The following is a 72,089-nucleotide window of genomic DNA, read 5'->3' on the forward strand; positions in this document are numbered from 1 at the left end:
CTTGCCTGTGACTGAGGGTTTTCCTGGGACTTGGACATTCAGTGGTGCATTTCCCTGATTTGGCCAGAATGAGGGGTACCTCACAGCATGGGACTTTCAGTACTAAAATGGGGATACTCCAGGCAAACAGGGCTGGTTGGTCACCATCCCACTCATTTAGGTGTCCTGGGTTTTCTACCATAAGGAAATAAAACTCCATCCTTTTCTCTTGATATGGCAACAATGGTAAACTTTCCATCCAGGAGAGCCACGCTTCAAAATAAAACCTGTATTATAAAATCATTAAGCCCCTAGGGGCTCTTTTCCATAGATGCCTTTAAAGAACACCCAGAAATCGTAGACACACACCTTTCTCCTGAAGTGATATATCAAAAATGCCGTCACCTATTCCGAGTTTTGACATTACACAGATCAATACCAAATTAAACTCACATGGTGGCCAGAACAGCTGCATTCTTAGCGATTTTTTTTTTTAATCAAAAGAAAACATTCACCAAGGGGAAATTTTAGAATATGTTATGGGCATCATATATTTAAGGGCTGTCATATTTTCATAGAAATTGAAGTCAAAACTAAATCAAAATTTCAGGGTGCTGGGTGGCTCTGTCAGTTAAGGTTCCAACTCTTGATTTGGGTTCAGGTCACAATCTCATGGTTCATGGGGGATTGGGCCTGCCGCTGACAGTGCAGAGCCGGCCTGGGATTCATTCGCTCCTCTCTCTGCCCCTCACCGATGCGTGTGCATGTGGTCACACACTTTCTCTCTAAATAAGCTTTAAAAAAGTCATCAAAATATTAAGATGTGTCGTTGCGTCTATCACTTGACATCTATGACTGCCATCATATAAAGCCATTATAACACTAAAAAGGGGGGTATGAAGTCAGAAAAGAAGGAAAGGGAGAAGGAAGAGAAGGGGCATGGGGGACAAGGGAAGAGGAATTCAAAATTAAAAGAAAGGAATGAATTTGCAAGTGAGAAGACAAGGGAACACAGAGGCGGAGAGAAACAAAGTCCCATGGCTCCGCAGTTTCAAAAAAAAACTCTGGAGAAAGGTTTCCTGCATTAAGACTGTTTTTGTTTTTTTTTAATCACATGCCATTCTCCTTATAGAAGTTGTAATTTAAATTTCTTGATGAGATCTGGGGGATGCTTTTATCCTTCCAGTGGAAACATCATTCGTTCGAAGGAGGAGTGTGGCAAGCATTCTGTCTAGAAAAAGCTATTTTAAGAAGTCAGACTTCTCAAACGGCCATTAGATTTACATACCGGGAACTGCCAAAATATATACAGAATCAGGTAAAATTATATTCCACATTTCCAATCTAACTCGTAAAGGCTTTTAATAATATCCATGAAAAAAAACTGATGATCATAGCCCTCTGACTTTATTCCTGGAACGCTGCTGTACTGCTTTGAGGTAGAGCAGCCATATTGTGATTATGAGGATGGAAACTATGTTCTAAGGATTCATAGAAGAAATGTAGAAGTAATCTTGGTTCTCATGATACTGGGGATATAGAAGTCCTGGATTCCCCAAACCCAGGCATCGCTGTACATGATCAAAATAAACTCTGGCCTCCACTTCTGGAAGTGAGGCCATAAGAGGGGTGAGCCTTAATCTCCCACTGTTTAGCAAACTATAAGAAAGTTAGACTTACTTTTTTATATGTATTTTATTTTATATGTATTTTTATATGTATACTATATATATATCTCATCACTACAGAAAAAAATCTCACCATATATCTATGCCTACATTACCACTATGTTCAGACATTCAGATGTCAAACAATAGATCACACAGGTCTGGAATACTAGACAGAAGGGAAAAGTAGGAGTTAATCTCTAGCCCTCTCCCTTTCCATGGGAGGAGCCTCTCAACTATGCCTAGAGGGAGAGGAAACCCACAAGTCTCCAGTGGTCTCGCTGATTTGAGGATACGGAGGTCAACAAATATGTGGGGAGGCAGATGAGCCTCGAGGTTTAAGGAGTAGTTTGGGGAAGAATAAAGTGTTTCTCTTAGTTAAAGAGTGAAACTTTTCAGGTGTTTATAATGTTCTTAAGTTCTAGAAATCAAATGTACAGTAGAGTAGCTACACTGAATGATACTGGATTGTTCACGACATCTGTTAAGAGAACCGGTCATAAGTGGTGTTCTCATCATAGATGCAAAAAACAGTAACTACGAAAAGTTGTGGATATGCTAAGCTTGCTGGTAGTAATAATTTCAGTGTATATGTACATCAAAACACAAAATATGTATTTTATAGTATCTAATTATACATAATTTTATAATATGTAGTATATAAGTATTATATATTTTTATACATAATATATAATTTACAATTTTATACTTAGTTAAAATTTTTTAATGTTTTATTTATTTCTGAGAGAGGGAGAGAGACAGTATGCGCAGGGGAGGGTCAGAGAGAGAGGGAGATACAAAATCCAAAACAGGCTCCAGGCTCTGAGCTGGCAGTCAGCACAGAACCCGACGCAGGGCTGGAACCCACGAACCGTGAGATCATGACCTGAGCTGAAGTTGGACACTTAACCGACTGAGCCACCCAGGCACCCCTTATACTTAGTTAAAAGGCTGAAAAGCAATAAGTAATTTACAGTTTTTATAAAGACACTGAAAAATAAATAGATATGACAATGAGAAGTCTATTCTAAAACTTTTTTTTTTTCCTGAAATTAAGCTGTTGGAAATTTGTAGCAACATCTTCTCTTAAACAAAGAGGAAGGGGGGAGGAGGGGGGAGCAGGGAGAGGAGAGGGACGATTGGAGGAAGAGGGAGTTAAGCTGAAAATGAATGTTCAAATGTGCATAGGGGTCCCTTTGAGGCTTTGCTGAGCATGAAGCCACATATGCACAGAGGAAAGTCACAGAAGTTCTGACAAAGAATGGAGGGATTGTAAGCGTGGCAATTCCCAGAGATCGTACAGTGTGGGGATATGATCTGAATCATCCTTTTTTCTTACTGAGAAAAAAACGGAGAGTCTTCAGTGCCTACCTGGGGCATTCAGTGAGGACTCCAGAGGACCATGACTTAGTAATAATGCTGCAGTACCTCTGAACTCGAGATTTCCCAATACTTGTCCCAGAAAAGCTGGATCATAAAACAATCTCAAAAAATGTAAAGGGATTGAATCTGTAGATTCAAGAATATCATAAGCCCAGCCCTGGTGGGATTTTTCATGGAAGTTGATTCTAAGATTTATGTGGAAATTCAAAGGAACAGAGCAACCAAAGCAATTTTGGAAATGAGGAACAGAGCTAGAAGACCTCCACTCTATGGACGTACACTGTCAATAATCAAGGCAGTGAATAGAAATAAAAAGGGAATAAAAATGGGCATGAGAATGAGTATTTGGTTAATGGAACCAAAGAGAATATCTATAAATATAGTGCATATCAATTGATTTTCAACAAATATCCTGAGGCAGCTCAGTGTGGGAAAGGTTGATAGTTTCAATAAATATTACTGGAACAACTAAAGATCCACTTGGAAAAACATGAACTTCACACTATATAAAAATGAGCTTAAAGTGGATCACATGCCAGAAGCCAAAAGCTGGCATGATAAACTTTCTTTAAAAAAAAAGAAAAAAAAAAGGACAATTTTTATGGCTTTAGGGTAGACAAGATTTCTTAGGTCGTTAAAAGCCTGAACCACAAATGAGAAACAATGACAAATTGGACTTGATCAAAATTAAAATCTCCCGTCCTGAGGCTCCTTGGTGGGTCAGTCGGTTAAGCCTCCGACTTTGGCTCAGGTCATGATTTCACTGTTCGTGGGTTCAAGCCCTGCATCGGGCTCTGTGCTGACAGCCAGCTCAGAGCCTGGGGCCTGTTTCGGAGTCTGTGTCTCCCTCTCTCTCTGACCCTCCCCTGCTCACGCTGTCTCTCTCTCTCCGTCTCTCTCAGAAATAAATAAAACATTAAAAAAAATTCTTTAATAAAAAAATTTTTTAAAAATCTCCCATCCTTTAATAGTCAATGCTAAGAGAACAAAACGACAATTAAACTGAGGGAATATATTTGAAATATATTTGAATATATATTTTTCATATTGACAAATACTGAAAATCTTTAAGCATATACATCTACAGTAAAACCTTGGTTTGCGAGCATTTGTTCCAGAAACGTGCTTATAATCCAAAGCAGTCATATATCACAGGGAATTTCAAGAACCATTGGTTCAGTTGTCATCTTGTGATGTTCACCATCATGTGTTACTCGTATTGCCAGACATCACTCGTTTATCAATTTAAAATTTATTAGGGGGCACCTCGGTGGCTCAGTCAGTTAAGTGTCTGACTTCGGCTCAGTTCATGATCTCATGGTCTATGGGTTCGAGCCACATGTCTGGCTCTGTGCAGACAGCTGGAGCCTGCTTTGGATTCTGTGTCTCCCTCTGTCTCTGACGCCACCCCCCTCCCCCACTCATGTTCTGTCTCTGTCTCAAAAATGAATGTTAAAATTTTTTTTAATTTATTAGAAATGCTTGTTTGTCATATGGAACACTCACAGAACAAGTTACTCCCAATCCAAGGTTTTATTGTATTTCTTTGTCAGATATAGATGACATATATGTATATATATATCTCTGATGTATATCTTTATATATAGCCAATAATAAGATAATTGACCCAATAAAATGTAGGCAAAAGTATCAGATACTTCACCAAAAAAGATCTAAATTGACCAAAAAGCACATAAAAATAGTTGATATTATTAGCTAGGAAGGAAGTGAAAAATCAAACCACAATAAGCTATCATCGTATATGAGTTAGAACATCTAAAATTAAAAACACTGGTAACACCAATTTCTGGAAAGGATATAGAGCAATTGGAAGTCCCAGGGACTGTAAATTGATAACACTTGGAAAACATTTTTGAGATTTCCTATAAAATTAAATATGAACTTACTATATGACCCACCGATTCTACTCTTAGAAATTCCTTTAAGAGAAATGAAAACATATGTCCACAGAAATACTTGAACATAAACGTTCACAGCACCTCTATTTGTAATAGTCTAAAACTAGAAACAACTCAATGATCAATCAACAGATGAATGGATAAACAAATGGTGGTATATCCATGCAGTGGAATACTATACAGCTATAAAAATAAAAGGAACTTCAGACAAACATAAATATATCAAAACATTATGCTGACACAAAATGTTATAGACTAAAAGAATCCATTTCTATGAAACCCTAAAAAAACACAAACATAATCTTTATTGACAAAAAGCATATCTGTGGTGGCCTGAAAGTGAGGGAGGACACAAGGAAAAAGCCACAATTAAAATTTATTGAGAAAAGCCACAATTAAGATTTTTGTGATATGAAAATTTCTAGATATTGTTTGTGGTGGTGGTTGACTAATATGTTTATATTTGTCAGAACCCATAAATACATGCTTAAGATGAACATTGTTTAGGGGCACCTGTGTGGCTCAGTCAGTTAAGCATCTGACTTTGGCTCAGGTCACGATCTCATAGTCCGTGAGTTCAAGCCCTGTGTTGGGCTCTGTGCTGACAGCTCAGAGCCTGGAGCCTGCTTCAGATTCCTTGTCTCCCTCTCTCTCTGCCCTTCCCCTGCTCATGCTCTGTTTCCTCTCTCAAAAATAAATAAACTTAAAAAAAAAAAGATGAGTACATTTTATGTCTATAAATCCCATCTCCAAGTTGATTAAAAATTCTATGGAGAATCATGACCAAACTACAAGCATGTAAATCAGAATATGAAACAATACAAACTTTTTATCTCATCATTCATAGTAAACCCACCTACGCCTATGCACAGAATTAGGTCTGAAAGGAAAGAACTAGAATAAATATATTTAAAGTTATTTCACGCAGGCAGAATTTTGACAATTTTATTTCCTGTTAACATTTTCTTATTTTTAAGTTTTCTACAATAAGTGGTGTTGGTTTCATAATTTGAAATAGTAATAGAATGATTTTCCTAAACATGATCATACCTTTGATATGATCCTTTAAATTCCTGATTATACCCAGTTTAGGACTTGGAGGACCTGGTCACTGAGCAGACTAACCAATGTTGAAGTCTCTTCCATTTCTTATTGTTTGAGGTGGTGTTTTCTTCTAGGGCTCACAAATCAATGGTTTCCAATATCATTTCCCCAGAACAGAGGCTGTCACTGCAATGTGCATGTGTCACCAGGAGGGCACATGAAAACACAGATGTCTAGGACCTCCCCCAGAGTTTCTGATTCAGGAGATGCAGAGCAAGGAGAGTCAAAGTCAAAACTGTAGTTCATCGGTATCACAAATTATTGCCACATGAAAATAAACACTGGGTATTAAGTTTCTACCATGTTTCAAGTCATGAGCTGGGGCTTTGCATAAGGTTTCCCACTTAGTGCAGAAATTCAGTCCTTAATTAATGAAGTGGTACTATCTGCATCACATTCTTCAACAAAATAAAAATAACACAAACACAAGTACACGTAACTATGTAGCACTATGCTTGAAAACACAGAATTCATTCATAATCAGTAGGAACTACACAATCAGATTAAAATAATTGAGTAAACAATTGGCTTTTTTTTTTGAGGAATGTTCTGAGCTTATTATCTATTTAGTATTTATAATTCTCATTACACAGGAGTTATTTCATCAGTGACACTGGAGGATAAGCTTTAAATACAAGAATAGTAAATATGGCCCCATTATCTCCACTGCCCTCGCGGCTCTCCATTCCGGGTTCTCCCAACACAACAGTTGGCATTAACTTATAGTAACAGTATTTACCAGGGCACCTGAGTGGCTCAGTTGGTTAAGTGTCCAACTTTTGATTTCGGCTCAGGTCAAGATCTCATAGTTTGAGAGATAGAGTCCCATGTTGGGCTCTGCCCTGGAAGCTCAGTGCCTGCTTGGGATTTTCTCTCTCTCTCTCTCTCTCCCTCCCTCCCTCCCTCTGCCACTCCCCCATTCACACACTCTCTCCCAAAATAAACCTTTATAGACACACACATATACACACGTATACACACACACACACGTGTGTGTGTATGTATAAAGTGCATACTGTATCAAAGCACTCTTCTGAAACCTTCAAATACATTGATTCACTTAACCCTCAGACCCACATTGTAGGGCAGGTACAATTATTCCTTCCTTGCCCCCACTCTTACATGATATTTCTTGACTCAGTTCAGTGAACCAACCCCTTACCTAACTGCCTGACCTTAGATTCAACATGTTGAACTCACAACTATTCTCTTTCCATTTCACCACTCCACCTCCTGGAAAACACCATGGTGGAGAGTTTAGAGCAGTGTGAATTTATATTTGATGGGAAAAAGATGGGGCTTAAATGAGAAACTCTTGAGAGTAATTTTGAAAAATATATAACACACACTTTTTAATCCTTTGAAATATTGGGAAGACTTTCAAGATGGAGTTTCCTAACTTACATTGGATCAGAAGTGGGACTTGATTTTATGTAAACATTAAGAGACAAAAAAAGATGACACCCTCATAATAGTGAGGGTGGGTGGGGGCATGTCATTCCTGTCACCAAGACAGGGGAAGGCATGTGGCACCTGAGTTCAATAATATTGCACTTGGTTTTGGAGTTCAGGAGTTTGGGTTGGATTCTACATGAATTAACTTCTTGTTTTATTTTAGAATCTGTTCCAGCTCTTTTGAGGTATTAGTGAAAAATGAAAATCATGTGTGTTTAAGGTGTATCCATCAGCTAATGAAGTTACTGTGTGTGTGTGTGCGCGCGTGTGTGTGATGAGAACACTTGAGATCTACTTTCTTAGACAATTTCAGGTCTACAAGACATTATCATATTAGCTATAACCACCAGGCTGTATATTAGGTCCCTAGGACTTATTTACATCTTACAATGAAAGGTTTGTATCCTTTGACCAATATCCCCCCAGTCCCAAGGCCCCAGCAACCTCCATCCCGCCCTTGATCAACTTTAATATCTTACAACTTTCTTGACTTGGTTAAGTAGAAAGAATAACATTAAGTAAAACGTCCCACCTCTTCTTAGTTTATATGGATTCCCCCTGCTCCCCTTAAGGAAAGGGAGACAAGTATAAAGATTATAGAGCTATGTTGATATAAAATACTGGTCAGAAGAAAATTCAAGGTGGCTTGGGGTGCACAGAGAAAAAGGACATCACTCTGTGACTGAGGGCTCAGAGAATGATTTCATTGCACATCTGTCATCTGAAATGAGTCCTGAAGCATGAGAACAGATCAAAAGAAGAGGAGGCAAAAGGAACTCCAGGCAGAGAGAACCACATGCACAAATGCACAGGGGCAAGAAGCTAGAGTGCATTCTTTCAGAGACCTGAAATCCATTAGCCCGCCTAGGGGGTAAAGTCTGTGGCAAGAGATGAGCTGGAGAGGGGGTGAAGCCAGCTCCTGAAAAGCCTCACGTCCCTTCATCTCAGACTACTCGGCTACAGGGGAGGGATGAGAAGACTATCTTCTAAGCAAACCCCTTCCTGACCATCTCTGGGGAGGTGTGTCTTACACAGCAGGTCTGTGTATGCAGCCAGTATTTGAAAAGCTTTTCCTTCATGTTTCTTGATAAAGAAGGTTTTGCAACATCACTCACTACATTAAAATGCTTTCTTAGCTTCAGGGGACTGAAAGCATTTTTATTATGTTCCAACATTATTTATCCTTCCCGTACACAAGAGTGAAACGCAGAAATCCAAAGAGAAAAATCCTTCTAATGTCTAAAACACAGCCGTGGTCCATTTGTCTCCTACAGCAGAGGTAGATGACAGAGTATGTTAAGAGAGGGCTGTGGCTGCCCCCACTTCCCCAGGGTACGTAGACAGGGGGAGACACATATAGAAGGAGATGTCCGTGGCTCAAAACTGAGCCCTCATCCTCACCCTGGAAACCTCCTTCCAGCAGGATGCACTGCAGACCTGCCTTCCTCTAACAGGCCCCTTCCATCCAGGTCACATTGTCTACGAGGACGTCCATGGCTAGTCTTTGATCAAAAAGAAAATCATCTCACAAGTGTCACCATTAAATAGTGTATGTAGACACCAATTCATCGGCAAGAAATGCATAAACCCTTGTTTCATAGCAGAAATTAATTTTTCTCCAAAGCCTCCAAATGACCTTATGACAGAAACCTAATCCAAATCAGTTTAAGGTGACCTGCGTGAAATCAGCATTTTTCAGACAACTCAAGGGTTGGGCCTATGTATTTCAAAAGGGGGAGGTTTGGGACCACCCCTTAGGTGGAGGAGGCTGTGATTACTTGTTCATCATTGTCTATCCACACTTGAATCTGCCCCGATGGACTTTACCATGACCGTGGCCAGGTGCATGCATCTCCTACCGGTGCTGGCTGTATACACCTATCCCGGCTGGAAATGGCTGAATACTAACTACTCTCCATCAGTTCCCAGGTTCTTGGGCCACCCTGTGTCTTGTCAATGCCTCCATGGGTCAGCCACCTGTCTGTCCGCTCTTCCTGCTGTACCCCCCACCTCCAGGACCACAGCAGGTAAGGTAGGTTTCTCCTAGGCTTTCCGCCTTGCACACCCTGGTGCTTTTCCATTCTCCTGATGACAAATGGAGCTGTCACAGCCTCGTGTGTGAGACCAGATGCCTCCTTGGATTTCACTAAGGAAATCATGCGTGCCCCCTCACCCCCCAAGCTGGGAGTTTTTCCTTCCACAAGTGGGCTTGTTGACTTAAGGAAGGGTCTTCCTGGGAGAATCAACGGCCTCCAATTCTAATTTGCTTTACTGCTTCCTCTTTTGGTATCTGAGCTGCTGCACATGGAGGTAATCTCCCTGTTCAGGTCCCAGCATACAGTCACGTGTACCTACAGTTTTTATTTCTTCTCTCACTTGCTCATTCATTTATTCTCCAGTCTTGTTTCTTCTCCCATCAGTGACCAGCGAGTGTGGTTATGGCATCGCTTTTTATTTGTATGTTTCCTTGCACATGGTGGATGATTGCTTTGTGTACGTGTGTTGTAATTTATATAAATACTTTGGTTGTAGACTTAATTTTGTCCATTCTTTTTTCATTCACTAGAAATCTTTGGTCTTTCTTTCCATCTCTCCTTTTGTCAGTCTTGGTAAATCTAATTCAGTTTGGGTAGGAGAAAATAAACTGGACAAGGCCTTGGCATTTAATTCTAAGCTTAGAATTAAATTTTGATAGTTTCTATGATCTCCCTTTCCTTAGGTAGTGCAGGCCTGGTCTACTTTAAATGAGACAGAAATAAGGGACAAAAACATTAATTTCAGGGGCACCTGGGTGGATCAGTTGGTTGAGTGTCGACTCTTTAATGTTTAGTTTTGAGAGAGAAAGAGATAGAGACAAAGTGTGAGTGGGGGAGGGGTAGAGAGAGAGGAAGACACAGAATCTGAAGCAGGCTCTAGGATTTGGGCAGCACAGAGCCTGACACTGGGCTTGAAGCCACGAACCACAAGATGGTGACCTGAGCTAAAATCAGACGCTTACCCAACTGAGCCACCTAGGTGCCCCTAGCCTTGACTCTTGATTTAAGTTCAGGTCATGACCCCAGGGCTGTGCTATCTAGCCCTGCACTGGCCTCCATGCTGAGCATGGAGCCTATGTAGGATTCTCTGTCTCCCTCTGCCTCCTCCCAGACTTGTGCTCCCTCTCTCTCTCTCTCTCTCTCTAAAACAATAACTGAAAATAAAAATTTAAAATTTAAAAATTACTTTCAAAAAATAAAATCCCCAAAGTTAAAACTATAAAATATTCTATTTTACAACATATCTACCAGACAATCACGTAGAGGCCACCCTTTCTAGATGTTTTGGACACCAGAGCATCAACACAATTAGCAAACCTTTTCTTTGCTTGCACAGAGCATCTTTCATACTGTGATGTAGCACTGATGTATTTTACTCTGATGAAAGGCTTTCCACCGCTCAACCTAATCAGTTTGGGGCACAAACATTCCCAGGTCTTGTCAGCCACACATTTGCAGACAATCTCTTGAGTCACTTCCTCAAAGGGAACTTACATTAACACGTGTGTGTTGATTCTCACTAATCTGATTTCTAAGTTGGGCGAGTTCTTGCCTATGCTCCTCAGTGCATTGAAGCATTAAAACAAAACCACAGACTTTTGAATAAGACAGATCTAGTTGGTAAACTTGGCTCTGCACCTTACTGAATCATTTCTTCTCCTTAAGCCCATTTCATCACTAGTGAATTACAGATAATCACTAACAGCAGTGTAGTGAAGGGAAAATGAAATAATGTATATAAGACATTAGCCCAGTACCCAGCACAGTAAGAGCTCAGGGTTAACACTTGCTATTATTTGCTACCTTATTCAATGGCCTTTGTTTTACCCACTTTGTTGATGTGTGATCCATCTCTGGAGTGACGAGGAAATGTAATAGGATGAGAATCGAGTATGTCGTGTGACATTTTTTTTTCCCACGCAAATAGAAAAATGGCCTCCTTCTAAGGAAGGGCCTTCACCTACGGAACGGCTTTAAAATACTGTGCCAGACATGGCAAGCAATGAAGTCTGAGATGTCGAGAAAACCTTGGCAGGGCTATTTCTCTGGAGGCCCTCGAGGATTTGAACAGGTGCACAGTCTTGACCTTACATAGCAACGGCACTATTTTTCTCAAGCATGAAGCATGACTGCACACTTCGTCTAAGACCTGGAGGCCATGGCCCCGGGAAATTGGAAGCTTGGAGAATAAGCACTCAAAAGGTGAAATGCTTCATCTGGTTATTAGGGAAAGAGAGAAAAATGTTTGCCAGCAGTAAGGCCTCCAACACCCACATGTATAGGCTGAGTGCACCCACCATGGTGTCCTTGGCTTATTGTTTGCACTGTATCACACCCATGGGAATGGCGATGGCTGGAGGAGAGTCTTATCCTTCATCACAGTGGTCTGCTCATTCTGACATGTTTCAGTGGGGTGCAGGTGACGGCAGTCTCTCCCCTGATTTCTCAAGAAATGTGTATTCAAAAAGAAACAAGGGAAACAGAGAAATGTAAAGGAGAAAATAATCCTCCATGATCCTACCACCAAGAGACGGTAGCTAATAACCCGCTGTGAGCTCTCTCTCCATCTTCCTCCCTCCATTTTCCAACAACCTCATCCAGGTATATTTCTACACCATCAATACCCCCCTCCTAAATTGTACAGTGCAGCAATTAATACATATACTGAGTTGGAGGACCATCCCATGGTGCCAAGCATTCGCATCACCCACAAATAGGCCCTTCAAGGTCATTTAATCTGTTTCCTTCCCAACCCCAGGTAACCACCGATCTATATTCCACCTTTATAGATCTGCCTTTCAAGCTAAGTTTCATACAAATGGACTTATACAACATGTAGCACTTTATGTCTGCCTTCTCTCACTTTGCAAAAATGTCACTAAGGTTTGTCTACATTGTAGCATGAATCTGTACCTCACCCCCTTTCACGGCTGTGTGCAGACACCACCTCTTTGTCTCCAATCACCCACTGGAGGACATTCTGGTGGCTTTGAGTTTGGGGGTTAGTGTAAACTGTGCTTGTAAGAACACTCATGTGCTAGTCACAGGTTTTGATTTCACTCGAGTAAATACCAAGGTGTGGGATCGCTGGGTCATCCGATAAATATGTTCAAGTTTTTAAGAAACTGCCACACTGTTTGGCAAAGTGGCTACATCACTTTACATTCTCAATAGCAACCTAAGGTTCCCACTTCACCACCTCCTCGCCAACTGGTTATCGTCTGCCTTTTGGATGGCAGCCGTTCTAGTGGGTGTGGAATCTATTTGTACCTCTATGTGACTTTATTTAATTGAAGGAATGGAAGTCTCAGAAATCCTTCCCTTTCTTATCACAGAAGCAAACAAGTCATGTTTTTCTGCTCATCAACAGAGTTTTGCTTCCATTTTGCTCAGTTTCCACCCCCCCAATATACTCATGTGCACGAATACATACTGTATGTGTCATAGCTTAAATTACTCTGAGCAAAACCAGCATAGCAATTGCTGCACAAATGGGCTCTTCTCCATTCTCATGCCTATACAGATCTTGCTAATCATTTCTGCTGGGTACACACAAGACCTCAGAATCATTTTCAACACAGTTCCGAGCAGCTGTTATCAACCAACTGGCAAGGACACAAAGGATGGACTCAATTTATCATGCTTCATACATCAAGTTCTGTATATTGCTTTTTCATCAATTAAATTTATACCATGAGTGCATATTAAACACTATTCATAAAAATAATTTTAATGGTCTGTAATATTCCATCATACGAATATACTGTAATTTAACCATTCACATATTTTGAATACGTAAAGTCACACTGGTTTATTTCCATGATAAATAATGCTGCAGTGAATATATTCGGTATACATCCTAGAAGTGGAATTCTTGGATCAAAGAGTAAAAGGTTTTTGAACTCCTCGATACATCACTGAGTGAACACAGATGTCCTCCAAAAGACACGTGTGAGAATGTTTATCAGAACATTACTTAAAATATGCAAAACTGTTAATAATCTTAATTTTCCTCGACAGTAGACTGGGCCCAACACATTATGATGCTTTTTAAAAAAAAAACTGAGAACACCTGGGTGGCTCAGGAGGTTAAGCATCCAACTTCGGCTCAGGTCATGATCTTGGGTCCGTGACTTCAAGCCCTGCATCAGGCTCTGTGCTGACAGCTCAGAGCCTGGAGCCTGCTTCCGATTCTGTGTCTCCCTCTCTCTCTGCCTCTCTTCCTCTCATGTTCCATCTCTCTCTCAAAAATCAATAAGCATTAACAAATTAAAAAATAAATTAAAAATAATAGGATGATGCACAGTAATAAAAACAGAACCACAACAAGAAAACCTCACCATGGAGATACTATTGAATAAAAGAAGTCAGACACAAAAATACATATTCTGCATTATCCCATATAGATGAAGTTCAAAGACAGGTAGACATAGTATAGTTGACCCTTTAACAATGCAGGGGTTAGGGGCACAGACCCTCCCATGCAGCAGGAAGTTCATGAATAACTTGACTCCCCCAAAACTTAACAACCTCCTGTTGATCTTACCATTAATAAACTGTTAATTAACACATATGTTGCATGTTCTATGTATTATAAGCTGTCTTCTTACAATAAAGCAAGCTAGAGAAAAGAAAATGTTATCAAGAAAACCTTAAGGAAGAGAAAATACAATTACAGGACTGTACTGTGTTTATCAGGAAAAATCCACGCACATGTGGACCCGCATAATATGCGTTGTTCAAGGGTCAACTGTATTCGGTGACAGAGATCAGAATAATAGCCCTGACTGGGTGTTGACTGGTTTGGAGCAAGAATCAATAGCTGAAACTCTCCCATATGTTGATTTGCGTGTTATTTTCATGGGTGCTTCCCTACACATGAAGGCATCAAGCTACGTGTTTAGATGGATATACGTTGCTGTATAGAAGTTATATCTTAATTTTTTTTTTAAAGTGTGCTTCCTAGTACCGCATCCTAGCTTTTCATGACCCAACTCTTACCTCTCCCTCTGCGCTATTCTGCTATGTGTTTAAGCATATTTTGCTACTTACAGCTAACCAATAAGTCCCTGAATACATACCATGTATTACCTCACTATCAGGGTTTTGCATGTTCTATTTCCTTCTCACTACTCCTTTAAGCCTGAAAAACTGCTCCATAATCTTCAAATACCATTTTAAATGTCATTACTTTTCAGGATAATCTCTTTGTCACCTTTCCCCCAAGACTGCATGAGGCAGGTGTGCTGCTTTTCGTCTTCTCAGCACTGAGTACTTACTCTCCACTCGAGCCGAATCAAAACCGCGTGGTCTAGTCTGTCTCTTCTCCTAGGTTCTCAAGTCACCAAGGGCAGGGACCCTCTGCGGAGTCCCGGCTTACAGTACCTTGCCAGGCACTTAGTGGGGCCACAATCGATGCACATTGGCTTGAATTCTGAACCTCACCTCTCAAGAACGAAGGTGTAGCATCAGCAGCCTGGATTTTTTCCCTCCCAAGAGTATTGGTGTTTATAGGGCTTTTGCTAATGCCACACTGACGTGTTCTTTGCAAAGGGCCTGTTGGAAAATTAGATCAGGTGGCTTCCCCACAGTAACATATGACACTTTTCTAATTAGGGCAATGTTTAATTTACTGTCTCATGGCTTTTTGAATAAATATAAATTGTCATACTAAAATGACAGGTGTAAAACCCAGGATGGCTGTGTTAGAGAGGTTAATCTGCTGTTAATCAAATCAGTTCTGCTTGACTTTCTCCTGGGGAGTGAGAGATAATGGCCCTGTTTAACTGGAGATTAGCCAGCTTTTGGCTGGAAATCCCTCAGGGCTCACCTGAGCCTCTTTGTGTCTTGTTCAGAATGAAGATATTCAAATGTGCTGATAATTAAACTTGGGACCTTCTCCCTCCTTTGGCATCTCACAAAGTGAGGACATTTTCCAATGGGCCTTTCCATTTACCACAAGGATTTTTCTTAATCCAGTGAGTTCTGGAATATTCTAGAATATTACTACCCTCCCCCACCCCAATTCTAAATTCCTGCCAGCAACAGACTTACAAGTTTTCATCCCCATTGCTGCTCACCACAGCAAAACTGGGGTACTTGGGGCATGATAGGGAGGTGGCCTTGTCCTCGATGTGGTCCATGAATATGTCTCTGGCTAGGATGAGAGAGGTTCTGGCCACAAGCCACTGGAATTGTTGGCACAAGGGATTAGGAGATTGGGACACACAAGCAGCATGGTTTGGGATCTAGGAGACTTAGCAGAGATTCTTCTTAACCTTTGTCAGGGCCACATCACGGCTCTGGTATGGTGAGAAGTGCCAGGCTTTGTAACCTCAGTGGTCTGCAGCCTCCAGGGCACTGGGATTCTTACAGCAAACATCAACACTATGATGGGCTCTGGCTGCAGGCAGGAGCCAACCACAGTCAGGGAGTTTGCAGGCAGTGAGGCAAAACGGCTACGAATGAGAAAGAATGCCCTGTTCTGGATCCCCAGAATTATCTTACGAAGACCTTTGGAGAGATTGAAAGTTTCATTATGGAGATAATGGAGCAGCAAACAAAATGGGACTCACAATTCATCAGAACAGCCCCTTAAAGGAAGGTGATGTAATGGCATGATTAAAACTGAGGACTGCAGAATCCGAGTGCTGGGTTTGAATCCTAGTTTACTATACAAGTTATGTAGCTATGAATAAGTCATCAAACCACGGAGACTCATTATTCCTGTATGTTAAATGGAGCTGTTTTGAATAAATGAGAAAATATGTATAAAGCACTTAAAGCTGTGCCTGGCTATAAAGACACTAAATAAACATTAGTTTTCACCATTGTAATCTCTCCATCATGATCACAAACTCATCATCATCACCATCATCACCATCACTGCTGTCAACGTCACCACCATGAGCACCGTCACTATCATTGTCAGTATTAGTAGCTGTAAAATGATGAGAACTAAGGAAACTTAAATTACATTGACATTATCATCTCCACGTTATAGATGAGGAAAGCACTAATCAGAAACTTGCCTGAGCCACAGAGTTAATCAGGACTGGAGCTAGAATTTGAGCTCACTTTTTTCATGTGCTAAAACGCAATGTTCTTTCAAAAAAAGGGGTTGACACAGCAAAAAACACATATGAGAGCATATGAAAGAGAACAGTAAATGCTGTAAAATTCTGTAATATGGCATTATTACATGGTTGGCGGGTTTCAAAAGAAAGAACACGTTCCTAATTACTTGCATTTTGGGATTTATTTTTTTTTATTTCCTACCTATAGATTAATGATGTAATAAGAACAGACACATTCTCTTGCATCTTTCCAGCTAACATTGCATTGTTAATCTCCCTTGTGACCCTGAACTGTCTCTGGATTTTCGGAGAGGCAAGACAATGTATCCACTTATTCTCCCGTAACTCAGCCAGCATGTAAAACAAATAACTGGGTTGACACGTCTGAAGTGTTGTCTGAAGTGGTGTGTCGTGGGCAAAACAAGGAAGCAAGACAGGCTTGCTATTCTATTTATGGACTATAAACCCTTTACGGTGGCATTGATGAAGGGTTTATAGTCAGTACACAAGCTGGTTACACCATAAATTGTAATGTTATATGATAAACTGGGACTTTATAGCAGTAGTAGATATCAAAGAAAAAAATGAGTTGGAGTCTGAAAGGATCTATCATTGAAGATCACTTCCTGCAAGTTTAAATATTCAAGCTTGTTTTTGTCTTCATTTCGTTCAAGCATCGGATAATTCATGTTCTTCTGAGTGAGGATTTATAGATATACCTAGAGTTCAACTCTGTTAAAAAGACAGAGGGAGGGAGAGGGAGAGAGAGAGGAAAAGAGAGACAGAGAGAGCGAGGAGGCACTCTGAATGGTGAATGGCATAGTCATGACATGGGTAAGAAATAGAAGGGAAATACTGAATTATTCAAGCATTTGGGCTTTCTATTTTTATACTGGCAGATGACAGGTAAGGCTTTCCCCCACCCCCCCNGCCTGCTATAAGACATCTTGGTTACTATATCAAGAAACAGAAAATATTTACAAGGGAAATGTGTTGAGTGTAACTTAATTGCCTCTAGTTTACATTAAAGCTAAAAGCAGTGAAATGTCAACAATTGTTAATTTCCCAGCCTCTCTAATGGGCACGCACTCTTTCAGTTCCCAAATCTGTCCTTATTCATTACCGAACCGAAATTGCTAATATTTACTTATTACTTATTTATATTTTCATTTGAAAGTAAAAATAAGCTCATTTGCCATAATAACAGCTTAATATTTCCAGTGCTAAAAAACTGTCTGTTTAAAGATTTCTATTAATGGCCTTTCAATGAAGAAATCAGAGAGTTTCCACTTTTTGCATATGGAGTATGAGGAAAGTCTCATTAACTTAGAACACGATCATCATTCAACGTGGGGCTTACTTCTTGCTCTGAGAAATAAGGTGCCCTGAATTCACAGAGACAAAGAACAGCTTGATATTGGCTGAGGGCTGAAAGCAACCTGCCAAGAATAAGAGCTCGGAGGATCCATCCTGGAGTCTGGGAGTTCAGCCTCCCCTCACATTTGCAAGCCTGAGATTATTTGGGGCTGATCTGCTGGGACATTCCACGCAACTTGGCCAGAGTTGAGAGGAACTTCCTTCTCGGAGTCAGGTGGCCCAAGTTCTGCCATTTAAGTCAGTAGATGCTCCTTGGCAGGTATCAGAGCCTGAAGTCTCATCTTTTGCTTGTGTCTGGATTCCTAGAGGCCCTGAGATTGATGTTCCCTATGTGCTCCCAATTTTCTCATTGTGTACATAAACAACGTCTCCTTGATCCATTTGTCCATTGATGGACACTTGGGCTCTTTCCATGTTTTGGCTATTGTTGAGAGTGCTGCTATGAACACTGGGGTACATGTGCCCCTATGCATCAGCACTCCTGTATCCCTTGGGTAAATTCCTAGCAGTGCTATTGCTGGGTCATAGAGGAGTTCTATTATTAGTTTTTTGAGGAACCTCCACACTGTTTTCCAGACATCTTCCACAGACTGTAAGATGGCAATCCTCTCCCTTGACCTTGGTCCGGTCACCGGACTTCCCTACCAACAAGCAGCCTTGGCCTATAGCTCATCCACTTATAAGCACTTATAAGCCAAGTGCTGATCCACAGTCTTCCTTCCAATCCAATCTGTGCTAGAACAACCACACCCTCGAGTTTTTCTGACACCGAGGGACTTCCTAGGACACGAGAATTTCTATTTTAAATGAAGAACATTTCCAACAAACCACGATGTGTTGGTCATATGCCAATAGCGACTCTGGAGCGACTGAGATAGAGACATCCAGCTGATGGCTGTAGGGAGCTGAGTGAGGCTCAGAGTAGGTGATGACACAGGTGCACACCTATGTGCACAGAGGTGAGGCTGCAGGTAAGGGGGTGCCTACCTATCTGATAGGGTCTAGAGCAGGGACAGGAAATCAGTATCACTGTGTACAATAATTCTGATGGACTGGAAATGGCTGCCTGGAGTCACGTGTCACGGGGTATTCTGGGGCTATTTAACAAAGCAAACATGAAGGATCCACTTCACAGAGTGAAGAAATGGTAGCAGCAGGGCATTACTGAGTACCCCAGGCGTGGCTGAGGGAGACGACTGGCCAACAACTGGATGTAACGAACATTTAAACGTTGATGTAAAATGAACTTAAAAAAAAAATCTTAGTAAATAAACTAGAAGCAGTCAGAGTCAGTGCAGGAAAATGGGAAAGCACTCCCGACTTTGATATAGACTACATTATGTCCTTTCTTCTCTGCAGAAATACATTCCAAACAAATAACACTGTTTATGCTGTTTGTCAACCTGTTTGTCTTGTTTTCTGCAAAAGACAATATTGTGGAATAATATCTCTGTCCTTAAATACAGTTCTGCCGCTTTATTGCTCATGGCTGTTGAGTTTATTATTACACAGAATATGCCCCCAAATGGCTTCACAGCTCTCCCACCGTTAGACATCTGATGGCTGATTTTCACCCATTTTTGACCTACAAACATGGCAGTTTCATTAGGATTGCACCTAATGACACATTTACTCCTACCCCAATCCACTTCAGCTCTTACTGTGCGAATAACGGCCATGTGCACAAGAATCCTACACTTCCCCAGCGACGACTTTAGGGGAAATTCCACAAAGTGAGTTTGCAAATTCCAAGGATAAACTCTAATCCTAAGGACAACGCATCAACTCCTAGGACTGGAAGGCATCTGCAAGTTTAGCCAGGACTNAAAAAGGAGAAGCTGTCCCTGAGGCTTGGGGACTTGTTCAGAGCTGGGAACAAGTACCAGGGACAAGGGCTTCCAAAGTCACCCCTTATAACTGAAGTGTGGACCTGTCACACCGCCCAGCGCCTGTCCAAAAGGCATGAAAGCACCTAATATTCTTGCCAATAATGAAGGCAGGGAAGGGNAAACATTCATCTATTCATTACTTCGCTTACACATACTAAAGTCAGAGCACAAAGGATGTATAACAGGGTTTTTGCACTGCTTTACTGTTTTCATTTACATAAATGCATTCAAAGGTGTAATTTTATGTCAACGCCCCAAATCCACTAGTTTTCTCATGTATACTTAAACATGATTCTGTTTTTAGGTTTAGCCCTAGGCCACCCAAAACTATCCTATTTATCAACAGGACAGGGCCCATTCTGGCAAACAGGACACGCAAAGATGTTCTGATGTCTCTTTTGAGTCTCCGATTTTTAAGAAAAATAAAAGCTGATGAATACGGTTTTTGTTTTAACAAAACTGCATACTACAGGTATTTAGAATTGAATTATAGTAACTGCCTTGGAGTCTCCAGCTTGGAAAAGCTTGTGCTGCCCAAGGGTGAAGTGTTACTAATAATTGTGCCTTGCTTCGCTACAGAACTCTTTGCACTTTGCAGACAACCCCGCATTGCTTACTTCCCCTCACTCTCAGGCAGGCAGGTGTGGGTTTGCAAACGGGCCCTGAGCTCACAGGGAGGGCGGGGAGAGAGCGAAGAGAGACGCAGGCCACTCCGGGCCTGCAGGCCGCTGGGTTCATAAGCACGCGGACCTACTTTCAAGACTCGTCCTGGGCGCTGTCAGACCAGGGGTTCTCGGCACCTGCCGCCTAAGGCCCAAGACTGTAGAGAACACGGCTCCCCCACACCTCACTCACTCTCCAGGCTGCTTCCTTGGACCGGCCCCACCCTGGGGCGGTGAGCGAAGCGCACCCTCCCCCCAACGCCCAGGGCCAGCTCCCCGGGTCACCAGGGTCATGCCCTCTGGATGACTTCCTGCATCACTTTCCCGGAAGCCCACCTCTCGGCGTCCACATCCGGCTTGGTTACAAGCGCAGAGACCTCAGTTCCCGGGCCCTGTGCGCGCTTAGCTTTGCAGAGGGCCACTGAGGACTCCAGCTCCTCCCGCTCGCCCACCCGGTGTGCCAGCCCCGGGGCCGCCAGGCCTTGGCTCACCCAGCCCTCGGGGCTCCAGCCTGCCAGGGCTCCTGGGGCCGCAGCCCATGGGAGAGGCCCACCCACCGCCTGCACCTCCCTTCCCCCCGCCGTTCCAGAAGCGCGCAGCCGACCAGAGGCCTTTCTGGGCGTCCCGTCTCTCCGGGTCCGCCCGCATCGACAGACAGTCGGCCTCCCTCCCCAGATAGAGGTCGGGCCTCTCAGGACTTCCTCGCGGTGCCTGCTTCGCAGGACCAGTTCTTCCTCTCCTGGGCTCCCGGCCGCTCGGCTCTCGCCAAGCAGCCCCGGCGCAGAGGCCAGGAGAGCAAGACCGCCGCGGTCACCGAGCGCGCAGGCGGCGGGTTAACACGCCAGGGACTCACCTGGGAGCCTCGGCCGGGGCACCGCCTGGGAAGCCGCTCTCCGCACCCGCTGCCAGGATCCTGAGTCTACAGAGGAGCCTTCACGGGGCTCAGCCACGGCCCCCTCCACGCCTCACTCTCTCCTTGCGACGGCGCCACGGTGAGGACAGGTGCAGCGCGTATTCCCTGATTCAGCTTAGAGGTCAGCAGCGGGTCACGTCCTCTCCGTGACCTCCTCCAACAGCAGCTGAAGTGTTCGCTCCATTTTGCAGACGAGAACACGGAGACCATGGATGTTTAACAGCTTGTTTGTGTTTGCCCAGAAAGCTCGCTGGGGATCGAAGATGGTAGGTCGTGTTTCTTTATAATAGTATTGTATACCTTCCCAAGGAACAGTGCGAGAATTTAGTGGTTTATAACCCAGCAACGTCTTCATTCTTGTCTTATAAATGGAGATGCCTTGTGTCTCCTTCTATTGCTCTCTTGGTTTATATCACTTTCAGGACACTCAGCCGACTCGTCCTGCTCAGATTTTTCTTTTAAAGCCAGTTGTTCTGGATGTGCGTTAGTATAACTTGAGGGTGCTTTTAAAATATACTGAATCTTTAGCTCCCCAGCCCCCAGAGATGCTAGTTTAATTGATTGGGCCGTTGCCTAGAAAATGGTATTTAGAAACACAAGCACCCTAAGAAACTCGGTTTGAGAAACGCTGCTTTACCAGCCTTGATATCACCCAGGGGCTCGTTAGAAATTCTAAATCCCAGGTTCGTCCCCCAACTTTGCCATCAGAATCTGCACAATGATAAGGCTTCAGTACTGTTTGTGCGGGTGTCACAGTTTGAGAAGCAAGGCATTGCGAGTGGAGGGATCTACTGTGTGCACTTTTACTGGTGATGTGGTTTTTCTCTTCCAGTATTCAACCTGAGGTTCACACGGGAGAAAACCCAATGGATAGGCGAATCGGTATGTGAGCCTTACTGTTTAGGCCTGAAGAAGCATGTAGGATCTTCCTTGACTCATGCAGAAGATCTGAGCACCATGAGACAGCATTCCAGTGCTTTGCCTGTGATTCTGGGGAGGCTGGAGCCATTGCAGACTGACTGTTCCTTCCACACGAACCTCAGTTGAGGCCCAAGATGGTGTCCGTCTTTGTAGAAGCAGAATGAGGCCTGGGCATGAAGCAGCCGCCCTTCTTGCTGCGTGATTGTGAGGTAAGTGAATTAATCCCACCGAGCTCACCTGCCCTCCTGAGACAGAAGTAGATTTACACACCTGAATTGCCTAATGCATGATGGGAGCCCAGATGCCGCAAGTAGTAGGACCTTGGGAAAACCTGTTGCAAATCTACAGAATTTCCTTCTCTCAACCTTAAACTGTGGAGAAAGGTCGGTGGAGAGGTCTCCGTAGTAAATGAGAAAACACACATTTTTAGAAATGTATTTAGCAGGATGTCTGGACCTTGAAACTGCTCAGTAAATGTTTATCTTCATTATTATCATCATTTCCTTCCCCTTATGGCATTTGTATTTAGATTGGTCTTCATTTAGCAATTTTGGCCTTAAAAAAAAGGCACAGAGAAATTTGAAAGCTTTCTATTACTTGTCATTTCTTTCTGCTTTCCCTTCCCTTCTCTCTCCATCCAAAGAGTTGTATTTTCTTTGTGTCCTGCATTTCTCTGAGGTACGTACAAAACATCACCCTCATTCATTCAGATATCACATCATTATTGTCTTCTTAATGATCCTCTTTCCAATTTCTGGCATCAGAAAGGAAGAGGGTTTTGACTTGGTAAATAATCTTGGTCATATACCAAGATTCTAATCACCAGAAAGAAACTGGCGGTGAGGAGGGTCACCAGGAAAGTGTGCCTGAAAAGCACATGAAACTGACTTCCTCCCACTTACTAATAAAAATGGAGGTGGAGTCGGGGCCAAGATGTGGAAAGTCAGGTTTAGAGATGGAAGGTGGTAGAAGAACTCTCCCCTCTTTTGCCTCCCCGGCTCCAAGCAGCTGCCTAACACATTAGATCACATTTCTTAGCACTCATCCCTCAAGACTGAATATTCCACAACTTTCCATCTATGGCTTTTTTTTTTTAATAGACATTTCCAAAAGAACAAATTAGCCAGCCGCTTCACTTCCCTCCCCTCACTCCACCCAAAGCTAGAGAATCATTCCGCAGCCCCTCTCTCCTGCACAGAATTACCCAATTATCTTCTAAATTATAAAAGGGAAATCTTCTCCACCAACTGTTTGTGGCGGGGCTAGGATGCGCAGTGTTGCAAAACTGTAGCAAAAAAAATGTAAACAAAAGAATCCCGCAGAACAGGGGGGCAAGCTGTCCACATATGCCGATCCCAGCGGCTTCAATCAAAGGCAGAAGTGCTTCCCCAATAAATGAAGCCAGTGCAACTAATAAACTCAGGCGCTAATTGCTGGCTGCAGATGTATTAACTGAAGCAAATATGATGCCGGCAACCATTAATTATCTAATGAGGCCAGCAGTCTTCTGATGAGGTGGGGGCTGATTAAATATTAAAGGGTAGCATATGGAATGTGCCAGGAACAAAAGATTTCAGTCTGGGGAAAAAAAAAAAAAGGATGAAGGAAGGAAGAAAAAAAAGTGAGTGAATTCTTTCTTTCTCCACCCCCCCTTTTTTTTTTTTAAACACAAGAGCTATCCCTGCGTCTGAGAAAGGTAATTAAAGTCCCATTGCTAGCAAAAATCTCAAAGTGAGTCGGGGAAATCTGACTTCTGAAGCTTTAGCACAGATGAAAAGGTTTCACTTTAAAAGATGGTGACAAAATATTCCCGTGTAAAAGCAGTTGCTTTTGTTTAACCCTTGGAGCTGGGGTGAATGCCTGCTGTTTGAACTATTTCTTCTGCTTTTCATTACGGGACGTGCTCTTCCTGTCTGATTCAAATCAGGGTGCATGTTCATGGGGCCCCATGCACAGAAGCTGGTCCCAGCTTGGTCTTTACCTTCGCTTATGGGGCTTGCATATTATATCACAGGGGGAGCCATGCCTTACACGACACTAGTGGTACGCCTAGCACCCTGCTAGCCACTTGACAGGTGTGACCGCATTTCAGCCGTAAAAACAGGTTATATAAGTTAAGTATTCTTCCTGTTGCAAAGCAAGCCATTTTGAGGCTTTGAAGGGGGTAAAGTGACTTGCTCAAGGTCACACAGCTAGTAAGGGGCAGATCGAGATTTAAATCCAGGGTATCTATTTGAATGTCTTAGCTTGTAACCATTACACCCTAGGGCCTCCTCCTTCCGGGAAGGACAGTTTAATGGCCAAAGGATACATGAACCATTTGTGTGACACCTGCTTCCAGGAGAAATGAAAGGAGCAGATTTAAGTGGTTTTCTGATTGTCCTTGAGGAAGATGATGGTCCAACTGTCAAGAGTGGTTGAAATCTAAGTATAGTTATGTGTTCTGTGCGGGTGTCTCCGACTCCAGGAATATTCGGGGTATCAGATGACCGGCTTTCTGGATCTGCAGTGTGTCCTGAGCAGTCAGGACTTTTGGTACTCAAGCCAGGATAGTCCTGGGCAAACCAGAATGGCTGGGGACTTTAGTAGATAGAGATAAAAGCTTTTCCAGGTCCTGTTAATTTGAAATGCATGGTACCTTTGGGTGGCATTTTTACCAGGTTTAAATCAAACTTGTATTCTTAAAAAAAAAAAAAGGGGGGGTGGCCGCCTGGGTGGCTTAGTCAGTTGAGCGTCCGACTTTCGCTTAGGTCATGATCTCGCGGTTCGTGGGTTCGAGCACCGCGTCGGGCTCTGTGCTGATGGCCAGCTCTGAGCCTGGAGCCTGTTTCAGTCTGTGACTCCCTCTCTCTCTGACCCTCGCCTGCTCATGCTATCTCTCTCTCTCTCTCTCTCCTAGAAATAAAACATTAAAAAAAAAAAATCAAACTTGTATTCAAGAGCGATATCACTGAGAGGGATATAGTAAAACACACGCCACTTGGAGTGACTTGGATCATGATCCCACATTAGCCCCATCAGTCACATGTTCTTCAGGACTGTTTCCCATCTAGAAATGGAAGTGATAGATGAAGTACTCAATCCCTATGTTTTTGTGCAACTTTAAATTTCTGTGAGTCCGTAAGGGAAAAGATGAGTATTCAAATTGGTGTTGTCAGTGACAGAGCACTGTACAGGTTGGAGAGTTATCTTGCATTGTCTAATTGCATTCTACAACCTTGGGATACAGGCAAGCTTTTGGATATCATGTTAGAAAAAGTAAGACTCAATCAGCAGTGGTTATAGAAAAGTTATAAAAGCAAACTTCATTAAAAATAAATCAGGGTCCTCATTTAAAACCATAGATGTTTCTGGGTGCCTGGGTGGCTCACTTGGTTAAGCGTCCAATTTCAACTCAGGTCATGATCTCACGGTTTGTGGGTTCAAGCCCCGTGTCAGGCTCTGTGCTGACAGCTCAGAGCCTGGAGCCTGCTTCCGATTCTCCCTTTCTCTCTGACCCCCCCCTGCTCACACTGTCTGTCTGTCTCTCTCTCTCTCTCAGAAATAACATTAAAAATTTTTTGAAAAAAAAAAAACCATAAACGTTTCTCTCTCGCCAGTTTTACATATCAAATGTTGCCTACCTTGTACATTTTAATGGAGGCAAGATTTTATATGTATAACATAATGTAAGTTATATTATTAAAAAAAAAATCTTAAGAGTGGCTTATTGCTTCTCTGTGCTGGAGAGAAAACCCCTTATTTTGTTCAGATGAGTTCTTTTCTCTTAAATCTATAGCCCAACACTCCCTAACATGTAATCTATACTGCATTAATGAGTTGGTAGAGAAAAAAAGAAAAAAAAAAGAATAAAAGTTCTCTGCTAGCTACAGATACAGTCAACAAATTAGATGACTCTCAATACATCATGATAAGTGAAAGAACAGATCTGTATTTGAACAGACAAAACTCATCTGTGCTGAGAAAAAATGCAAAAGATGATTGTTGTTGGCATGTTGGTAGAAAAAAATCAGTAAAGGGGTTTCCTCTGGGTAAGTGGGTAGAAGTAGAGATTCACCAGGAAGGAGGCCTTGGGGAACTTTCAGGAGTGATAAACTTGGGGCGTATAGATAGACCTGTAGGCCTATAGGCATTGGTCAAAATTCTTTTTAAATTAAAAATTTTAATCTAAATTTGACAGTTCTTTAGGAATTCTTAAAATATGTGCATTTTGCCTTATGTAACATTGACCTCAGTAGCAAATAGCATCACATAATATGTTGGTGTCTTATTAATAATACACATGCTGAAGGTTTATGTTTGAAAAGTGAATGCAATGTACTTTAAAATGCCTCCACATGTAAGATGGATTGATGAATGGAGAAAAGGATGAATAGATGGATAAATGGATGGATAGATAAACGGTAGATAGGTGAATGGACTAATTAATGAATGAAGGACAAATAAGTGGATGGATGGATAGTTGGATGGATGATAAACAAATAAACCAAAGTCTTAATTGTAGAATCTGGGAAATGAGTCCATGGGAATTCGCTGTATAATTGTTTCAACGTTTCCATTTGTTTGCAGGTTTTCATAATAAAATGTTGGGTAAAAATAAACAGATCATAATCTTAGAGAAGGTTCCGTATTCAGGAAGTACCACATGCTATTCATCTCTCTCATCTTCCCCTTGGGGGTGTTTAGAGCTTAGACATATTAAAGGCCTTAAGTCTTGTGGTTAAAATAAAACAAGTAAACTTTATTTATCCTGATATTTCCTGAAAGTATTTGGTTATGAAACTCTTGGTTTTAGTTCTCTTTTTTGGTTGTACTGGTGGCATAGCCTATCTTTAGTTCTTCCCTACGCTCTGGGGCATACCGCGCTGTCAGGATGCAAGAGTATCGCGTACGATCAGGTGTCCTATATGAATGAACGCTCTTTAGAATGTGTTAGATCGTGGTTCGGATCTGACAGCTATTAGAAATGGAGTTCTTCCCAAACTGGGTAGCAGTGCTTCATGTTTTAAACCAGAGTTTGCACACCTCTAACTTGTGATAATGTGGCCCATTCCTTGTAGGAATATGGTGATAGGTAAATGAGGTAATTATGGAGTGTGGCTGCTTGTAAGGAAGAGAAGATGATAGCATCGACTGTGACTGTTGCAAACCTCCAAGCAGTGAGTAGGATAAACAAAGATAAATCCATACCAAGAACACAGTGAAAAATTAAATATTCAGAGAGAGCATTGTAACCCCCACAAGGAAAAGACAGTTATGTGACTTTTAAGTAACACTGTAGAGACTGAGGCCAAACTTATCATCCACCTTAGTGAAGTCCAGGAGGAAATGGCCTTCAAAATTCTAAGAGAAAATCAGAAACTACCCAGGGCCCACCAACAGTAAAATGAATAAATAAATAGTGGCATATTCATGTGATGGAATAATACACAGTAATAAAAAAAAAAATGATCAGCATCTGTAGAAACCATGTAAAGGGAAAGCCAGACACAGAGTAGTACATATCTTATTCTTTTATTTACATAAACTAAATTATGCTGTTAGAAATCAGAATATCGGTTATTGTTGTGCTATGGTGGGAAATGAGAGGTGAAGGGGGTGGTAGTCACCTGTTTGAAGAATTTAGTTGAGGAAGTACTTTAACTAGAAGAAAAGGAGATAAAATAAATATCTCCAAAGAGGAAAAGACAGAGTATGCAACAAATATAGATGGTCAGTGGATCTTGTAATAGTATACTTATGACTAATGGGTTGATGATACTATACCTGGGAATTATAATTTGTGCTTATATAAGAATTCTCAGAACTGGGGCGCCGGGGTGGCTCAGTCACTTAAGCATCTGACTTTGGCTCAGGTCATGATCTCAGTTTGTCAGTTTGAGCCCCGCATCGGGCTCTATGCTGACAGCCTGGAGCCTGGAGCCTGCTTCGGATTCTGTCTCATTCTCTCTCTGCCCCTCCCCCACTTGCCTTGGTCTCTCAAAAATAAGGAAATGTAAAAAAAATTAAAAAAAAATAATTCTCAGAACAGAAAGATGTACTTTGTCTTGATAATCTGAAAAATTTAATAGTACTCGGGAACTGAATTTCTAAATGACCTAAACAAAATATAGCAGTCGAGTGTGTCGGGGGGACAGGATGAAGGATTTTCAAGGCCTTTGAGGGGGTCAATTCATGGACAAGGAAAACAAGTGGAGGGAGACAGGATTCATTGCTGGCACTTGGTATGGTCTGCTAGGATACAGTTGTTTAGAAACAAAAAGCTTAGGGGGCCTGGGTGGTTCAGTTGGTTAACCATCCAACTTCAGCTCAAGTCATGATCTCATGGTTCATGGGTTCGAGCCCTGTGTCAGGCTCTGTGCTGACAGCTCAGAGCCTGGACTCTGCTTCAGATTCTGTATCTCCCTCTCTATCTACCCATCTCTGGCTCGTACTGTCTCTTTGTCTCTCAAATATAAATTAAAAAACTAAAAAGAAATTAAAAGTAAAGAAAAGCTTGGGGCATCTGGGTGGCTCAGTCCTTTAAGCATCTGACTCTGAATTTCAGCTTAGGTCGTGATTCACAAGTTCAAGCCCCACATCAGGCCCTGCGCTGACAGCATGGAGTCTACTTGGGATTCTTTCTCTCTCCCTATCTATCTCCTCCCCCACTTTCTCTGTCGTCCTCTCTCAAATTAAATAAATAACCTATTTAAAAGAAAAAAGCTAACAGGATGGCACTTGCAACAGTAATTCCAAGTTATTAAGAAGGATACAAAGATGGAGGTTGATTCTGATATTTTGAATCCAGGTTGGTTGCTGTCCAAACGTTAGGGGGCTGAGGTTGGCAAAGTGCAAGCAGGCAGACTGCCGTGCACGGTGGCTGTCCCCTTGCTTTCCGTGGAGAGGAAGCATAGGAGGCAAATGCACAAGGAGACAGGAGAGGATCTTTGGGTCAAGAGCTATCATGAGTGGACCTACGAACAAAGAATTGCGTTTTCAGAGAGGGAGGTTGCAAACATACCCTTGGGCATTTAGTGGGCACTGTGAAATAAAACCCAGCAACCCCACAGCCGCAAATCCCTTCTGTGTGACCAAGGTGCTCAGAGATTTTACTGCCATGGAGGGAAGTGTCAGATTCTCGAAAGCACGTCACCCCCAAAACTGATTTGCTTTAACTGTAAGAACTATCCTTTCCCCAACTCTCATTTTATTTCTTGATAATCCCCCTCTTTATTATAATCTTCTTAATATCCATCTGTTACCCTTTAGGCAGAGGCTTCTAAAATTCAAATATCATGCTATTTTTATCATAGAAGAATATGTAAAGCAATAGAAAACAGTTTAATGGATTTTGGAGCCTGTGGGCCTCTTTCGCATCATTTCCATAATGAAATCCAGTTACAGGCGTCCATGTTGCCACAGTTGACTGTTCACAAAAATGAAGAGTGAACATTTCCTTCGTCTAAGATATCCCGGCAAAGCAGAGTGTAAGCCACCCACCTGTGATAGTCACCTGGCGTTTCCCAATCCTGGCTTGCGCTGGAGGATTATGTGAGTCTCTGTTTGATCCTGAGAAACTCCGTGGTATGGGGGACACATGTTGCGTGCCTGGGATCTGTGAAATGGATAATGGAAGGTGGTGTGCACAGAGCAAGGTCTAAGGAGGAGAATTCTTTTCCCAGGAGAGTTACCATTTCAAAATCCTTGAGTCTAAAGATTTCATTGGATTGTATTGGGAAAAGACATATTGCAAAGGAATTGAAGTGCTTGATGCTTGACCCTCATACTGTAGTATATATTAGATAAGTTTGTTTTTGTTTTTTTAATTAACGAATTGTGTCGTCAAACCTTGACATAGTAGCTTAAAGGTACAGAGGAGTATCCATCTTGTGTGGCCTGGACCTTACAAGCAAAAGTTGCTGTATAACAGGGTAGACAATGAAATGTTCTCAGGCATTTTAAAATCTGTAATCCTGGGTTGGCTAGGTGGCTTGGTTGGTAAAGCGTCTGGCTCTTGGTTTCTGCTCAGCTCATGATCTCACAGTTCGTGAGTTCGAGTCCCCAGTTGGGCTCCACACTAAAGGCACAGGATCTGCTTGGGATTCTCTCTCTCTCTCCCTCTCACTGCTCGCTCTCCCTCTCTCAAAATAAATAAACTTAAAAAAAATAAAAAAAAAGTCTATAATCCCGAAATTTTACACATGCTGATACAAACTCGAAAGAATGCAGGAATTTGAATTTAGGTGCACACAGTATATTTGAATTATGAGGATTTTCTTACTGTTTTATGATGTTTTTTGAAAAGACTATTGCCAGGAGCCTGGGTGGCTCAGTCGGTTAAGCTCCTGACTCTTGAAGTTGGCTCAGGTCATGATCTCAGGCTTTGTGAAATTGAGCTCCATGTTGGGCTCGGCATTGACAGTACAGACCCTGATTGGGATTCTCTCTCTCACTGTCTCTCTCTGCCCAACCCCTGTTCGCTCGCTCTCTCTCTCTCAAAATAAATAAGCAAAATTTTTTGCAACTATTGATTTGTATTTTCTTGATGAGGGGTGATGTTCAGCATCTTTTCATGTGTCTGTTAGCCACCTGCATGTCTTCTTTGGAAAAATGTCTATTCATGCCTTCTGCCCATTTATTAAGCAGGTTGTTCATTTTTTGGGTGTTAAATTTGATGAGATACCACCTCACACCTGTCAGAATGGCTAAAATAAAAAAAACACAAGCTACATGTGTTGGCAAGAATGCAGAGAAAGGGGAACCCTCTTGCACTGCTGGTGGGAATGCAAACTGATTCAGCCACTCTGGAAAACAGTATGGAAGTTCCTCCAAAAACTAAAAATGAAACTACATTACAATAGAGCAATTGCACTATTAAGTATTTACCCAAAGGATGCAAAAATACAGATTCGAAGGGGTATATGCACCCCAACGTTTATAGTAGCATTATCAACAATAACCAAAATATGGAGAGAGCCCAAATATCCAAATATCCACTGATGGATAGATAATGGATAAATAAGATTTGTGTGTATATGTGTTGTATATACATATATGATATATATATATATACACACACACATATATATATACACATATATATGTGATGGAATATCACTCAGCCATCAAAAAGAATGAAATCTTGCCATTGGCAACAATGTGGATGGAGCTAGAATGTCTTACACTAAGTGAAATAAGTCAAAGACAAATATCATGATTTCACTCATATATGGAATTTAAGAAACAAAATTGATGAACATATGGGAAAGTGGGGGGGGAGAGATAGGAAACAAACCTCAGAGACTTTTAATAATAGAGGACAAACTGAGGGTTGATGGAGGGACGTCGATGGGAGATGGGCTAGATGGGTGATGGGTACCAAGGAGGGAACTTGTTGCGATGAGCAGTGGGTGTGTATGTAAGTGATGAATCACTGAATTCTACTCCTGAAACCAATATTGCACTATATGTTAGCTAACTAAAATAAAAAAAAAAAGTCAATGAGTAATTTAAGCATCGTGTACTCTGGTCCCTAAGATCCAAAATGGCAGCCAATTGGCCCCATAAATGAAGGAGCCCACTGGCCTTCTTTCAGGACAACAAGACAATTACTCATGTCTTGGATTATTACTTTTGAACCTCCAGGAAACTACTGGCAGAATTGCTTCCCTTCTTCTGAACAAGAACGTTAGAGCAGGGAGGAATAATTAAAGCAGAGGCTAAAATAAACTGACTTCTTACTGGGTGTTATGGTAAGAGTTTGTGGCTGTTACCTCACTGGTTTTTAAATCATGTCTATAGTAATTTCCGTTGCAATCTTTGTTTTAAAGAAGAAACAACTGAGGATCAGAGAAATTAATTGATAGTGTCAGGTTTTACTACTTATCAAGAGCTGGCACTCTGCTAGGGCCAAAATCCAAGCTCTTCAAAATTTTACATTTTGCTGCTTTTTCAATGATGGTCAAAATGTGATACCTGTCTTTGAATGGAGGAACTGACTTACAATGAGACATGGCGGGACTTGTCTAAGGATATACCGACTTACTGACCGTTGAGATTGAACCCTGAATTTCTTGGTGAAAATTATGCTCTATGCGTATGAAAGAGTATACAGATGAAGCCAACTCTTTATTGGGAAAGTGCATCCCATAGGAAGTGTTTTCTACCAACTACAGTAGTAAAGTGGAGTACATTTCTCTCCAAACCTGTGGCATCATTGAGCCAATCTATAGAGGTTAGTTTTCAAAAAGAGAACATGGGCAACAGAAGCAGGGTTTATACCGACCACCAGATCAGCTTAAGGCACTTCTTTTCTCATTAAAACAGGCTGTAGGTAGATGCAGATAAGCGGCTGTGTCGGTATGAATTGAGAAGTTCCAGAAATAGCCTTGCCCTCCTCAAATGATCTTCTGCCACTCAGCCAAAGTAGCTGCAAAGATTATTGGGTATTATTCTTTTTTGTTAAAATATGTATGCATTCGCCATTCAGCAGCGATTATTATTTCTTTCATATTTCATGGTGAGACAGTACACGTAACATAAAATTGACCACTTTAACCATTTTTAAGTGTGCTATTCAGTGGTCTTAAGTGCATTCCTGTTGTTGTGCAAACATCACCACCATATGTTTCTGGAAACTCTCTTCATCTATGAAACCAAACCTGTGCATCCATGAGACACTAACTCTCTATCCTTCCCTCCTCTGAGCCCATCGCAACCACCATTCAGTGTTCTGTCTTTATGAATTTGACTACAAATTTGATTACAGCATTCTGTGTTCTGTCTCTAGTGGAATAGAAATGGAATCATAGAGTACTTGTCTTTTTGTGACTGGCTTATTTCACTTAGTGTGATGTCCCCAATGTTCATCCATGTTGTAGCATGTAATAGGATTTCCTTCCTTTTTAAGACTGATTAATATTTTATTGAATATCTATACATTTTGCTTATGCATCTACCTGCCGATGGACAAAAAGCGGTTGCTTCTACCTTCTATTGTGAAGGATGCTCTATGAAAATGGATATACAACTATCTCTTCGAGACCCTGCTTTCATTTCTTTTGGGTGTCTATTTAGAAGTAGGTTTGCTAGATCAAATATAAATTCTGTTTTTTAAATTTTTAAAAATATTTATTTCTGAGAGAGAGAGAGAGAGAGAGAGAGAGCAGGGGAGGGTCAGAGAGAGAGGGAGACCCAGAATCTGAAACAGACTCCAGGCTGTGAGCTGGCTGCCAGCACAGAGCCCAACACAGGGCTCGAATCCACAAATCGTGAGATCATGACCTGAGCCTAAGTCGGACACTCAACTGACTGAGCCACCCAGGTGCTCCTATAAATTCTATTTTTTTTTAAAGTTTTTTGAGGAACCAGCATACTACTTTTAAGCCGTAATTAGGCACCACCAATATACAGGGATGATTTGGCCATGGGCCCTCCAAATCGCAGATGAGGTGGGAAGGCATCTGAATACATGTAATGTATTGGCAGTACACTGGGATAGAATCGGCGATGAAAGACTGGCTAAGACAAATTGGGAGTGCTTAAGAGGGTGTGTGTAGTTCTTTTCAGAGGGGGCAAGGGAGGCTTTCCACAGGTGGTGGCATTTGAAGTGAATCTTGAGTGTGTGTTTGCAGAACATGGAGGCTTTTTATCCTGGAGAAAAGATGCCTTGGGATTCATGACTGTTGCCTTCGAGTCTCTCAACAGTTATTACGTAGAAGACTGAGCAGATGTCTTCTGTGTAATCTTGATATGGAAAGGAGACAGACCTCAGATCAATAGTAGAATGAGGTCGCCAGAAATTAGAGCTGTCAGAAGGTAGAGAGTTCCACAGCACGCCCCCAGTGACAGCCTGTCAGACATCACAGGATAGAGGCATTCAGCACTTTGGGTACAATTGATGATTTCTAAGACCTCTTCCCACTTGTGGATTCGATTGTTCTAACTCTGGTTCCAACTGAAGCATCTTGTAGGATCCAAATTTATTCTCGTATTTTCCCTAAAATTAGCTCTTACAGATATACACACACAGTATATATACTGTCCATACACAGTGTATATAATTTATATTACTTCGTATTATAAGATATAATAATGTACATCTGATATATCAGAATGTACTTTCTGTGTGGCTTATAATCATCCTAACTGTTCTTTATGAAGTATCTTATTTGTGCTAAGTACTATTCTATGGAGATTATATTTTATTTCATTCAAACTTCATGTTAACCCTACGTGTCATATAACGTCATCAGACCTGCTTCAGAGACCTGAAGCCTATAGCAGGGAATCTGAGAAACTTGTCCAAGTTCAAATCATTGACTGAAATGACACTTGAACTTTGGCCCCAGAAGTTGGCCTCTATGCTAACTGCTATGCTATACAGTCTCTCTTAGTAGAGCTATTTTTTTATGTAAAAATAACTTATTTTTAGAGAGAGAGAGCACGAGCAGAGCAGAGGGACAGAGAGAAGGAGAGAGAGAGAAATAGAATTCCGAGCAGGCTCCATGCTCAGCTCGGAGCCCGATGTGGGGCTTGATCCCACAACCCTTGGATTAGGACCTTAGCCAAAATCAAGAGTCAGGTTCTCAACCAACTAAGCCACTCAGGCGGCCCTTGGTAGAGTTATTTCTTAATAATGGTATGCCATTATTTCATTAATTCTCTCCACAGTCCTGTGAAGCATATATTATGGTACCCTCATTGAACCAATGAGAAAATGGAAACCCAGGGTGGTTTACTGGCATGTATGTGCAGCCAGGCGTTAAGGTAGTTCTGTCTGCTACCTAAGACCATTCACTAATATTATCCTTTCACCCCAAAGTCCTATCAGGGACCCTAGCATTCCAGCAATCTGAAGGGCATCTTGTTTTCTATTATCTCGCAAGATCGGATTACAAGAGAGAAAGTGGCATACAATAACTTGGGACAGATGTTTACTCTTAACCCTCCCTGCCCCTCCCCATTCCCCCCCACCAAGAGAATCATGTTCTTTGGAAGTTGTGTGTGTGTGTGTGTGTAGATGAATTCTAATTTAACTGCCTTTTTCCTCCTAATGCATCACACAAAAGACATTGTAGAGGGCTTGGTCATAAAACGGAATTGTTTTTTTTTTAATGTTTATTGCTGAAGAGGACCAAGTTGAAAATCAAACACATGGGTCTCACAACTTGAATCAGGAGGAAACTTGCTAATAGATTTTTTTTAACTTTAAATTTAACAACTTAACAACTTGGCAATTTAATTAACTTTTTAAACACAACATAAACCAGCCTGTGGGACTTTCTGCTGCCGTACTTAATTGTGGCAAATAGCCTAAGAAGTGGCAGGAAAAACAGATGAGACACCTTTATGGTGAAAGAGGCACCATCTGTAGTTACCAGCTAGGATATTTTGTCACAATCCATCCCCAGGAAGTATAACTCAAGACTTCCAAATGGCTCTCTGTTGGATTTTCCTTGGGAGTTTAACAATGGCACCGTGGCAGCCATTAGGGGAAAATAATACTACAATTCTATAGTAAGATAATTTATTCCTGTTGGGTTCTACAGAGGGCCTGCATATTCTTCTAATTAATTAATTAATTCAACAAATGTGGATTACATGCTTGCTATTGGAACACTTCAGAGTAAGAAACAGACAATACCCATGCTTCCAAAGCACTTCAAGTCAAAAGGGACAAGACATGCCTTCATCCAGTAAACAAAACACAACATGTGCTGAGTAGGATTATTACTGTGCTCTCTGGGAAGGGATTTACACATGTTATTATCACACTGAATCCGAGTAGATTTTATTATTGGCCTGTCATCTAGAAAGAAAGGAGACAGAGTGGAGTTTTATCAATTTCTTGAGATCCCAGAACTAATTTACCTGGCTGATAATCAAACCTAGGTAGACTCCTTCAAAACCACACAGCTGATGTTTGCCAAGTTTGAGTTATCTGCCTGTCATATTCACCTCTTATGCCAGGTCCATGTATCACTCAAACCAGTACATATGTATGCATGTTCATATGTATGTATGTATGTATGTTTGTATGCATGTATATGTTTTTGCTTAATAAAAGGTAGCCCCATTTCAGCACCAAGGTATTTGACATCAGTGGTTGGATTTATCCAAATTCATATGGCTAGGATGTGACTGGTCCATTATGCAAATGGCTGCCTCAGCAATTCATCTCTTTACCACTTTTTTCCAACTCTAAGGAGGACAGAAATTTTTATTTTATTTTTTAAAAATATTTTTATTTATTTCTAGGAGAGAGAGAGAGAGACAGCATGAGCAGGGGAGGGTCAGAGAGAGAGGGAGATACAGACTCTGAAACAGGCTTCAGGCTCTGAGCTGGCAGTCAGCACAGAGCCCGACGCGGGGCTCGAACCCACGAACCGCAAGATCATGACCTAAGCGAAAGTCGGACGCTTAACTGACTAAGCCACCCAGGCGCCCCAGGAGGTCAGAAATTTTTAAATAAAAACTATAAGAACCTTATAACATTTGTAGTTAGTTTTACAATTTCCCACATTGCTTATTTTTTTTCTCTCTGCTTTTTTTTTTTCAAAGATATTATAAGAAAAGCAAACTAAGTTTAAAGTGCACATTTTGGGGAATGAGGAAGAAAGGCATAGACAACTAGAGCATCCTAATGGTAAGAGCTGCATAAAATTAGAAAATGGAGAACTTAAGCAAATTTGTCTTGCAGATAAAATAGAGTTGTATCCACCTCTGGAAGCTTCATCCCTAAACTCAGTGTTCTGCTGTTAGATTCTCACCATCTCTGACTCACCCCGTCTTCCAGCCCAACTGCATTTCAACAAAGTGTGCAGGCACATCACACCTAGTTGCATCATTTTTATCTGCTCATCATTTCCTTGGGCAACACCGATCAAATTTTTTTTCTGAAAATATAAATAGGGCTCACTCCCCCCTGGGAGTTGCTGGAAAATTATTTCATTGGTGATGGCTCTTTTCTACCTCATAACAAAACCGGTGGTGGGTCAAGATTCTATTACCTATTCTTTGAAATGGGTAGAAACAGCAGGGTTCAGTCATGGCTCTGTGGTTCTTGTTTCTTGTGTTGTAATAATTAGGTACTTAGAATTTGTGATTTTCCCGAGGGGTCATTCTGAACATCTTGTGTATGAGATCTTGGGGCAAGTGGTCAGGGATTGGAGTCCCTGCCCTGAGTCCAATCTGAATCTATCAGTTTTCCTTTGTTTTGTGTGTCCAGTGTCCAGGTAAATTAATTCTGTTGTTATTGTGAAATCAGTATTCCATGTCTTAAGCAATAAAATTTGAGGACTATGTACCTTGCATGATTCTTTAATTTTCAGAGGAATGGAAACTGATGACCCCAAAGAGACTTGTGGATTTTCCAGTGTTGACACGTGACGTGGACAGGGCTGTGTTCTCTGTGTCCCAGAGCCATGTTCCTCCACTGTGACCTTTGCTACTGTGGAGTATACTTCAGAACAGGAAGGAAACAGTCAGGTGCATTTTTCCTGCCTGGCCTATTTTTCTTTGACAGTGAGTCAATTTCACGGGTAAAACGAGAGGTTGTTCTTGATGGTCCTGGTGGTTTCACACAGCTCTCTCATTCAGTGATTCTCTCTCTCTCTCTCTGAACTTTTCTTTTATTCCCCTGTGGGATGAGGATGTAATGCGATGTGCTACGGTATGAGAAAAACTTTCAAAGTCTTAGTGGATCCTAAATAGACTCGTTTAATCTATGCGGGGATTTGAATCCTCACGTAAGACATTTTGCTTAATTAAGCCACATTCAAACATGAAAAAGTCATGTTCATACAAACTTAAGGATCAGATTTACAACTGCTGAGAACCTCGATGGTATGGATTAGTCTCAATTAGCCACATCCTGATTCTCGCTGAGAAAAGGTCACCAGATTTTTCATCCTTTACTTATTGAAATTCAAGTCAGCCAGCTCAACCATGGCCGAATGTTTAAAAGGACACTTGGTTTGTCATGAAGCTTTCATGGAGAGAGTAGGATTCATTCATTCATGTAACAAACACGTATCAAGCACATTGCACCACCTCGTATATTAAACACAAGGGATCTGAAGACTAGTCTGCTCCTTGCCTCTTGAATGTGCAATTTAATGAGGTTGCAGGAGACTGTATAGTAATGGAACAGACCAAGCATCATCATCTGGAAGCCTCAGAGAAGAGGATTTTGACCACGGAGGCAGCATCCTGCAGTAGACATAGGGCGTGTGCCCTTGCTCTCTCCCTTAAGGTGACTTGTAGCTTTATTGTGTTTTTAAAAGAAATGCATGCTCATTATAAAAATATTAAGGAAAATATACAGAAAGAAGATATTTGCAAATCACTCCACATGTTATCATCCAAAAGAACCAGCGTTAATGTTAGGTGAAAGTCATGCTAAATATTGTTTTGTGCATAAACACAAACTTAAGAATACACAAATACTGTAACCTAACGTGGTTTTTTTTAATTAAAAGAACCACATTTCATGACACTTGGAGTTAAAAATGGAAAAATCAACATGAATTTGATGGTATGGCTGAGATTCAAATACATATTTTGTTGTTGTTTATTGCAGAAGATACAATTTCCAAAAAGACTCCTGGAATGAAAAGAAAAGTTGTTAAAAAAACATTAAGACATTTGAGTCAGTATTATGTTTTAAGGTACTTGCACTTTTTAGATGATGTCATTTGTCTCTTCGCTGTGAAAGGTGGAGCCCTGAACACAGATTTCTCCCAATCTCACTTTTCCACAGCTTCCAATTTTTTCAGTTATGTTGTCATTCGTTTTGACATTGCCGAGGCTGATGACATTTACATTTTGTCCTGTGACCATGATTTTCGCAGTCACTAAATATTAGTACTATATTGAACTAGAGACAATGTTCATAGTCTTTTGACCACAATGGCTTCATTCTGTGACTTCTGTGGGGTATTTTTTGTTTTTTTTTTTTTAATATTTTTTTATTTATTTCTAGGAGAGAGAGACAGCGTGAGCAGGGGAGGGTCAGAGAGAGAGGGAGTCACAGACTGAAACAGGCTCCAGGCTCTGAGCTGGCAGTCAGCACAGAGCCCGACGCGGGGCTCGAACCCACGAACCGCGAGATCATGACCTAAGCGAAAGTCGGACGCTTCACCGACTAAGCCACCCAGGCGCCCCTTGACTTCTGTGTTTTAACTTCTCTGTTACATGCTGTCAGACCTTAATGTGCAAGTGGGACATCTGAGGAGCTTGCTGAAAAGCAGAGGAAGATTCAGTAGGTTTGCAGTGGGACCTGATATTCTGCCTGTGTTTCTAGGTGATGCTGCTAAACCGTAGTTTTTTGTCATGAGAGCTGATTTTCCAAAGAGCTCTGTTCCCTGAGTTCCTGATGAGGACCTACTGCATGTCCCCTTTAGAACAAACTCATTCCTGGGCTGGGATTATTCCTGAATTATACTCGTATACATATTCACCCATTTTCTTGTAGCATTAAATTTCATTTTGGAGAAAGCTGAAATAGCCAAAATTTTATTCTTTGTAGATAATTATTTTAGTCTCCTTAAAGATTCACAGTGGGGGGAATCCCTTAAAAACAAAAATCTTTCATGTTCAATAATTTAGGCAAAATATGCCTCCTGTAGATCGCTCAGTATCACACACCCTTCTAAAATGCTGTGTTCCTTAATTGTGTAGGCTTGGTTTTGTTTTTCCATGTTAGAAAATTTTTCTTGTGGGCACCTGGGTGGCTTAGTCGGTTAAGCGTCCGACTTTCGCTTAGGTCACGATCTCGCGGTTCGTGGGTTCGGCCCCACGTTGGGCTCTGTGCTGACTGCCAGCTCAGAGCCTGGAGCCTGTTTCCGAGTCTGTGTCTCCCCCTCTCTCTGACCCTCCCCTGCTCACGCTGTCTCTCTTTTTCCTAGAAATAAATAAATAAAAAAAATATTAAAAAAAAGAAAATTTTTCTTGTATTATATCTTTGAAGACTTTTATCTTTTCTGCCCCATGTGTTCACTTCTTTCCTTGAAGGAAAATCATTTAGTTTAAACCAGTTTTATTTGTCTCCTGCAAATAATACCTTCTTTCTGATTGCTTGGATATTTTGGTGTTTTATCTCTATCCACCCAGTTGATAAGAAGCCTTTCTTTTAGATCAGATCTAATTGAGACCCATCTTTTGGAAGTATCATTTCAGTATCTTCCTCTTCCTCATTTCTTTCCTTGCATGTGCTAGCTCTCATCTATATTTTTATTTGTCACTTCATCTAGTTTTTGAGATATTATTATTTTAAGTGTGTTATAGTCAAAGCGGTCTAATGCTTGAACATTTCTGTAAATCCCAAGTCAGATATTCCCCCAGGTAGAGCCCATTCTGCACACTGCCCTGAATTTTTGACATTTAGTTTGTCTCTTATTCCTCAGCTCCTGGTTTTTTTTTTTTGCATTTTCTTTTTCTTCATCTCCCCCATGTTTGGACAGATCAACCCAGGTCTTCTTGTCACTCTCACAGCATGTACATGATTCCTCGACTCCCTTCCAATCAAAAAGGAGACTGTGTGCGGAGCCACAGGTGAGGGCTGAGTATGGGGGATTCCATCTGCTTTTCCTCTGGCTGAGGTTAGAGTGGGATTGGGGTGTTGGGAGGGGGCTCACCTGGAGAGTGTCTTCTTTGTTATAAAAGCGCTCCCAAGAGACTCCCAGTGTCTGTTAGATGTCCCAGCTGCTCACTTTTTTTGTGGCCTGGAATGCATCCTATTTCTATGTGAGGATACCTGTAGCTTCTATGCTTATCTTTTAACTCATGTCTCTCATAAAGGTTCTTCATCATCTTTTGCTTCTCTTCTTTTACTTATTTTCTCCCTGAAAATCTTACTATGTTTTTCCTCATTAAAAGAGGGAAAAGTCAAGGATGCCCACTCAATTTGCTCTTGCTCTTCCTCAGGTACTGAGATGGTTGGTGAGAACTGCCCACTGGACAGCTCCTGGGTCTTTGTGCAGGCAAGAGGCTGGCCACACCAGGGTGCTCTAGTTAAGGAACAACCCACCCCCCCCGCCTCCATTTTCTTGGTATTTACTGCCCTGGGTTGTGGTTTTCCATTGCTGGCATGCTTGGAGGTGAACGCTTTTGCTCTTAAATACATTTTTTCTTTTCATAAAATTGGATGGTTATGTCCAAATGTTTCAATGCACTATTTTAAGATGAAAGGTCTCCATGGATGTGGTACTTCTTGAGGGTATTATATTTTCATGATGTTCCATACTCCTCCCACTAGATGTCCACAGAAGATACACTGAATTAACATCTGTAACTTTATTTTTGCACTTAGCTCGCTTCCTGACTGACAAGAGATACTCAGGTGTAAGGGGGAGGGAGGGCGGTCTACTGAGCAGCTGTTATGAGCCAGACATGCCTTACTTGATTTGATTTCATTTGCTCACAAGATAAGTAGGTGCTCCTGGTCCTGCCTTTCAAATGAGGGTAGTGATGGGAGCATGGGCATGTGATTTAGTAAATGTAAATAGTCATGGCAGACGATTTCACATGCAGGTCAGTGGGAAGCCATCACCGTGCCCTTCCATCACTACAGTCACAGCTAGATGGACCCCGTCATCTGTATGTTGTATATTGAATGGGCCAGGGGTAGGATACAGCCCACAGATGTTTTGTATGTTGTATACTTAAAACAAATACAACTGCCAGTTATAAAATATTCGCATGCAAATCTGGGTTGCAGCATGACATGAGAAATCAGAAGCTCTAGAAATTGTAACCTTCATGGAGACAGCCAACAATCACTGGGTAGTGGTCGTCCTTTTTAGATGACGCGTACATTCTCTGAGGCACCGTGACTCTCTTCCACTCCCTTCCCAATGCCACACGCCTTGCCTCTGCAGGCGCCTGGGTTTGCAGCCCTGACCCACATACAACTTTTCCTGGGCCCTCTGTCCTAGCGGTCTGTGCCCAGTGCAGTGCATCTTGATTAGAGACATCTCCCAAGTCCCTCAGGGAGCCCCGGTCCTGATTGGAGCCTGGTCCCAGGAGACCTCGCTGACACAGAACATTGTCCCTGAGGATTCCTTAGGCTCTACTGCAGAGTCTGGAAGTGTCACTTTATTCAGCGAAGACTTATTGCATCCTCAGCAGGCTCTGTAAAGACAGTGATCTAAGAGATGGTTTGCAAATCCTACCGGAGCAGCTCTGAGTGAGGCTCTGGTCTCTGGGGGGGACTCAAAGAGAGATCACCTTGTGCGTGGTGGGGTTGTTCCCCCCCCCCCCAGAGAGAGGGAACTAATGAGAGTCAGGAGAGGTCTGTCCTCAGGGTCTGGTGGGAGCTCCTCCTGAGGAAGGGGCTGCTGGGCTGCCTTCTCTGGGGGACGTTCCAGAAGAGCAATGATGGGAATTATCACCCAGATTAGAACTCCAGGGAAAACAAGCCTCCCCTTCCTTCTCTCTGCTCAGCTGCGTGGGCTCTGTTAGCTGTGATCTGACTCTGTCTCGTCAGGGGCAACCTTGCAACCCCAGAATTTGCGGGTGAGGGTTCTCAAATTCTGTCATGGCAGGAAGTCCCCTGTGCAACCTGTGAATTATGGAGTTTCCCGGGCTCTAACCAGATGCCATTGGGTACATATGTGGTGGAGCCAGGAAATGTGCATGTTTAATAAAAGGTATTTGATATGAATGGGCCAGAGTTTGAAGGGACCTGGAAACCAATGTCACAATGTCCAGAAAAGCCAAAACTGTAAAGACAGAAAGAAAGTCAGTGGTTGCCTGAGGCTGGGAATAGGTTCAGGAGTTGACTGCAGACAGACCTGAGGGAACTTTATGGGGTGAGGGAAAGGTTGTAACACTGAATTGTGGTGATGCTCCCATGTCTGTATACATTAACTAAAAGTAATCCAACAGTACACTTAGAATGGGTGAATATTATGGTATATAAACTAAACCCCCATAAAGCCCTTAAACACACATGCACATGCCTGCACTCTGATATAACAATAATATAATGACATAACGAGGGAGCAACATAGAAAAATAACGAATGAGGGTGATAATGGTCGCAAAAATAAGGATGATGGGGAACAGTCACGGAGCAGTGTCTATGGGCCAGATGGCGAGCCACGTCCTTGCATGCATATGTCATAATTTCATACTCCTACCCCATGAGATATGTCCCATCACCGCCCTCATCTTGCATATGGAAAACTGAGGCTGGGGATCCGAGTGATTTTCTCACGACATGCAGTGATGCAGGGAAGCGCTAAGGTTCGAACACAAGTGATCTGATGCCAGGGAGGTAGTGCCTTCCTTATTGATTACTTAGGTCTGTTGCATGAGGCTCAGGGTGCGACCTAAGTAGGTGTGACATCTGACTTTACAACATGCAACGACCTGACCTCGAGGACCTGCCTTCCTCCTGTCCCGTCTGCAGACTGAAGACCTTAATTCCTGTCTCATGGGTTTCTTGGAGGAAAGAAATGACAGGAAGATATGGAAAGCCTGGTACATATATACAAAGCTCTCCAATAAACACAGATGTCGTGAAGTTAGAATATGTTGATCCCTTAGCATAGATGCTGGTGTCTCATCTGAGCTTAATAAATATGAGCCAGTATGGAACTCTAAATGTTGCTGTTGTTCGTTTACCTAATAAACACCTGAGCATTCATGTCTGCCAAGCACTAGGAGGAGAGTCACTGAATTAAACCTGGTGTAAACAATGGGACGCAACCCTGCTCTCTGGGAACCCCAGACGTGGCAGCTAAGGACCGTCATGGGATGTTTGAGTGCCTCCCAGGGGATGGCTGGGGACTCACCTGCCCCCTTCAGTGGTGGAGCACAAATCGAGGTCATTGTTACACAGAGATGGGGTGAGCCTTCACAAAGGAGCGGACTGTGGCGCTCAGCCTTGAAGAATACGTCTTTGTAGCTGCTGTCTTTTTATGTCTGCATCTGTTCAAACCACAGGGCATCACCAAAGAAGAGATTTTTTTCCCCAGATTTGCAGATCTGTAGAACTCCTGGTTTTCCTTAGTCTGCGAGGCTGCCTTATTTGTTTGGGGATCTTGGCGTTCCCCTTACCTCATCTCTTTCTTCATACAAATCCCGATGGCCTCATTCTCAAGAGCAGAAATCCTCCAAGTGGAAATGGAGCGCTGACTTCTGGGATGTCGCTGGTATCATTTCCCCGCTCCGTGCTAACTCCCCAAAGCTGCTGTGCAAAATATGGCTTCTTGGGGACCCTGGGATCCAGCATTGTGAGTCTGCGTGGGACGTCGTCTACATATCCCCTGTTGTGATAAAGCAGCCACTCGTGAAAAGCTGTCCCTCCTACCTGGAGGGTGACTTCACTCCTAGGAAAACTCACAAAGTCAGGTGTTTCTAAATGACTGTGATTTTGGTGTGCTGGTGTGTGGGGGGGAGGAGGTAATTCCTTCCCTCCCTTGATTTACCATTTTAAACTCCCCAAAACACACGGCTGCTGGCTAAAACACGGTCACATGTCTTCTTTCTCTGGATTTCTCAATTCAGGGGGAAAATCAGCAGAAGGTGAGGTTGAAGTTGCAAGCTTCATTAGGACAGCAGGAGATGCAGCTTCTTGGGAGATGGCTTCCTTTCATTTTAAATTGCAGAAACTTAAAGCAGCAACTTGGAAACTAGTTCTTCTAATGCTTAATACTGTCTACCCACCTCCCTCAATTTGAAAGTTGTTCACTGCGTGGGGTGGGGAGACATTGAAGGTGAGGACCCAGAACATTTTAATTCTCCAAAGCATCCATTTCAGGAAAAGAAGACAAGGAAGTTCTGTGCTCGTGGCCATTAGCAAAAATCCTTGGTGTGTGATACACCCTGACTTCCTCCAAGTGCCTCTGCCTCAAATTTTATTAGATGAAAAGGGGCCTCGGCTTTTTATGCAGGCGTGTGTGGTAATTTATAAAACATGTCTGTAAATTACCTGATTCCTCATTCCGCTGATATTCTTCCAATTGCCTTAATAGACCATAAAAATGGTAATGCCATGGTGAACCGTTAAATGCTCAGCTATTTAGCTCAGCAAGTTGTACAATTTGTAACCAAGTAAATCTAATTTCAAAGTAGGATGGGGAAGGGAAGCCGCCTCCTGAGAGTCCCTCGTGGTCGCTTTCCTGGAGGGGACATGACTGATAAAGCTCTCCCCAGACTCTGAGCACCTGCTAATGAAGTCAGATTCCCTAAACAGCTAATGAGTTTGGCTCTTTTTCATATAACTTACAAATATAAGCCCCCTGGTTTTTTAAAATATTTTTTTGCCTTTCTTTTGTGAGATTGTTTGGAACATCCAAGGGAGTTGGCAATCCATGCCAATAAGTAGCCTGGCCTGATCACTTAAGCATTATTTAAATTGCTTCTGGCAGCCTCTCCCTCTGGGACATAGGCTACACCTTGAATTAAGTACATCTAAACTGACACTAAAATGGTAAAGTATGGATTTGTCCCTATGAAATATTGTGTGTCCAAAACAGAAAAAAGAGAACTGTATAGACAGTAAAGATAATTAACAGAGAGGCAGGTAGTAGTAAGTTTGGCAGGGAAGGTGGGATAAGGTCATACGTCTATCTTACTAAGAGCTTAGATGTTATTCACTGAGTGGTGGGGGGTCCAGTGAAGGAGTCTGAAAGGGGGAAGACAAGCTGGTGGCACCATGGGGAGAGGGCAGTATTGGAGTGCTTGCCAGGGATCACTCTCTGAAATGTGAGGGTGAGGTGATGAGGGTTTCAGCTGGATGGTGTCAGGTGGAGAGAAGCAGGTACAAGCACTAGGAAGTTGTGGTAGGCAGAATTCTAAAGTGACCCTCAAATTCCAACCCCAATGTCCCACACTGTTGTATCATCCCCTCACCTTGAGTGTGGGTAAGATCTGGGAATATAACAGAATATCAGTCCTGTAACTGATCTGTGGACTTTGAGGGAATAACAAAGGAGACTAACTAGGTGGGCCTGGTCTAATGAGGTAAGCCCTTCAAAGAAAATGTAGCATCAGAAAGATTCCCTCTGTATGTCTTGAAGACAGAAACAAACGACTCTGTTGGGAGTTGTGTTCCTTTAGGTCCTACAGCCACAAAGAACTGAATTCTTCCAATAACCAGTGAGTGAGTTTGGAAGAGGAAATTAAACCGTGGTGAGATTCTAGCCCTGATGGACACTCGATCTCAGCTTTGTAAGACCCAGACTAGAGGGCGGCCACACTGTGCCTGGACTTTGGACCTTTTGAACTGATCAGTTGTTTTAGTGGCTAAGTCTGTAGTCATTTGATATGCAACAAGAGAAAATAAATATGGCTTCAGAATAACGAGAGGCCATCAGCCTACAAGATTCATAATATCTTACTTTAAACAATGAAGTCTTATTTCAGATATATATAATGCATCAAATGACAAAGTTCCCAAGCTGGGGGTCTTTCAAATTTACTTTACCGAATGTATATGATGTTTCCATAATCACTGTAATCACTATCTCTGTAAGCAGGTTCGTAGTTGTTTCTCCCTGCCCCTCCCCATTCACAATTATGTATCTTTGAAATTCAGTATGATTTTATTCCACATGTAAGACTTAGATGAAGATATGCCTTCATACAGCCGGGGAGGGATTTCCTGGGGAACACTGACTGTCTGGGTTCCCACCATGTGGAACTTGCTTTGGTGACATTTCCTCTGGACAGGACATCATTGGGGCAGGGGGTCCCCGCTGAAAGTTCAGAAATTCTTGATTGTTGGAGTTCTGGTAGGTTTACTCTGATATAGGGTAAGCCCTGCAGTCTGAATTCAGATCCTGATTCTAACACTCAACCTCAATTTCCAGATTTTTCTTTTAAATGCTGAGAACATGTCTATCTTAGAATGTTTGGCGGGGGGAGGGATAGAATGATTAAATGAGATGACTTACCAGAAGCTACTTAGAATAATGCTGAACATTTGAAAATGGTCATCGAGAGATCAGCTGGGATGATAATGATGATGATTCATCAAAAGTGCATGTAATAGTAGGGATTTTATGAGTGGGTGAGTGAGTGAATGAATGAATGAAAGAATGAATGAATATATGAAGAGACTTGATTATGACACTTGAGGCCAGTTCATGAATTAAACATGAAGACTTGGAACTGCCAAAAGAATTTGAGATAATTATCTTGGCCTCATTCAGGAAGCTAGAGGGGATGCCAAGAAAGAATTGAATTCTTCTAAAAACCAGTGAAACAACCATTATTTTCAAAGGTTGCTTGCTGAGTATGAGATTCTGACTAAAGGAAAGGGGGGTTTTGTTTTGTTTTGTTTTGTTTTGTTTTGTTTCAATACAGGAATTGGCTGCTTTGTACCACCAGGCTGTGGTCTCCAGGTACATCTATCAACACACACAGGTTAGGTGAGCCCAGATGCCCAGCTCCTTAGGTTGAGTTGCTAGCATTCAAACTCCTTGGCACAGGCCTGGCTGGGAATGACACTCAAATCAGTAACTCCCCCTTCCTTAACTGTCACCATCCCTTTGGAAGAACTAAGATTTTATCCTCACATATTTATTCAAGCCCAGCCTTGCAGACCTCACTCCATCCTGTTTGATCAGACCGATATTGCATCCCATACTCTAATTTTTCATGTATTGATGCCGTATTTTAAACCTCAGAGGGTGACCTTATTTTCCATCCCTTCAGGTAGGGGGCCACTCAGACTGGCCATTCTATCCCGTCTATAGAATAAATCATACAAACTGAATAGACCTACTGAGATTATAAAGCCAAAGCCAAAATGTATTTTGCCCAAAGTCATTCTAGACCAAAGACAATTCACAGACAGTGAAATGAATATTTTTCCTTTACTTTTATGATCTGAAAGATTTATGGACCATGACTTTAAAAGCCTATTTAAGTTTTTAAGTTGTATAGAAGAATGCACTGCTTTTTAGATGTACGCTGAAGAATTCAGCGATGAAGTGTCATGTCTGCAACTTAAGCTGGGTCAGCAAAAAACATAAATGCGTATACATATATGGAGATGGGTAGACATCAGACAAATGTGAGTGGGGCATTCAGACAATTAGACATCGTACTAGTCTTTCCATGTTTCTCTGTGTTTGAAAATAATATAGGGGCGCCTGGGTGGCTTAGTCGGTTAAGCGTCCGACTTTCGCTTAGGTCATGATCTCGCGGTTCGTGGGTTCGAGCCCCGCGTCGGGCTCTGTGCTGACGGCCAGCTCAAAGCCTGGAGCCTGTTTCAGTCTGTGACTCCCTCTCTCTCTGACCCTCCCCTGCTCACGCTCTCTCTCTCTCTCTCTCTCCTAGAAATAAATAAAACATTAAAAAAATAAAAGAAAATAATATAATGCTGGAAAGAAATTCCAGATGTGTTTTAGTTCCATTTTGTGCATCCAAGGACCATTTGCTCTTTTCCTTTCTTCTGTGATATCAACTTTAACCATGCTGATGTATGAAAACGTTGACTGGGGACACCTCCCACTATCCATTTGTGTTTTTGTCTTTTACTCTTTAATCTTCAGAGCTGTTTTGTCCAACCCTCTTCTTAGAACATGGATTTTCTCTCTGCTTTTAATGTAATTTTACACTTAATATGAGTAGGCTTCCTTTGGCTATGTCTTTTCACTGATGTCTTATTTAATAAATCAAAAAATATCTCTAGCCCCTGTGATGAAGCCCATCCAGCACTCAGTTTCTCATTAGGGTGAGAATATCTGTAACTTTCACCCTGCTAGGCTGCCACAGAACGGCTTTGCATTTAGTGATGGTGGCCTAGAAGTTGCTTGGAATTAGATCGGACTCAATTTGGCCCACTTTGATCTGACCCTCTTAACATAATTTTCTACTGTTTGACCCAATGAAGATCATGAAGTAGAAAATTTGAGAAAACCTGATTACTGAAATTTGGTTGGGTTTTTTAACCTAAAAAGAAATCAAAAGGAATATTGGAAGATTTTTTTAAAGAAATGATGTCTGTGAGACAGGATGTATAGAATCAACCAACCAGAAAGGCACCTTGGTGTTACTTCCCGGAGAGAACACAGTTGAACAGGCAGAAGGTCCTGCAGAGAGAAACAGAACAAGGATAATTGTCGTGTTAGCAACTTTCTTCTCAGGAAAGTCGCTTCTCTGAGCACATGTGCATTAACCAGTGATGGTGGCATTGGGTCCCCAAGGCATAACGAGGTCTTATCATTGGAGAAGACATTGACCAGAGGAAGTTCCACTGAAGATTTGCTGACTCACTTTATCCTCATAACGGTGCCTTAAGGTTCATGGCATTATCCCCAAGTTCAAGTATAGAAACTGAGGCTCAGAGTTTAATTTGCTTAATAGAAGCTGGTTATTGACACAGCTGGATCATCACACGGGTCCTTTGGACTCCAGAGCCTGAGCTCACTCGTAGGCACAAAAGGGGAACTTAGAAATCACATACTCCAAGCTTTCTTTCCTTTCTTCCCTAACACTATTTTCTTAATTCTGTTTCTGCATTCACCCGCTGATGGACATGTGGGTTGTTTCTACACTTGTGCTGTTCTGAATCACACTGCTGTGAGCATACATGTGCAAGTTTTTATGTGACAGTATGTTCTCAGTTCTCTTGGGTATCTGTGTGGGCATGAGATAGCTGAGCCAATTGGTAAGTTTATGTTGAAATTTTTGGCAAACTGCCAAACTTAGTTGCATAGCGGCTTCAGGATTTTGTGTTCCCATGAGCAGTGCTGCATGAGCCTTCCACTTTCTTCACATTCTTGCCAATGGTTGTAATTGTGTTTTCTGATGATAGTCATCTTGGTGGGTGTGCAGTAGTATTTCATTGTGAGTTTAATTTGCATCTCCTTAATCACCATTGATGTTGAGCTTATTTTCATGTACTTGCTGGTCACTCATAGATCTTTGGAGAAACGTGTATTCAAGTCTTTTGCCAATTTTTAATCAGGTTACTTTTTGTTGTTAAGTTTTAGGAGCTCTTTACATGGTCTGACTACTCTAATGGACGTATGATTTGCAAGTACTTTTTCCCATTCTGTGGCTTTTGTTTTTACTTTCTTGACAGTGTCCTTTGACACACAAAGATGTTTAATTTTGATGGAGTCCAATGCATTTATTTCATGTATGTTTCGTGAAGATAGACATCTCTGTTTTTAAGACGTTTATTGTTTTAACTCTTACATTTAGGTCTTTGATAGATTCTGAGTTAATTTTTTATATGCTGTGAGATGGGGTTCCATGTTCATTCTTTTGCATGTGCACATCCAGCTGTCCCAGAACCATTTGTTGAAGAGACTATTCTTTCCCCAATGAATAGTCTTGGCACCTCTGCCAGATATACCCCAAACTTGCTTTTATAGCTTCTTCCAATTGCCTTATTGAGTAGGAGATGTATATACAGCAGATATGGTTTTGATATGAACACAAGTAAGCAAATACATGTACACATATAAATATATAAGTATATATTTATTATATATTTATCAATATACATTATAGATGTTAATATGCTTATTAATATATATTTATCATAAATATAGTCAACCTGAACAATGCAGGGTTAGGGGGATGACCTCCCTCCTCCCATGAAGTAGAAAAGCTACATATAACTTTTGACTCCCCAAAACCTTAACTGCTAATAACCTATTGTTGACTGGAAGCCTCACCAATAACACAGACAGTTGACTAACACATACTTTGTATACTGTATGTATTATGTACTGCATTCTTACAATAAAGTAAGCTATAGAAAAGAAAATGTTATTTAAAAAATTACAAGGAAGAGAAAATGTTTACAGAATTGTACTGTATTTATCAAAAAAAATCCACCTTTAAGTGGACCTGCGAATTTCAAACCTCTGTTGTTCAAGGGTCAGTGTGTACATATATACACTCATGTGTGTGCATGTGTGTGTGTATGTATGTGTGTGTGTATACATATACTTTTTAAAAGATCAGAAGTTTTTAGGGGCACCTGGGTAGCTCAGTCGGTTAAGCGTCTGACTGTGGCTCAGGTCATGATCTCATGATTTCTGGGTTCAAGCCCCTCATCAGGCTCTGTGCTGACAGTTTGGAGCCTGGAGCCTACTTCAGATTCTCTGTCTCCCTCTCTCTCTGCCCCTCTGCCCCTCATGTGTGCTCGCTCTCTCAAAAATAAATAAACATAAAAAATAAATAAAATAAAAAAATCAGAAGTTTTTGGATTTATATATATTTTTTAAAAAGATAAAACTCCACCTGAAACTACACTATTTGAGATTTTGAGATAGAGCTAAATAAAGATGGGCAAAATGGTGCAGTTGGGAATACATTCAATATGGTAGTTATTAAATTAATTCTGCTCTATAATTGCTCATCTTCTAATGGAACTCACTCCTACTTGCCCTTTTATAGCAATCAAGACCCTGCCATTAGTATAAAAACTTGTCGAAGAAGAACATCATTTGGCTCGGCAGAAATACCAACTTCAGCCATGGAGAGATAAAGCAAGCATTGAAAAGCAGCCTGGGAGAAGGTGCAGGAAAAGGGCACATTGGCCCTCTGGGTCTGTTTGGCCAGTGGATGATACTAGTCTGTATGGTAGAACTGGGAAAACTTTAAGATGATCTCTTCTCCCATAGTAGTCACTGGAGGGATCGGGGCTCCAAGAAACACAGCAGAATAAAAGAACATGAAAGTTGGAGTCAAACAGACTTGACTTTGAATCCAGGTCTTGCCATTTTATTTACCTCTGTGACCTTGAGCAAGTAGAACTGACTTCTCTGAACTGTTTTTGTCCATTAGGAAAATGGCATGATGATACTTCCATGCCAGATCTGTAAGGACTGTGAACAAAATAGTTTAAACAACTAGCTCAATATGCGCACCGAGGAAGCATTTAATGCAAAGAGAGGTGTTGTTCTTATTAATAATTATTACTTAATTACTATAAAACCTTGGGCTTGTAAACTTCTATTAAGCTCAGAGATTGGCTCAAACATCACGTACACAAAGAAAGCTTATATGACACTCGCCCAAGCTTGACATGCACGTGAGTCTCTCTGCTCCATTTTTGTGGATCTCCCATCCAACATTCTCAGAAAGCCAAACACTTTTTTTCTTATTACTTGTCATCGGTGTACAGTTACACTTATGTACTCTCCACTTAAATGCTGAATTTACTATTTTTTCTCTTTAAAAAAAATATAAATTACATACAGTAAAAGTCCTTCACCATAGTGCAGTTCTGTGAGTTTTGAAAAATACAGTAGAGTTACCACCACCAAAATCGATATCTAGAACATGTTCATCACCCCCCAAATTCCTTCGTGTGCCTTCATAGTCAATCCTTCTCCCCATCCCAACCTCTGCCAACCACTAATCTGTATTCTGCCTATGTAGTAGCTATTTCAAACTGTCATAAAAAAATGGAATCAAACACTGTACATAACCTTTTGAATGTGGCTTATTTCACTAAATAATGCATCTGCAGTTGACCCATGTTGTTGAGTGTATCTGTAATTTATTGATTTTTATCGCTGAGAAGTATTCTGTTGAATGGCTGTACCACTTTTGTTAAACACTCACCCATCAAAAGATGCATAGAATCTTTCCAGATTTGACCAGTTATAGACAAACCACTGTCAACATTCATAGGCAGATTTTGGTGAGACCATAACTCTTCACTTGGGGGAAATGCCTCGCAGCAGAATTTCTGGGCCTCACTGCAGTATTTTGTTCCTTAAAAAAATAGAATGTCTAAGGCAAATGGTGGTTTGACACATGTGAATTGTAAGAATGTGGATGTTCTTTATAATATTCTATATACTCTTCTTGTGCTTAAAACTTTTAAAATATTTTTACTGTTTATTATTTTTGAGAGAGTGACACAGAGAGAGAGAGATCGTGAGCAAGGGAGGGGCAGAGAAAGAGGGAAACAGAGAATGCCAAGCAGGCTCCTTCCCAACGTGGGGCTCAAACTCACCAACTGTGAGATCATAAACTGAGCCAAAATCAAGAGTTAGACGCTTCACCAACTGAGCCACCCAGGAACCCCCCCCCAAAATATTTTTTTAATAAATAAAAGTTACACAATATACATCACCCAACAACTCAGATGATATATACATTGGTAATCATGTCAAAGAATGGAACATGAGCTTTGTCACAGTGATAAAATCCTTTTGTACCTAAAGATACTAATAATTGTAATCGTTCTACTGAAACCTCTTAATGATTTTATGAATAGAAATGAATCAACTTTAGCACCTTGGGATGGTGCAAATCTCTCTTAAGGCTCCACGTTGCAGGTACTACTCAATTCCATATATATGCCTACAAGTTTTTTCCTCTTCTACCCTCTTTCCTTCTACCTTTTCCACTTCCCTCTGCCTCCGTCTGACCATGGTGCTGCCTTTGCTGCCTTATTGATCTTCCCTGTTCTCCTATAGGGAGGGCAGGGCATTTCCAAGGTGTCAACCTCTCTTATGAATGTAAATCATGGTTGTATCCAATGAGCCCCGTCCCCACCTGAGGTGAGAAGGGAGGGTCACAAGAAAGAAGGAAGAAGACAGAAAAACCTGTAGTTTTCAGCAACAGCAAAGAGTCAGAGAATCACATCCTACCATGAAATCATCAGGCAGTAAGGAGTCAGGTGGCCCCCACCAGCCACTTGGAAGGTGACAGTGGAGACACTTCTAGGCGGAAAATGCTTTTTGTAAAGTGCCTTTGGATTATGTTACAGAAAATGGCATTAGCTGTGGTAGTGATAAATGGTCTTTTAAGCCTACAAAACATTCATCAGCTTAGCACTTGGGCCCTTCAGGTAATGCAAAGAGTGAACATTGGCTCGAACATGAAATATGGGCCAGTTCACCATCCACTAACTAAAATGTTTCATCTGGTAATCACTCTGGAGCAAGATTTATTTTTGGTTTCACAAACAACTTTTTAATTTAAATTAGATTTAAGGTATCCTCTCCCTCCATCTTCTGTCTTCTTAGAGTTTTGCATTTGCTGGCTTCTGTTTTCTTCTTCTTCTTCTTCTTCATTAACCCTGTAATCATCTTGCAGTCAGGTGTTTCCAAAGAGGAAATTGTATGTGGGGCGTCCATCACCGGCATTACCCCTGTGCCCCTTGATTCCAGGAGGCTCACCTCACTTAAGACTGAATCCCCCCTTTTCATTGCCGGGGGCTGGCACCAGTGGACACTCACTGAATGCTGGGTGACTGAACCGAGTCATCTTTCTGTGTGCCATGTACCTGGACCCCGAGAGCGCATGGTAGATGGGTGGCCGGAAATTACACAGGCGGGCAAGAAGGAAAGAAAGAGGAAAAGAAGGAAAAGAGAAATTGTATCCCACGATCAATCTATTGGACCACCGTTTTCAAAAGAGTAGAAGTGGCTCGAAGAGCACATTTTGGAAGGGGTAAAGGATCTTTAAGATAGGAAACAAGACCACATCACATGGTGGTCCTAAGACTCATTTCTTTGCTTATTTCTAGAATACTTGATGTATCCCTCCCCCCACATCTACGGTTCTTTTCTGTTTCTGAATGTAGTCTTTTCATCCTTTTCAGTGTCCTTAAGGCAACCTCAATATAGCAATACCTTAAATTTAATGGAGCACACACACACTCCACTGCTCTGTCTTCTTAAGCATTAAAAATTTCTGTTTTCTTTCTTTTTTTAAATTTTTTAAATGTTTATTTATATTTGAGAGAGAGAGAAACAGAACATGAGCAGGGGAGAAGCAGAAGGAGAGAGAGAGAGAGAGAGAGATGCAGAATCTGAAGCAGGCTCCAGGCTCTGAGCTGTCAGCCCAGAGCCTAATGGGGGCTCGAACCCATGGACCGTGAGATCATGACCTGAGCTGAAGTCTAATGCTTAACTGACTGTGCCACCCAGATGCCCCTTAATTTTTTAAAAATGTTCATTCATTTTTGAGAGAGAAACAGAGCATGAGCAGGGGAGGGGCAGAGAGAGGGGGAGACCCAGAATCCAAAGTGGGCTCTGGGCTCTGAGCTGTCAGCACAGAGCCCGATGCGGGGCTCGAACCCACGAATTGTGAGATCATGAGCTGAAGTTGGACACTTAACCAACCGAGCCGCCCAGGCGCCCCAAAACGTCTCTGTTTTTCATTAGATTTTCTCAAGGATCATGTTTCTTGGAGGCCCCTTTGGAACTCCAAATAGAATGATATTTGTTCGCACAAGGTAGAGAAACATTATCTAATATCAGGATGGAATTCCTCAGAGAAGATTCCTACGGCTTCTCTTGTTCCATCCCGGGACTTATGCAGGTGAGGTGTGTTCATATATTGCAGCATCTGCTCTGAATGCCATCAATATCTGTGGGCCCTGCTTTTTGTTTACGGATTTGTTTATGGATTAAGTCTGCATCTCTATAGCTTAAGAAGCAGCTGCATGTGTAGAATGGAAGAGCAGCTAGATCTGGCATGATTTGGAGAAGTCACAGAAGTTAATTTTATATGTATTTCAATCTTGTAGTTCAAGTTAACCCTTATTTACTGAGACTTTGTCACATTCCAGACACTGCCACGTAACATACTGTAAACCGGGTATCCCCGGAGTTGTAAGGCCAAAGAGAACTTGGGGCCAGGGTTCAGTTGTCCTCACCCCATCTAAACCCAGATTATCTCCCTGTGCGAAACCACCCCCATGAACATACAATCTAATACTTAAAAAGGAAACGCAGTGCTTGCTATGAAATAATTCCCCAGCTGCTCTTCCTTGAAGACAGAGTCTCTCAAAGAAATTCAGCGCCTGTGAGAACACATATTAAAAGGCCATGATTTGTGACCTCAACAAGTAAAGCAGGTGGTGCTAATGGCTGTGGGGAGGTATACAGCAGGTACTCTGTAAGCACAGAGAAAGATGCTCAGCCCTATCTGGTGGGTGAGAAACGCCTTCACGGAGAAGCTTACTGATTTAAATGCCAGTGTGTGGATACAAGTTTCAGTCATTCTGTACCTCCGTCCTTCACTAAAAAATGGAGGATACGATAACAAAACACCATAGATGGAGTGGCTTGTAAGCAACAGAAATGTATCCCTCCCAGTTCTGAAGGCTGGAAGTTCAAGGTCAGGGAGCTAACATGATAGGGTTCTGGTCAAAGCGCCTTGTGTATTGCAGCTGGCCAACTTCTCGTTGTGTCCTCATGTCCTGGAAGGGCCAGAGAGCTCTGTCAGGCCTTGTTCAGAAGCACACCAACCCCACATGACCTAATCCCTTCCCAACGGCCCTACTTCCTGACACCGTCACACTGGAGGCCCAGATCTCAACATACGAATTTTGGAGGGGCGCAAATATTCAGTCCAGGGCAATGTTTAATATGACCCATCTCAATGACCTCTGTTAGGACACCAATTTCTGTGCTCACTGCTGGTACAGAAATGTTCTCAGCCTTTCTCCATATGTAGCACTTTGCTGTCCTTCCCCAAATATCCCCAAACTGTGACACTGCCTTATGTCTTCATTCAGGTTTGCTTTCACTTGCTGCTACCTGCCATCTACTCATTTCTGTCCACACTGGGCAAGAAAACCGAGAATTCTTTCTTGTAAATTGTGCAGAAATATGGTCAGAGTGAGACTAAAACAAGGTATATAACATTTGTATTAGTCATTTTGTGATTTGTTTGTTTGTTGAGGATAGAGGGTGAGGCCAGAGGCCTTAATTCCCTTGGAACATTCCACATTTATGTCCTTCCAAAGAGCTTTGTTTTTTAAAACAAAGCTAGTTTGGGGAATCTTCCTTCCTTCCTTCCTTCCTTCCTTCCTTCCTTCCCTCCCTCCCTCCCTTCCACTTAAGATCAGAGACACGGAAACAACCATGCAAAAACAGGCATCCAGAAAGTTCTTAGTTGTTTAGTTGTTTTATTTTTTTTCCCCTTAACTTTATTTCTCATCCCTGTTTGGGATATAAATCTAAATTTGGAATCTACAAAGGGAGCCCAAGTGGTAAGTAGTTACTAATTGACCCATCACCCAGCCTAATTATATGGACTTTAATCACTGAGAACCATACTTACACAAATTTATTCTTCCTGGGAAGATATTATTGTCATCTGGGTCCTGGTCTACCTTCACCCCAATAGTCTTGAAGAACATTAGAGATTGTCCTCTCCAAGGACTGGCCTAAAAGCACTGAAGAAGTAGAGCAAAGTTAACTGCAACCTGCTTCACTGTGGTGGCTGTCGGTTACACGCTACTCTCATCCCTTGTCTTTCCTTTCCTCTGTAAGCCTTCTGCCTGCTGCAGACATTCTCTCTCCAGCCTCCATGTTCCAACTCCGGGCACAGGAGACATAATTTCTGCTAGATTATTAACTGCTAAAACATAAGGACGATGTCAAGAGCTCTTTCTGTTCTGACACCTTGAATCGTGTTGGGTTCCTAATTGGCACTGCATTTGTTTCCATTGCTGCTGTAACAAATTACCACAAAATTTAGTGGCTTTACACAATACAAATTTATTACCTCACAGCACTGGAGGTCAGAATCCAATGGGGCCTCACTGGGCGAAAATAATTTCACATGTAGCACCTACTACATTTCTATTAATCACAGTAAGATTTCTATTAGAAAATAGTGTTCCTAAATAGACCAGCATGAGACAAGAAACATGGTAATCCAGTGGGGAGCAAAAGGAAGAATTTACCTCAGAGACAGTTCCCTGATTGCAGTGATTAAAAGTTGAGCAATGGTGTCATACAAATTTGTGATCAAATCCTGGCTGGAGACTAGCCATGATTAGTAAGTCATTTCAACCTCCCTAATCTTCAGTTTCTCAATGTGTAAAATTGGGGACAAAAATGTAATTGCCACATTATTTCATGAGGTTAATTCCTGAGGGTTACACGAATTAATGGATCTAAAGGGCTCAGTGTTGTGTTTGGCACATAATATTTGCTTAATAAATTTTAGCAATTAGTATCATTCGCAACAGACTGTGGGTGTTTTGCAATTTCTAAGTGAGGAAAGAGTTGAAATTATACCAGAATTGCTTCCTCAACAAACACACACACCGTATGTCATTTAAAATTTGATGCATTAAAGTATACTTAGGTGAACTATATATATGTAGAACTTCCGTATATATATATATACACACACACACACACACGCACATATATATATAGTTTCAGCCATAAGGTTTAACATTACCAAATATTTCTTTTTCTCATATATTTGTTTTCACTGAGTCATAAGGACCCTCCCAAAGTATTGCTATATACAGGCTTTAGCCAATTTCTGATGCTCTGCTGAAAGTAAAATTAAAAAAAAATTGAGGCCATGGTAACCAAGGTCTAAACAACGCTGTCTGTATCCCTTCTTAAAGAAACACAGAAAGTGTTAGCACAATCAATTATCTGAGGTCTTACTCTGTGTTTAATGTTGCACCCAGCTTACTCCATTACTTCTGGCCCCATAGCCCTTGTTTCTCATAAGTACATCTAATAATCAGGTTGTTTGAAACTACAAGCAACAGAAACCCAACTCTAACACACTTGATCAAGTAAACAGATTTTTACAATGTGGCAGGTGATTGTACTGAAGAAGGGTGGAGTTCAGGCATGGTTGACTCCAGTGGCCAAATCCTGCTGTTGGTCAGTCTCCAAATTGTGCTGTTCTCTATGCGCATGCTGTTCCTTCTCAGGACGGCTTCCCTTAAGTGGTTAAACACAGACAACACCGGCTCTAAGATTTCTAGGAGAATAGAAATCCCCAGAAGATAGGGAGTAAAGTTTATTTTTTTAATAAATTTTAAGGAAAGTGTCAAGGTCACCTTTAGGAGCCCAGATTGGACACTGTCACTGAGGCCAGAATGATATAATGATGTGGTGTTTTCATTGGTTCAGCTTAGGTCAGATGTCCAACTTGAGAGCCATGCTTATCTGGCGCATGAAGACTTAGAATAGGAAAGAACATGTCTTTCAGGAGAAAACCAAGCGTTCGAGAGGCTGCTTCCAAAGAGGAGTTGATGAACATGATGATTCCTTTCTCCTTTTTCTTTTTCTTCCTTCCTCCCTTCCCTGCTTCTCTCTCTACTTCCTCTCTCTCCCTCCCTCTCTGTCTGTCTCTCTCTCTCCCTCCCTCCCCCGCCCTCCTCGCTTCCCATTCTCCCTCCCTCCCTGACACATTTCCTAACCCTCAGGGACCAAAGGGTTAATTCCCAAGCAGCCCCATTGCCAGCAAGGCCATCTGAGATCATTCTCTTGCCAGAAACAGCTCCATGCTGAATTTGCAGAAAGGTTTAATTTCTCCTCTGGAGCTCTGAACAAGGTTATTAAGAGGCCCTTTCAAGTTCTCCCTCTGGGAAACTCTACAAACAGCTGCAGGAGTGGAGGGAGAGGAAGCACGGAAGCATTTGGAACTCAGGCCGTGCACCTTCCGGAAGCCCCAGTCTCGACCTGGGCAACATTGCAGGTGCAGGCAGGGGAAGGTGGAGGCCAGAAGGTTTTCAGCAAAACTCACTGCCAATTGGATACACCCCTGGGCATGCCCTGTGCAGCCGTATCAGGGATCCAGGATGACGCTGCTATCCAAGAAAAATGCTGATTTAGTTTTGGATAAGGATTGGCTGGTCAGCAAACACTTTTTGGTGATAGGGAGAGGGATGCTGTTTTCTCAGCTTGGAGAAACATACGTAGCATATGAGATTTCTCACTGGGTTTCATGTGATACATGCTACCATAAAGTGCTCTCTGAATTTGGGGCATGCACGCTTTGCTTAGAATGCATAAATCACTGTAGGAGCCAAGAGCAAGAAAAGAACAAGGAAGTGGGAAGCAGAGTGGAGAGAGAGAGTTAACTAAACCGATGAGCCGGCTCGCCAGAGAGAATTCCCTTGCCCTCCCTGGGCTTCCCTGCTTCATCCCACAAGTGAGAAAGTTGCACTAGATCAGGGATGGACAACCATCTCCTCTCACAGGTGGACTCTTCCATTGCTGGCGTTGTGTTGAGAAGGATTCCACGGTCATATCCTCACTCTGTGAGAAGTAATTAGCAACCGCGTTGGAGTTGATGTGCCATCACCATGGGAAAGAAGGCTCAGTGGCCCTTTTTCTCTTTGCTATCCCTGGAGCAGATGGTAGCTGTGATCCCTTCTACATGGACACTTCTGCCCTTCTAAACGCTCTACTATTTTCTTCAATGCTTGACACTAGAGAATTATTTTCAACCTCTCTCAATCATTTTGAATGTTAAGCCCACACCAGTCTTCTACAAAAATACAGCATCACAAACTTTTTTCATGTCAATACCGAACACATATATAAAGCGCAGAACAGGGGCACCTGGGTGGCTCAGTCGGTTAAGCGTCCGACTTTCGCTTAGGTCATGATCTCGCGGTTCATGGGTTCGGGCCCCGCGTTGGGCTCTGTGCTGACTGCCAGCTCAGAGCCTGGAGCCTGTTTCGGTCTGTGACTCCCTATCTCTCTGACCCTCCCCTGCTCACGCTGTCTCTCTCTCTCTCTCTCCTAGGAATAAATAAAACAAAAATAAATAAAATAAATAAAGCGCAGAACATTCCATTCGCCAAGGTTGCCAGCCTCCCTCTGCCGCGCGTGGCTATAAATGAACTCTGCGGTACATTCATAAACTAAGTGTGTGGAGCCGCTGCGTGTGCCCTTGGCTTGCTGGTATTTTTCTTCCTCCATCGGCCCCGATCACATTGTTCCTTTTTGAGAATCCATCTCTCCCACAGATGCCAGGAAAACATGCCTGAGCAGCTGGAAAGTTCCCGGGGCAGGGTTTTGATCAAAGCTGGTGGCTTTTCAGTTCATTGTGTGCTCTTCAGCTAAGCTGTCACTGTTCTTTTTCTTTTACGTCCTTTAAAGGAAGTGCTTCTTTGCACAGCAATTCCATTCAACAAACACTTTCTAGTGTCAATTGTGGGTAACTCCCTGTGCTAAGTGCAAGAGAAAAATAAAGATGAACAAGACATAGTCTGTCCTTGAAAGGGTCACAGGCTAGGGAGCGACAGAGACTTGGACGCAATGAGCAGTAATAAAAATGAGGCTATGATAAGTATTTTAGAAGAGGTATTCAAACACACAGTATTTACTGTTAGACAATGGGGCAGAGGAAGGCATGTTCTGGATGAGTAGGCTTTGGGTACATTTCCAAAGAAGCTATTTGGGCTTGGTAGTGAAGGCTGAATGCTAGGGGAGAAAGAAGGATGGTTTCCAGCAAAAGTAATCAACATGTATAAAAATATGAAAAGTAGGGGGGGTGTGATGTGTTCAATGAACAATGAGCGACTGGTTCAGGGTGGCTGAGATATAGAATCCGTATGTAACAGCAGCAGGAAAGGGGTGGAGATTTCCATCATGGTCAGATTTCGGAGGCCCTTAAATAGTCACCTGATTTACTTCAACTTATAAAACAGATATAAAACAACATGCAATAAATGTAGCTGAATTGGAAGGACAATACACAAGGTCCCTGCTCTCAATAGACTGTAATAAAGTAGGATCCCATACACAGTGCTAATTGCAATAAAATACATAATTAATTCTCTAATACAGTTATTTAGAGGAGCAAATGTCCAATGTCCGATGAGGAGGAAAGGAAGGTACTGGCAAACAAACGTAAGACAGAGTGAAAGGTTTTTCCAGGAACTAAGAATAGCGTAAGCAAAGACTTGAAATCATGATAGATTCGAGCACTTCTTGGGAATTGTGATAAATCCAGTATAGCCAAAATGTAGACTAAATGGGGGCAAATGATGGCAGTTAAGAGTAAAAAAAAAGAAGAAGACTGTGATTTAGTCTGAATGAAGTAAGGGAAAAAGGAATACTTATTAAAAAATGAATTATAAATTTTAGGGAAATTGCAATGGAGTATTTGATCACACTAATATTCAGTGCTCACTTAATATGTAGTATATAATCAGCATTCTACACATATTACTCTTTATCATTTTAAGGTCATTTATATTTCCACTTTATATTGAGGGGCCATATGCATGGAATATATATGCAACAAAATGCAATTTTATCTTTACTGTAGAAACCTTTTTTTTTTTTTACAAATAGTTTATTGTCAAGTTGGTTTCCATATAACACCCAGTGCTCATCCCCACAAGTGCCCTCCTCCATGCCCATCTCCCCCCTCCCCCCCACACCCATCANCAGGCTTTAGCCAATTTCTGATGCTCTGCTGAAAGTAAAATTAAAAAAAAATTGAGGCCATGGTAACCAAGGTCTAAACAACGCTGTCTGTATCCCTTCTTAAAGAAACACAGAAAGTGTTAGCACAATCAATTATCTGAGGTCTTACTCTGTGTTTAATGTTGCACCCAGCTTACTCCATTACTTCTGGCCCCATAGCCCTTGTTTCTCATAAGTACATCTAATAATCAGGTTGTTTGAAACTACAAGCAACAGAAACCCAACTCTAACACACTTGATCAAGTAAACAGATTTTTACAATGTGGCAGGTGATTGTACTGAAGAAGGGTGGAGTTCAGGCATGGTTGACTCCAGTGGCCAAATCCTGCTGTTGGTCAGTCTCCAAATTGTGCTGTTCTCTATGCGCATGCTGTTCCTTCTCAGGACGGCTTCCCTTAAGTGGTTAAACACAGACAACACCGGCTCTAAGATTTCTAGGAGAATAGAAATCCCCAGAAGATAGGGAGTAAAGTTTATTTTTTTAATAAATTTTAAGGAAAGTGTCAAGGTCACCTTTAGGAGCCCAGATTGGACACTGTCACTGAGGCCAGAATGATATAATGATGTGGTGTTTTCATTGGTTCAGCTTAGGTCAGATGTCCAACTTGAGAGCCATGCTTATCTGGCGCATGAAGACTTAGAATAGGAAAGAACATGTCTTTCAGGAGAAAACCAAGCGTTCGAGAGGCTGCTTCCAAAGAGGAGTTGATGAACATGATGATTCCTTTCTCCTTTTTCTTTTTCTTCCTTCCTCCCTTCCCTGCTTCTCTCTCTACTTCCTCTCTCTCCCTCCCTCTCTGTCTGTCTCTCTCTCTCCCTCCCTCCCCCGCCCTCCTCGCTTCCCATTCTCCCTCCCTCCCTGACACATTTCCTAACCCTCAGGGACCAAAGGGTTAATTCCCAAGCAGCCCCATTGCCAGCAAGGCCATCTGAGATCATTCTCTTGCCAGAAACAGCTCCATGCTGAATTTGCAGAAAGGTTTAATTTCTCCTCTGGAGCTCTGAACAAGGTTATTAAGAGGCCCTTTCAAGTTCTCCCTCTGGGAAACTCTACAAACAGCTGCAGGAGTGGAGGGAGAGGAAGCACGGAAGCATTTGGAACTCAGGCCGTGCACCTTCCGGAAGCCCCAGTCTCGACCTGGGCAACATTGCAGGTGCAGGCAGGGGAAGGTGGAGGCCAGAAGGTTTTCAGCAAAACTCACTGCCAATTGGATACACCCCTGGGCATGCCCTGTGCAGCCGTATCAGGGATCCAGGATGACGCTGCTATCCAAGAAAAATGCTGATTTAGTTTTGGATAAGGATTGGCTGGTCAGCAAACACTTTTTGGTGATAGGGAGAGGGATGCTGTTTTCTCAGCTTGGAGAAACATACGTAGCATATGAGATTTCTCACTGGGTTTCATGTGATACATGCTACCATAAAGTGCTCTCTGAATTTGGGGCATGCACGCTTTGCTTAGAATGCATAAATCACTGTAGGAGCCAAGAGCAAGAAAAGAACAAGGAAGTGGGAAGCAGAGTGGAGAGAGAGAGTTAACTAAACCGATGAGCCGGCTCGCCAGAGAGAATTCCCTTGCCCTCCCTGGGCTTCCCTGCTTCATCCCACAAGTGAGAAAGTTGCACTAGATCAGGGATGGACAACCATCTCCTCTCACAGGTGGACTCTTCCATTGCTGGCGTTGTGTTGAGAAGGATTCCACGGTCATATCCTCACTCTGTGAGAAGTAATTAGCAACCGCGTTGGAGTTGATGTGCCATCACCATGGGAAAGAAGGCTCAGTGGCCCTTTTTCTCTTTGCTATCCCTGGAGCAGATGGTAGCTGTGATCCCTTCTACATGGACACTTCTGCCCTTCTAAACGCTCTACTATTTTCTTCAATGCTTGACACTAGAGAATTATTTTCAACCTCTCTCAATCATTTTGAATGTTAAGCCCACACCAGTCTTCTACAAAAATACAGCATCACAAACTTTTTTCATGTCAATACCGAACACATATATAAAGCGCAGAACAGGGGCGCCTGGGTGGCTCAGTCGGTTAAGCGTCCGACTTTCGCTTAGGTCATGATCTCGCGGTTCATGGGTTCGGGCCCCGCGTTGGGCTCTGTGCTGACTGCCAGCTCAGAGCCTGGAGCCTGTTTCGGTCTGTGACTCCCTATCTCTCTGACCCTCCCCTGCTCACGCTGTCTCTCTCTCTCTCTCTCCTAGGAATAAATAAAACAAAAATAAATAAAATAAATAAAGCGCAGAACATTCCATTCGCCAAGGTTGCCAGCCTCCCTCTGCCGCGCGTGGCTATAAATGAACTCTGCGGTACATTCATAAACTAAGTGTGTGGAGCCGCTGCGTGTGCCCTTGGCTTGCTGGTATTTTTCTTCCTCCATCGGCCCCGATCACATTGTTCCTTTTTGAGAATCCATCTCTCCCACAGATGCCAGGAAAACATGCCTGAGCAGCTGGAAAGTTCCCGGGGCAGGGTTTTGATCAAAGCTGGTGGCTTTTCAGTTCATTGTGTGCTCTTCAGCTAAGCTGTCACTGTTCTTTTTCTTTTACGTCCTTTAAAGGAAGTGCTTCTTTGCACAGCAATTCCATTCAACAAACACTTTCTAGTGTCAATTGTGGGTAACTCCCTGTGCTAAGTGCAAGAGAAAAATAAAGATGAACAAGACATAGTCTGTCCTTGAAAGGGTCACAGGCTAGGGAGCGACAGAGACTTGGACGCAATGAGCAGTAATAAAAATGAGGCTATGATAAGTATTTTAGAAGAGGTATTCAAACACACAGTATTTACTGTTAGACAATGGGGCAGAGGAAGGCATGTTCTGGATGAGTAGGCTTTGGGTACATTTCCAAAGAAGCTATTTGGGCTTGGTAGTGAAGGCTGAATGCTAGGGGAGAAAGAAGGATGGTTTCCAGCAAAAGTAATCAACATGTATAAAAATATGAAAAGTAGGGGGGGTGTGATGTGTTCAATGAACAATGAGCGACTGGTTCAGGGTGGCTGAGATATAGAATCCGTATGTAACAGCAGCAGGAAAGGGGTGGAGATTTCCATCATGGTCAGATTTCGGAGGCCCTTAAATAGTCACCTGATTTACTTCAACTTATAAAACAGATATAAAACAACATGCAATAAATGTAGCTGAATTGGAAGGACAATACACAAGGTCCCTGCTCTCAATAGACTGTAATAAAGTAGGATCCCATACACAGTGCTAATTGCAATAAAATACATAATTAATTCTCTAATACAGTTATTTAGAGGAGCAAATGTCCAATGTCCGATGAGGAGGAAAGGAAGGTACTGGCAAACAAACGTAAGACAGAGTGAAAGGTTTTTCCAGGAACTAAGAATAGCGTAAGCAAAGACTTGAAATCATGATAGATTCGAGCACTTCTTGGGAATTGTGATAAATCCAGTATAGCCAAAATGTAGACTAAATGGGGGCAAATGATGGCAGTTAAGAGTAAAAAAAAAGAAGAAGACTGTGATTTAGTCTGAATGAAGTAAGGGAAAAAGGAATACTTATTAAAAAATGAATTATAAATTTTAGGGAAATTGCAATGGAGTATTTGATCACACTAATATTCAGTGCTCACTTAATATGTAGTATATAATCAGCATTCTACACATATTACTCTTTATCATTTTAAGGTCATTTATATTTCCACTTTATATTGAGGGGCCATATGCATGGAATATATATGCAACAAAATGCAATTTTATCTTTACTGTAGAAACCTTTTTTTTTTTTTACAAATAGTTTATTGTCAAGTTGGTTTCCATATAACACCCAGTGCTCATCCCCACAAGTGCCCTCCTCCATGCCCATCTCCCCCCTCCCCCCCACACCCATCAGCCCTCAGTTTGTTCTCAGCATTCAAGAGTCTCTCATGGTTTACTTCTCTCCCCCTCCCCCACTGCTTCTCTACTTCTTCTCCCCCCACAGTCCTCCGTTAAGTTCCTCCTAATCCTCCTATACATGCAAACATACGGTATTTGTCCCTCTCTGCCTGACTTATTTCACTCAGCATAACACCCTCAAGGTCCATCCATGTTGCTACCTGTTGTAATCGAGACCAGCGCCATCCAGTAGAATTTATCATGATGATGTAAATGTTCTGTCTTGTGCTCTCCAATGTGTGATCCATTAAGCACACAGGGGATGGAGTACTAGAAGCCTGCTTAGTACATCTAAGGAGTTAGTGTTTAATTGTGATTACTTTTGCTTGATTTAAATTTAAATAACCAGATGTGGTTGGTGGCTATCATGTTGAATAGGGTTTAGACAAAGCAAATTACATTTTTTTAAAAAGTCTGAGATATGAAATTTGACAGAAATAGATTATTTAGAGCATTATCACAAGAATGAAAAAGTGAAATGAATTATTGGAAGGAACTATGTCATATGGGAATGCCATGAACACAGAGAGAGAAGGGCTGGGAACTCTTCTCTTCCTAGAATAATGACCTTCTGGTTAGAATCTTTGAAAGAATCAAGTTGAACACTGAAGGGCTTTGAAAGCAATCAAATGAGGGACACTAAAGTGTCTATTCATGTCTTCTGCCCATTTCTCCACTGGATTACTTGTTTTTTGGGTGTGGAGTTTGGGGAGTTCTTTATAGATTTTGGATACTAGCCCTTTATCTGATGTGTCATTTGCAAGCATCTTCTCCCATCCCTGTTAGATGAAACAGTGAATATTAAGGCAAACCTTTAAATCCAACCTTGGTGCAAGTGTTCTGACCTTTAACAGAATAATCTTATGAGAAGATGGTCACAGTCCAGGATCCTTAAGGAATAAAACCCTGTGCCTATGATGAACATAGCTTGCCTTTGACTGTCAAGCACTTTTTTCCTATTCTTTTCATAGCGGCACCAATTTTTTTCCCTTTGAGGTCCTGCCATTTCCACATTCTGCGTGGGCCAAATAGACCTTTAAATCTCAAACCCTGGGGGGCACGTGGGTGGCCCAGTCATTTAAAAGTCTGACTTCGGCTCAGGTCGTGATCTTATGGTTCCTGAGTTGGAGCCCCACATTGGGCTCTGTGCTGACAGCTCAGAGCCTGGAGCCTGCTTCGGATTCTGTGTCTCCTTCTCTCTCTCTCTCTCTGCCCCTCTCCTGCTTATGCTCTGTCTCTCAAAAATGAATGAACATTAAATCTCAAACTCTTGGCATGCTACATTGGCCCAGGACTCATCAATAAAAACTCTCACCTCCTTGGACTCAATGATGGCCCAGTGGAGCCAACCAGAAGCTTACCTAGAACACTTTCTAGATAATAGTTCCCCCCACACCACCAGAAGCAGCTAAAAATAGTACAGATGGGAGTTGACAGTGGTCATTCAGCTGTTTGTGTGAGAGGAACCACACAGAATAGGCATGGAAAGCCCTGAGATATAGCTCAAATCCCTCTATCCCCTTTGCCAAAAGTTCCTAATATACCCGGTGAGATTCCAACCCACAGGTTCCTTCCTTTTTCAAGAACTTGCATTGAGTTGGGTTTTTGCCATTTGCAACCAAACCAAATGCATGGGTCCACAGAAGATACAGGTCTTAAAATTTGATGGGTGTTTTCCCATTAATTAAATCTAAATATTTGCCTCTGAAAGACAGGCAAAGTGATAGTTTTTAGTTAGTAATGGAGGGTTTTGGAGCAGAATAATTTTTCCTTATTATTATTTTAGCAATTAGAGAGTAAAAGAAAAAAAATGGCAGGGAACTTGGGACTTTTCCAATATTTTGGCAACTGTCATTTTAATGATCTTAAAATAATGTAGCCCAGAGGTGTGCCAGCTTAAAACTCCTGAAGCTCAAGCACGGAGTCCCCAGCAAGTATGGCCACACTAACATCATCACTCTGTGCCTCTGACATGTGGAGAAATTAAATTTTGGAATAAGAGTCATGGTCAATTTCCTATTTGGTGGAGCAGTCAGCTGCCTTGTCAATCTTGTGTCCATTCTCACATCTGTCCCTGTTACAGAGAAGCTGAGGAGTCCTCAGAACTTGGGCTGGCTCCTACAAAACAATGTAAGTGGTTCCAGGTGATTAGCATTTACCTTAGGAATAGATACAGCACCCACCTGGGGTCAGAGATCTGGTCTGTAGATTGTCAAAGAAGGCATGAGGTCCTAAAAGTAAGCAAACAACCCCAAATGAAAATTCGCCTTATCAAAGTTTATCTATAAGTCAATGTAATTGTCTATGAAGATCGACGGTGGAGAGACTACGTCATTTGCAGATTGTGAGTCCCTTTGCACAGTGAGGAAGGAGGGGTGGGAGAATCACGGCGACAGCTCCACAGAGCATGGTGGTTAAGAAAGAGGGGCTTGAAGATGACTCTCAGGCTTAGAAACTGGGTGCTGTGTTGAGTGTGAGAGCTAGGAAGGGGCATGGGTCCAGAGAGAGTGGAAGGAGGGGAGGGTCAAGGGTGGACCCTTAAACAGTGCAGGCAGAGAAGCCAGAGAAGGAGAGAATGAGAAGGCAGTTTCATGGAGGTCCAGAGAGGGGAGTAAGTAGAAAAGAGAAGAATCATGACAAAGTTGTTGGTCACCTTGCAAACAGAGAAAACTAAAGTTCAGGACGTCAGTGTTACTACTCACAACCAGAGAGACACAAAACAAGGTCTGGGACTCTCCAGCTCCAAAGACCATGGTCTTTCCATCAGATCATCTCTCTCATAGAAGAGATGTGAGAGGAGTGTAGGGTCCCAGAAAACCCCCGGTCTGGAAACATTTGGAATACCAAGGTGTATGATGGGGGCGAGAGATGCATTTAAGGGACGAGAGAAACCCAACTATAAAGGATTATAGATGACAGCAGAGGAATAGGAAAGAAAGCTTAAGGAGGTGACTCTGTAGAAAGAGAGGTGACAGCACTTTTAGTGGACAGTAGGTTGAAGGGAGGTACTTTAGAGCTATGGTGCTCCAGGAGCAGTATGGAATTGGGGCTCTAGAATTAAGTCAATGAGCTCAAATCCAGACTCCACTGTTTAGCTGTGACATCAAGCAGAAGCTCTCAACCGGGGGAGGCATGTCCTCCAGGAGACATGTGCACAGCCTGGAGAGTTGAATCATCACACCTGGAATGTAGCAAGTAGAGGCCAGGGATGTTGGTGAGGGTCCTGCAGTGCACAGGGGACCCTCCCTACAGCGTCACTCAGCCCAAAATGTCAATAGTGCTGAGACTGAGAATCACAGTCCTATCAAGAACATTTCTCAAGATCCTGAGAACTAGTTTCCCTCAACCACAAAGCAGGAGTAACAGTGACCCTTGCTTCCTGGGCCTTTGGGGATTTAAGGAACTAACATGTGCCAAGGGCGTGGTGCTAACAAGTCCTCCAGACCACTACCATCCTCATCCTTATTGCTTTTCCCGTTTTGTATGATGGACCAAGGTGTTGAGCTACCCTTAATGGATGCAAGGGCAGAGTTCAACACCAATCAGGAAGAGGGTGGCTTTAGTGGTTGTGTATCGGGGCCCTCACTTCCTTCTTGGTGGGGAGGGGTCCAGGCCAGAGGGACGGTGGAGGCTGCCTTTAGGATCGGGACATTGTTTCTTCCACTCTGGAGAGTCCCTGGATGTCCTGGCCTCAGAAATAGACGTGTTCCCTGCGGTAGTGTCTTACCAGGGAAAAAGAAGTGGTGTTGACCATCACCTGGGTCAGAACTAAAACACTTCTGACAGAAACGGTTTCCAGGCAATTGAGCGGATTCCGTTTCCCTGCAACAGAAAGTGGGCTGTTCGGTGGCAGAACGGACGGAGAGAGATTCCTTGGGGGTACTTTCAATCAAAGCAGAAAGCAGATTATTAATGGATGGAAATATGTATATTTGGACATTCCTTTTGTTATACCTGTGTATTCTCCTATTTTCCAAGATGGCGTGAGAAGAGATCAAGTGGACCTTGGGAAATGTAATTGTTCTGTTACCAGGCTGTAACAAGGGTGTGTGTGTGTGTGTGTGTGTGTGTGTGTGTGTGTATACTTTAAATAAAAATTGCTTGCAAGAGAGCTGTGTGGGAGAAGCACATTTGAAAGATTCCTCCTCCAGTCAGACTTACTTAGCTCCTTAATCCCTTATGTTGGCAGTTGAACCCCAAGGACAGGTCTGGTGCACAGAGGGGCAATAAACAAACAGAGCCCAGGGCTCCCGACATCATGAGGGAAAAATCACCCATTTCTTGTAAATAGATTGCAATAAAACAATAGCGACTGAACATTTAGTGGAAGAGAAAATCAACCAAAAGGAGTTCTGACTCAGTGGCCTTTAAGCTATAGGGACAAACAAAAGAACATTGAAATGGACTCAGACGGATTCTTTCAAGACAACCGGGTTTGGAAGGTTTATTAATCAACCTCTCAAGTGCACTTCCAGACTATTTTAACCGGACAGAAGGTAAAAGTGAAAAAACAAAAACAAACAAACAAACAAAGCCCATCAATCATCAAGAAGATGTGTGTTCTAATATCAACGATATTTTTCCTGCCTGTTTTCATGTGTTCACCCTGGTCTCGGTGAATGTCTCTCTTTTACTTACTGGGTAAAGGAGAATGAAAGGGACATCTGTGGCGGTCTAATTGCACTCAGCTGCTCCCTCCTCCTGTCCAGTGATGCCCAGTCTCCATCTGGGGACCTGTGTGATTCTGACGTATGCCCCATTTGGAAGGGTATAGTGTGGAGCACATGACTTGGGGTAAGATGACTGGGTCGTGACCTCCCCTATGGCTGCCGTGATTGTTTCATTAATGGCACAGGTCTAATCTGGCCATTTTTGTTTTGCCAGCCAATAATAACATTCTTTTCACAATAAGGTCAGTTCTGATGGGTTTCCTATTGTTTGTAACCCAAAGAATTTTGACTAACATAGTGGTCCCATAGCTCAGCATCTTGATTACTCAAGTGCATTTAGTGTATTAGTTTTCTACGGCTGCTTTAACAAATCACAGACTTAATGGCTTACGCAGAATGAATTTATTGTGACATAGGTCATAAATCTGCCACTGGTCTTAGTGGGCTAACATCAAGGTGTTGGGAGAACTGCTTTCCTGGAGGCTCTAGGAGAGAATCTATCTCTGACTTTTCTACCTGCTGAGGCTACCCAAGTTCAGAGGAATCTTCCCCCATCTTCAAAGCCAGTGACAAGGTACCTGTCTAATAATGATTCTGTGATCACCCCTCTTTCTTTGGCTCACTTCTGCCTCTCTAGTACCTTTAAGGATTCTTGTGATTATTTGGGGCCCACGTGGGTCATCTGGGATGATCTCCCTATCTCCAGTTCAGCTGGGAGGCCACCTTACCTCCATCATCTTCTGCTGTAATTCTCCTTTCCCATATAATGTATAATGTAATCTGGGGGTTGGGATATGGGCATTTTGGAGAGGCCATTCTGCCTAACACATTGAAGTTATTTGAGAATTTCCTCCATGACACACAGCTGCCATCATGTTGACAGGAAAAGCAGCTTGGTGGTGGAGATTTGTAGTCATATGGAGTTGATGTCAGCTCTGTTTTGTATGAAGTTTGGTATTTTGACATTGCCGTTTTTGCCTGTCCATGATGCAGCAG

Source organism: Crocuta crocuta, unplaced genomic scaffold (assembly GCF_008692635.1).
Source record: "Crocuta crocuta isolate KB4526 unplaced genomic scaffold, BGI_CrCroc_1.0 scaffold16, whole genome shotgun sequence".
Lineage (NCBI taxonomy): Eukaryota > Metazoa > Chordata > Mammalia > Carnivora > Hyaenidae > Crocuta > Crocuta crocuta.